Source organism: Equus przewalskii, chromosome 11 (genome assembly GCF_037783145.1).
Source record: "Equus przewalskii isolate Varuska chromosome 11, EquPr2, whole genome shotgun sequence".
In the NCBI taxonomy this organism is placed as follows: domain Eukaryota; kingdom Metazoa; phylum Chordata; class Mammalia; order Perissodactyla; family Equidae; genus Equus; species Equus przewalskii.
The window spans coordinates 14,483,804-14,544,751 of NC_091841.1; the positions used below are offsets into that span (position 1 = coordinate 14,483,804).

A 60,948-nucleotide genomic window follows, 5' to 3' on the forward strand; every position below is an offset into this window, starting at 1 on the left:
TACTTCTCACCCTCCGCTGTTCCCACTTCTATGTAAATCACAGTTGTGCTAGAGTATGTCCATTTAACTTTCCATCTAACACTCCTGGATTCACGTGTACTTCACTTAGTCTCCCTGTACTTCAGCCTCTCCATCAATAATGATAGTGGTAATAATAACGTAATCTAGTGAGAATTTCCTCAAAAAGAGACATCATTCATCCCTCTGTTCATTCACACATTATTTCAGCAAACAATATTGGGTCCTTTATGTTCCAAGCAATGTTCTATGTTTTGGAGATTTGACAGAAGAAAAACAAACTCCCTAGACTCATGGAGGTTACGGTTTCATATAGCCATCAGGACATAATGGCGATGGAGAAAAACAATGAACAAATAAAACTTGATGTGCACATCAGACAGTAACAAGTCCCATAAAGTAAAATAAAATAGATTAAAGAAGATAGTGAATTATGGTGGTTATTACTTTATACAGGAGAGTAAGGGGAGGCCATGTCTTGTCAAGTCTCTTTCTGATGTCTTGAGAAAAAAGAAGGGGAAGTGAGAAACACAAGGAAACCAGTTTGGAGATCATATGATCCAGTCAAGAGATGATTGTGACTTGGGACATGATGGTAGCAGTGAAGGTTTTAGGAAGTGGTCATATTCTGGAAATATTTTGAAGGTAGAATTAACAATATTTTTGCATGTTTTGATTGAGAAGAGAGAAAAAAATGAGAGGGATAAAAGATACCTCCAAGGTTTCAGACTTGAGCAATCAAAGTGAAATGTTAAACAGAAAAAGGTAAATGCTATGTCATCTCACTTATATGTGGAATCTAAAATAAAACAAAACCAAGTCCACAGATGTGGAGAACGGATTGGTAGTTGCCTTAGGTTGGGAGTTGGGTGTGGGTGAAGAGGGTCAAAAGGTACAGACTTACAGTTGTAAAATGTGTCATAGGAATGTAATGTAGAGCACAGTGACTATTAATACATTACATTAATACAATACAGAGTACATTAATAACACTCTGTTGCATATTTGAAAGTAGCTAGGAGAGTGGATCCAAAGTTTTCATCACAAGAAAAAAAGATTTGTAACTATGTATGGTAATGGATGTTAACAGGACTTACTGTGATCATTTTGCAATATATAAAAATATAAAATCATTACATTTCACACCTGAAACAAAACTAATATAATGTTATGTCAATTATATGTAACTGTAAATTATATATATAGAATAGACTTATGCAATCAGACCAGAGCTGCCATTTACTGAGGTGGGAAGAACTGTGGGGGAAACACAATAACAGGGAGTAATAAGAATTCTGTTTTGAACATTTTAAGTGAAGTCACCTTTCAAAATGCCCAATAAATTCCATCAGTGTGGTGACATCGGATATTCATGACTTCAATCCCCCTCACAAGAAGACCCACTAGGAACAATCCATAGACAAGACATCATTGTGTGAATCTGAGAAAAGAAAAGTGAGGTTGAAGCACCCCTCTCTGGACAGCAGAGCCCAAAAGGTCTATTTTGAAAGGGTGAGATGAGCAGTTTAACTTTCACTGTATCTCTCCTCACTCAAATCAACCCAGCACTGCATTGAGAGGGGCTACTTGAGCCTACAGACTCTCCAGTAAGAAAAAGAGAATCCAGGGAAGACATCCAGTTTCCCCAGTATCAAGGGATACTTCCCAGGAGGTCCATTCTGGTCTCACATGATGGGGATCACTATATGAACTTGCAGAACTCAACAACTGGGGATCAGATAGAGACGGAGAAGAGGGTTAGGGCTTACAGCAACCAGTGTTCATATCTTGGAGGACCAGGTTCTTCCTTGCAGTGGCTCCAAAGCAGAGACACAAACCAATGGCTCTGCCTACCTGCAGAGCCAACCCAGGGACCCTGTCTGGCCAGGGAGCTCAGTTGTCATTTCTGCCTAATTTAGATCTCCAGCCAATGGGCCAGTCCAACTGTGGAGCCCATTTTATGACCATGACTGGGCAGGTGAGCAAATTCCAGTCCTACACAACTGCACAGCATAATTTCCAGTCACCCCTCTGGGAAGCAAGGCCATAGACACCAAGCAGTCTTGGAGTACTTCCTTTGGCACACTAGGGCAGAGGAGCAAATTTGCAGTCCTGCCCAACTACTGAGCATAGACTCCAGGCCTGCATCTCTGGGAAGCATGGCTATAGACACCTGGCAGCCATCTAGCTGCACTCTATAGCCTGTCCAGGCAGGGAGCCAAGCCAGCAGCCCTGCCCAGCTGTTGAGTACAACCTCTGTCCTTACATAACCAGTGTGAACGTTAATGCTGAGAAGCCTCAGATCCAAGCCTATATAGTAACACCTAACCTTGGAGCCCACCCTACAACACTACCCACCATCAGAGCCTACCATAGAGGCCTACCCAATTGCTAAACTTATACTTCAGCCTTGACCAGGTAAGGAATGGGCCAATGACCCTCTCCAATCACAGATTATAGCCTGCAGTTCCACCCAACCAGACAGCAACCTCACATAACCATGAACTGCTGTCTCCAGCCCCACCTAACTTCAGGGAATAGCCTGAAGCCCCACCTAAACATAAAGCATGGCCAGTGGCTCCCTCCAATTTTGGAAACAGCCTGAGGCCACACCTGACCAGGAACTATTGGATGGTATGTTCCAAAATAGTGAAGGTAAAAAACCTTTAATCAAGTACAGTATACCCAACAAAGCTGTCCTTCAGAATAAAGGAGAGATAAAGACTTTCCCAAATGAACAAACATGGAAGGAGTTCATAACTACTAGAGATGCCTTACAAGAAATGCTAAAGGGCATTCTACAAGCTGAAATGAAATTCACATTTCACTAATTAACATAGTAAAAACATATGAGTATGTAAAACTCATTGATAAATTTAAATATAATTAAAGTCATATTCTCTCATATTATAATTGTGGTAAATAAATCACTTACAGTCTAGTAGAAGTTAAAAAATAATTATTTAAAAATAACTATAATTGCAATAGTGTTAGAAGAACTGGTTAGTGAGAGACGAGATTTCAAAGTAGTCAGTCATAGAGCTATCAGGATACTGGTGCACAGGAGCAATCTTGCCCCTGATCCAGAGAAATAGCTGCAAGTTTGCAGCAGAAGTAAACACTAAAGTGTTGTAGACCTCTGCTATCCAATGTGGTAGCCATCAGCTGTGGGTAGCTATTTAAATTTGCTAGTTAAAATTAAAAATTTAATTATTCAGTCATGCTAGGAATATTTCAAATACTAATTAGCCACATGGTTAATGACTACCATGTATTAGCATAGATATAGGACATTTCCATCAACACAGAAACTTCTTTTGGCAATGCTGATCTAGCCCACAGCAGCTTCAGAAGACAGAATGTTTATCTAGAATGTAAGCCCCATATAGGCAGGGACATTCTCTGTCCCATGTACCACTATGTAGTGTGTCCCTAGCACTTAGAACAATGCCTGGCACTTACTACATGCTCATTAAGTCTTGTTGAATGAATTATTAAATAGATCTAAAAGTCCTGAGATAGGTGAATGGTTAAGTAAATTATGCTACAATTTGACTCTGTGCTATTACCAAACCATTATAAATAACTTTTAAAGATGTTATTTATGTTTTTTAAAGATTTCATTTTTTTCCTTTTCTCCCCAAAGCCCCCTGGTACATAGTTGTATATTCTTAGTTGTGGGTCCTTCTAGTTGTGGCATGTGGGACGCTGCCTCAGTGTGGTTTGATGAGCAGTGTCATGTCTGCGCCCAGGATTCAAACTGATGAAACACTGGGCCGCCTGCAGCAGAGCACGTGAACTTAACCACTCGGCCACAGGGCCAGCCCCTATAAATAACTTTTATGAAAATTTGTAATTGCTCTGTAATAGAGTGCCTGAGAAGGTATGCCAATCCTTTTATCCATTCTCTCCTTCTTTTTTAGAATAACAGAAACTGGATTTTAGCTAAACACAATTCTACACAGGATATTAGATTATAGTTTCCAGTCTCTCTTGCATTAAGGGTGACAAGATCATTAATTTCAGTCAAATAAGATGAAAGCAAAATTGTCATGTGGCACTTTTGGAAAATCTCCTAAAAGGGAAAATAACCAGTTTATCCTCCTTCCTTCCTTTTCACTGCCTCTTGAATTATAGATGAAATGCTAGAGTGGTATTGCATAATATGCATCCAATTGCTGCATGTAGTATTTAAATTTCAACTTAATCAAATTAAAATAATATTTAAAATTCAGTTCCTTGGTCTCACTAGCCACATTTTAACTGCTCAGTAGCCACTACCCTATTGGATAACACAGGCATAGAACATCTCCAGAATGGCATAAAGTTCTATCAGACAGCACCGGCATGGAGCACTGCCAGACCTTTGAGGATGAAGATACAGACTGAAGACAGTAGAGTCTGGATTTCTGGTACTATTATTGGATAACCACAATCATGCTGGACTTCCCACCTCTGTATTTTTGTAGTTCTATCTCATAAGTGCTTTTTCTTCTGTTACTTGCAGTCAAATCTATACCTAAAGGAATACATACAATAAATGGGAAAAAATGCAAACGGTTTATGCAGAGTAGTTTGCAGAATGTTACTGGTTTTTCTTTAATGAGATTATATTATAGTTATCGTCTAAAAAATGCATTTTTTAATGCTGTGACAATCAATAATTGAGAACTAAATACATGGTCCTCATGCTAAGATGTATTATTAGACTGTTACTACTTCTGTGAATTGAGTAGGCATTTTTATAATGTTAGAATATTCTCTGTCTCTTAAAACAATGGGGAAAATGCTTTCCTTTGACAATTGTGTTTATTCGGTGAGACCAGAAACCCAAGTAATTAGCTCTCAATAGACCCACAAAGTCTCAACCCTCAGTAGGTGAGGTAATCCCTGAGAATGTTGACAGTTTAGTAGGAGTAGATATTACCTGCCCCTGACTCAGAGTTCATTGGTGATGTTCTTTCTGTAGCTCTCAGTGAGCAAAGCAAATGTGCATATGAGTGAGGGAGTCCTATCCCAGCCTGCATCCTGTAGTCCTAGCCTGCTACAATACAAGCAGAGCATCCAGAGAAAGGGAGCGAAGCGTCACTGAGTTTAGTTCAACCAAATGCCTTAAAATACACATTAACAACATATAAGTGTAATCAGCATACAAGATAATGAGGAGGCTGTGTTACAGTCAACATCAATTTAACAAATACTTATTGAACACCTACAATGTGCCAGGTACTGTGTGAGGCACTCAAAAGCAACAAATCAGCAAAGAATGTTTAGTTTAAAGAAGCCTCAAAACAAAAGGATTGAACTGCCTTTATTTGCTTGAAAGTCTTTTGCAGTATAATCAAGGCCTATTTTGAGTAGCTCAAAAGGACATAAAGAAGATATACAAGTGGACAGACATGCAGTCATCATACAAAATAAAAGTAATGACTAGCAGTAATAATAATCATGATGACAGTTATATTTATTGAGTTCATGGCACAACTCTATACCATGTTCTTTTCTAAAACTTCTACATGTATATAATATTATTTATTATTCAGAATAATCTTATGAAGCTCATTCTATCGTTAATCTTATTGTATTTGTGCAACACGTGCTCAGAGAAGTTATTTAGCTTGGATCTTGGGTTGTCGCTGAGAGGTGATTGGAACAACCTGATGAATTTCAGAAGCTGAGCTCTGCATATTTTAACAGGAAATGATGTGCTCCTCCCCATAAAAGTGCTCAGAAAGAATTAGTAAGAATTGACCTAGAAAGGATTACCCATGGGCCTGAAGGGTTGTTTATTCAATGATCACTTATAAACACCAGCTACGTGCATGATGTTTAGATCTGCAAAGAAGAAGGTTAGTGGATAGTACTGCCTTTGAGAGCTTACAGTCTAGTGAGACTGGTGCACATATAAAATAACACAATCAAAGTGATAAGGGCAATGAATAAAGTATGTAAAAATAACCATGGATAGGAGACAAAATTCAACCTAAGGAGAAGAGAGGTTAGAGAAGGCCTCACAAGAAAGATGACTTTAACCTAGGTCATAAAGGATACATTAAAACTCTTCCAGGAAGAAGTGGAATTTTCCTATGGATCAATGATGGCCACCCATGGCCATGACTAGTGGGGACATTGGGGAAGTGGGAAGATTTCCTGGTGCCTTAAAAGCCACTATTCACCTACATGCTCAACCAGCACCTAACTAGAAAGGGAAAAGACCCAAAGACTTATAGCACACCTGTGACGCTCCATCCCTCTGTAAGGAAGCTGCCTGCATTATTTCATCTGATCTTCAAGGAGAGGTGGAAGGTCAGAGTACAGAGTAATTCTCTGTAATTCCAAAGCCAATAAGCACCAATTTTTCAATATTCTCTAAACTTTTTACATTGATATGGGCAGTGAGTTGAGGTGGAGATTCTGAGAGGTGAAACAACATTGTAGACACAGACTGTCTCATCTCATTTCAACAAGAAACACTAATAGGCATGAAAAGATATGGACTTGGTAAGGTCACTTAGAATAAAGGACAGAAGTCTGGAGTAGAAAGATGCATGGACAGTATTTTCCTCTCCTTCATTCTTCAAAATGAAGCCCAATAAGCATTTTCTACATTATTTATTTTTTACATTTGATTTAGTTGAAAGTTATTTCCCTTTTTTAAATGCTTGCTTGATCTACCCCTATTGATAGCTAGAATCTACGCCATTTTGACATTTGCTGTTGTTCATGGAAGTTGAACATTGCGAGAAGACTCATGGAGATTTAAGGACTATCTTTTGTGCCAACATGTCACAAGAACTGAAATTGCTCTAGAGATTTTTACTGTGCTTGTGATAAAATAGTCTATGGTACAAGATGCCAAGAACCAACCAGAAGAATAGAAAAATTCATCGACAAACTTTTCAAAGAAACACTCGTCCAAACTGGAAGAGATCAGATTGGTACCCTCCTCCCCTAATGTTCCCTAATAAATCCCATGTGTGGTTTTCTTTCTTAATGAAAACTAGGTTGTTACCATGAGGGAGGTTGAACAAATGGAGGAAAAAGGGGCCTGGCCCATGGCCGAATGGTTAAGTACATGCATGCCACTTCTGCGGGCCAGGGTTCATCAGTTTGGATCCTCGGTATGGACCTACACACAACTCATCAAGCCATAGTTTGGTGGCACCCCACGTAAAAGAACTAGCATGACCTACAACTAGGATATACAACTACGTACTGGGGCTTTGGGGAGAAAAAAAAAAAAAACAGACGAACATTGCCAACGGACGTTAGCTCAGAGCCAATCTCATCAAAAAAAGAAAATGAAAAACCAGTCCAAAGAAAAAAATAATGGGAGGAACGAGAATGAGAAAGGAACGAAAGAAGGAAGGAGGAAAGGATGGATGGTGGTCATAGGAAGAAATGAATAACCCACAAAACATTTGTCAAGATGTTCTCCTTTGCATTTGTGCTTAGTTTGAGTCTTCAAACTCAAACTAATACAATGATATTGTTGGATATCATGGAGCCAATCTGCCCTCTGTCCTTGGAACATTACATAAACATAACACCAAATTATCTGGGAGCCTTTGTTACTAAGGAGAACCAGAGCAGTAACATTAAGTCCTTATATTTTTTTCTGCCATGCATGAATATCCCACTAAAATCAAAATCCATTTCAAAAATAGAGAATAATCGGACATATTTTAATCACTTTCCCATTTTCACTTTATTCCTAAATTCTCCTTTTTTCCCCACAACCTCCTCATGACAATTCTCATCTAAGTATTTTTGAGTGTGTAGATTATAGGGTTCAACATGGGGGTGATGACTGTACAGAACACAGCCATAATTTGTCCCCATTGGAGGTAGAGGAGGGTCACATGTAGAGAAAGATGGTAGGTCCAAAGAACAAGATGAACAGCATTATGTGAGAGACACAGGTGGAGAGGGATTTGTGCTTTCCCTCTGCAGAAGGGTTCTCAGGTTGACCAGTATGATAACATGGGAGGTCACCAAGACAAGAAAGAAGCAGACAGCAATTAAACCACTGTTGGTCAACACAATGACCCCCTCCACAAAGCTGTCAGTGCAGGCAAGCTTGAATAATGGCTGGAGATCACAGAAATAGTGGTCAATCACATTGGGACCACAGGAAGACAAGTTGATGGTAATGAGAACCTGAATTTTGGAGAGAATGGGCCACAAGCAGATAATACAGTTGGCAGGTCACAATGTTCATATAATGAAGAGGTGTGCAGATGGCCACATAATGGTCATAGGCCATCCCCACAAGCAAGGGGATCTTAGTGATGCCAAAGATGTGGAAGAAGAATATCTGAGCCAGACATCCATCCAGGGAGACTGGATCTCAGCAAGTAAGTCTGTGATTAATTTAAGGAAAACAGTAGAGGTTTAACTGATCTCAGCCAGGGACAGGTGCCTCAGGAAGAAGTACATGGGGGAATGCAGACTGTTACTGATGCTGACCATCAGAATGATGAGGCCATTGCCCACCACTGTGGCCAAGTACACAAGAATGAACACCTCGAAGCACACTCTCTACACCTCTGGATCCTGGAAAATGCCAGTGAAAATTAACTCAGTCATGTTTATTTATACTGGACATGGATCACATTTGAAGAAGATGGATCTCAGAGAAGATCCCTGTGACAAAACAGACCAATCATAACACAAATCTTTCATGTTTATTTAGCATTTGCCTGTTGATGGAACCCTTTCACACGCAACATCTGACTGGTTTATCTACTCATTTGTTTGTTTCTTAATATAGCAAATGTTTATCCATTCACTGCTCAATAGCCCACTCTATATGGCACTATTCAATCTACCTCAAAAAAATCTGTGTTGCTCATATCCCACGTGAGAAAACTGAGGTTTAGAAAGAATGTGAACTATCCAAGCCCCCCAATCAGAAGTGAATCCAGAACAAGAACCAGATCATTTTGTGCCAACAAGTATGTTGTTTCAAGTATACAATGCAGAAAAAGATAATCAACATTTTCAGCATTAATAACCATCAACATTAATTACTAACAATTCTCCCATTCTCAATGTGTTCTCAAGATGACTTTGGGTTAGAAATTCTCATGTGAACTTCTGCTCATGAATCTCTTGTTTCCTACATTTATTCCTCAAAAATGCCAATCTCATTCATATTTCTCCCTTTCTAAAGAGTGTTCTCAATATTTTCCTTTCTTGAACTAGATAAGTTTCCAAATTATTTCAGGCCTTAAGGATTCACCCAATTCCACAGCGTCATGAATTTTTACAAATATTTTGAGAACATTTTGACAACTGGAACCAAAGTGGATATCTGGAAGTTGTTGAAATATATCTCACTATCAAACAATAATTCGAACAGAATATATGGGGAGTCACCAGTCTGCTTATTTCTCTCCTCCAGTTCCCCAACCATTGGAAAACATTTTTGCTAGCAGCAGGTGAGGATTTATTTTAGTTCAACTCTTTGACCAAATGTTTTATTAAGAATCTATTATATGCAGCGTGTTCAGGATATATGAAGGAAGAAAGAAAGATGACTTTCTCTCCCAGGAAGCTTGCAATTCAGGCAATTAAACTTCACATTTATAAAATGAGGCAGGGAAAATTCTCAAGATTTTCTCTGCCTTTACACTTACTTTGAAGTATCTCTTATTCTTCTTATTTTTCCTTCTTCCACTTGTGCTTCATACCAAAATAGATGAAATACCTCACTCCGAAAGTTTTTCTCATCATGAGAATTTTAAGACATACACCAGCTGAAAACATGCTGAGAGAATCCTCAGTAAGACAGTTGGCTAAAACTGGAGAGGAAATGGCGGACCACATGGCATAAAAGGGAACCCAGGAAGAACAACTAAACAAGAGAGAGGAAGCAAGATGGGGCTCCCTTACTAGTACAAATGAATGGAAACAAGGGAGGCATTAAAAACAACCCAAAGAGGGGCTGGCCCCGTGGCCGAGTGGTTAAGTTCCTGCGCTCCGCTGCAGGCGGCCCAGTGTTTCATTGGTTTGAATCCTGGGCGTGGACATGGCACTGCTCATCAAACTATGCTGAGGCAGCGTCCCACATGCCACAACCAGAAGGACCCACAATGAACAATATACAACTATGTACCAGGGGGCTTTGGGGAGAAAAAGGAAAAAAATAAAATCTTAAAGAAAAAAAAAAAAAACCCAAAGAGACTGTACAATAATGTGGCAGCCTGAAGGAAACTAAAGCGTGTGGTTACCTTATGTTCACCATTTTCATTGTCATCCCAACAAATATAACAGCAGATACTGCTGCGGTTTGTTCAGTATCTACTGTGTGGCAGACTGTGGTAAGCATTTTACAGTCATCCCACATTTAATTCTTCCTGTACCACTTTGAGGTAGCTAATTGATAGATAAGAAAATGTGACTCAGAGAGGTTAAGTAACTTGCCCAAATAAATACAGCTTGTGAGTGATTAAGCCAAGGCTGAAACTCTAGGCCTATCTAGAAAGAGAAGGAGAGCCACCATGTCTCAGCCAGAGAAGAAAAGGGTGAGTCACTCCCATGCCTGATAGAAATGATATCAAGGCCCGTGGATGATACAAAACTTATCCAAATCCATTGATTATGCCTTCCCTGTGAATAGCAGGAATACTCTAGGAAACACCAAGTTATTGGGAATGATTTGATGCCACCATCTCTGGAACATGAGAGACCAGGAAGCTATGAGGGATACTGAGCAGAGTGTGAGACCTGGGGATCTGGGTTTCCTCTCTACAGCACGGCAGGGATTTGGACAGGGATGAACGCTCCAGCTGGTGAGACAGTTATAGAATCCATCATTAACTCCTGGCAGGGGTGACTGGCAGAACTCCTCTTCACACCTGGGTCTTATGGCAGCACCACCATTCTCCCCAGCCCTCAGGCTTGAAACCTTGGAATTACCTCCAACTCATGCTTCTTCCGCATTTCCTACATTTACACAATCCTCACATCCCATTTATTTTACCGGTTCCTTCCTCTTTCTTCCTGTAGGCTCCATCTTCAGGCAGATGTAAGCTCATGTGAAGATCACTGTAGTTTTATGGGCTCCATCTGTCTTCAGATGTCTCCAGTTTTCACCCCCCACACTTTATTCTGCATACAGAAGTTAGAAATTCCTCATGAGTCTCCTTCCACTTGGATCACTAAGAAACCACTATCTTCCTATTGCCTGGAAATCAGGCCTAAATTCCTCCACCTGACTTTTAGAACCTTCTAAAGTACTTCCCTATATTCCTTCAAGCCAATGTTACTGACCACTAAACAACACATGTCATTGTTCTATTCAGCCAGTCTCCTCACCTTCTCATGAACACAAGTTGATATCCACCATAAGTTAAAATATAATAAAGGGTGTGAAAGTAAATCAGATAATGAACCAAAGGAAATGAAATGGATTTAAAAGAAGTAAAAAGGGTCAGAGACAAAAGAATAAAAATGGAAGTTAGACAAAGGATGCCCAACATATATATATATAATTGATGTCTCTGAGAAAATAAAATCAAAACAATGGAATAGAAACAAATTAAAACTATTAGCTAAAAAATATTCCATAAAATTTTAAATTACCTATATCTGCACATTGTAAAGATCCACCGGATACCAGGGAAAATTGACCTGGAACAATCAACACCAAGACATATTCCAGTAAAACTATAAGACAAAAAGATAAAGAAAGATAGTCTCAGGAACTGTGGGCAAAGTGATCAAATAACATACAAAAGCAAGAAAATTCCAATGGCATTCAAGTTCCCCAACGATCATAAAATGCAAGGCATCTGTGTACCAGCATTTTCAAGAAAATTAAGAAAGTATAAAGAAGAGTCATATACCCAGCAAAGCAGTTCTTTGATAAACAAGACTATAAAACAAAAATAGTTTTGACCATGCAATAGCTCAGTAAACACTGTCCATGGGCACCATTTCTGAGGAATCTACTACAGGATGAGCTTGATCCAACCAAAAGATGACGGGAAAACTTCAATAAAAGGACTGTAAGTTCTATCAGTTTTTTTCATGTATTTTCAAGACTTTGTTGTTATGTGCATATACTTTTAGGATTATTATGTCTTCTTGGTGAATTGATCCATCTATTATTGTGCAATGTAACTTTTTATATCTAGTAATATTACTTGTACTAAAGTTTACTTTGTCTGATATCAATACAGTTTCTCTAGTTTACATTGATTACCATTTTTATTTTATATTTTTTTCATAATTTTATCCTTAACTTATGTACGTCTTCATATTGTAAGCATTTCTTATAGGCAAGATAAATTTTGGTTTGCTATTTTATAAAATTTTATTTTTTTAAATTGGTGTGTTTAGACCAGTTAAATTTAGTGTAATCATTGGTTGGTTTTATTTAATTCAAACATCTTATGAATTGTTTTCTATTTTCCATTTGGTTTTTGTTCTTTTTTTCTCATTTTCTGCATAATTTTGGATGAGTTCTGCCTTTTTTATGATTTCATTTTACCTTACTCTTTGTTTATTATGTACACTTCTTTTTAAATTATTTTTTGGTTGTTCTCTGATATACAATATACATCTTTAATCATAGTTTACCTTTGAATATTTTTATACAAATTTACATATAATCAAGGAACCATACTTTCAATTCCTCCCTCCTAGTTTTTGTGTTGTTTTCATGTAACTTACTTTTACATTTTCTATAAACCCACAATACATGCTGCTAATTTGCTTTAGAAAATCACTTATCTTTAAGAGTAATTAAAATAAGAAAACAAGAGTCCTTCATATTAACTCTTTTTCAACCATTCTGGAGTTCTTTCTTTTTTTGTATACATCCAAGTTTCTATCAGGTATCATATTCATACTGCCTGAAAAATGTTAATATTTCTTGTGATGAACACCTGTTGCTATGAATTCCCTCAGTTTTTGAATGTCAAATATATCTTTACTTTTGAAAAGTATATTCCCTGGTATCTGTAGTTTGAATATATTTCATTATTTTCTTAGCCATTTTCCCTTCAAATATTTCTTTTTTCTCCATTCTCTCTCTTTTCTAATTTGGGATTCCAATTATACCAATATTGGGCTTTTGATATTGCCTCAGAGCTCCTGGATACTCTGTTCTGCAGTTTTTTCTGCTCTTTTATCTATTTATGTTTCAATTTGGTAATTTATATTAATGTGTCTTTAAAGTTATCCTTTGCTGTGTCAAGTCTACTGTCAAGCCTACCTAAAGCATTTGTCATCTGTTATCATCTTTGTTATGACAGGCAAATTTTGACTTACATTTCTAATGAGTCTTACATGGCAGATTTTACCACCCCTCCTACAGGCACAGAAGACCTTATATTGTATTGGCACAGGATTCTGGGTCCAGGCATTTCTCTCACTCTTCCTCAAGGATATATTTTCTCTTTTACTCTTCATCTTGCCTCAGTGGATCTTCACGTGTACACGGGGGCAATAGGCTTCTTCCTTAGAGGCCTTAGGCCTTTGTGCTATAAGAGAGAAGGGCCTGAGTCAGTCTATGTGCTTTTCCCATAATGTCAGCTGCTCTCCTCATCCAGACTTGTATCACCAATATAGATTTTTAAAATGTTATGAATTTGTAATTTATCTAGATTCTTTCCAGTTTTCTATATCCTAGGCAAAAATAGAAAATCTAGAAATAAATCTTCAATTATTGTACACACCAACAATGCAAGTTGGAAAATATTTAGAAAGCATTTAGAGAAATTAAGGGAGACCTAAATAAAATAAGGGACATACCATTTAAGTAAGATTCTACCATTTAAGATAATTAAAATGCTGAGTATTCCCAACTTGATCAATAGATTAACTACATTCTCAAATAAAATTCCAGAAGGTATTTTTGTGGAAATTTACAAGTATATTCTGTTATGTACCTGAAAATGCAAAAGGCCTAAAATAGCTAAACTAAATTTGAAAAAGATCAAACTTAGAGGACTTATATTATTGATAATCAGCATTATTACAAGATTATGGTTGTTAAGATAGATATTGATGTAAAGATAGACAAACAGTCCAATAGAGTAGTTTAAAAAGTCCAGAGGAAGACAATACTTATATAGACACTCAGTTTATTACAATGGTACACATAAGGGCTATGGACATATTGTGCTCTCAGGTCCCTCACTAGCTATGCTCCAGAGATTGCAGTCTTCTGTTCTTCAAAAGGGCACACTCATTCCTGCCTCAGGGTGTTGGCACACTCTGCCCCTTCTCCCACTTCCTCTGGGGCTGCCTTTTCATTCTAGCTGCAATGTGTTAGCAGATATATGTTTGATTCCTTTTGAATTTCTTGTCTCTCCAATAGGCCCTTAAATTCCACAAGGGCAATGATCATGCCTGTTTTGTTCATAAATGTACATACCCAGAGCCCACTGCCAGCCTATCACAGGTGATCAATGAAAATTTAAGTTGACAAATGAATAGCAACCACTTTCTGTGTGTTTCATAGTTCCCAAGCAACATACTGCCTGTCTCAGCATGTTACAGCATCAAAATTATAACCAAACTCATATGTGCACAAAATTTACCTGTCATCTTTTTTCTTACTGAACTTACCCTCAAGCCCACTTTGCTGCTGAGTGGTAGGGTCCAGGACATAAGGGTGGACCCCTGGACACTTACCAATTGAAGATGTGATGGCCAGATGACACTGGGGCTCAAAACACCCATGGGAAGACGTCCTATTGGGGACCTACGCCTCTAAACTTCCTCAGCTTTGTGGAAATTAATTTTAAAACTTAATTAAATTGGAGTTGAGAAGGCCTGTAGGGGGAGTTCTCACATCGTAGCACATGTGATCAATCAACACCAAACAAGAAGAGATGGAACCTTGCATTTATACAGGAGGTAAAACTAATTTACTACTGAAGGAAGACTTCTCTAGCCACCCGGACACAGCCCAGCTAATGAGAAGTTATTGCCACCTTGAACTGTGACTTTCTGCCAATGGACTTTCATTTAGAACAGCTCTGCCTCCTACTTTTTCCTTTATAAAAGCAGTTCCCCTCCTTTGTTTTCCAGATTTGCCTATGGTTTACCATAGCGCACACATCCCAAATTGAAATCCTTTTGGCTGTTCTTGAATAATCTCATTTTGAGGATCAAATAACAGGTGAATTTGCTTTTTAAGTTAATAGCTTTAACAAGAAGACGTCAACCCAGGCCCACATCTGCTCAGGCACACAGGGCTGTGTATTCAACAAGTCACAGATACTGCACTCTCAACACTCTGGACAACCTTCAGCTCATTGCCACGTAAGGCTTATCAAAAGTAGAAAGGTTCTGTAATTTCCACTCAGTCACTCTGGGTAGGGGGAGAACTAAAGCTCAGGCCTCCAAACTTTTGAACCCACATCATTCTCTGTACCACAGTATATCCAGAAGCATCTTTTTAAAAGCAAAATACTTTCTATCCTCAGTCAGGGGAGTATTTATATCTGGAATAATTAAACTATGATATGCTCCAGATCTGTGCTTTTTGCCTGAACAGAAGAGTATATACAACAATGGACCTCGGGCAGACCTGGACGTACTTAGGGATGCCATGCCTGGAAAACTGACCTTATTTCACCCAGTAATTCCTAGTAAACAACTCAGGAATGTGCTGAAATTGTAATTATTTTGTGCTTGGCAAGCATGCCAGCATTTAGCTGTAGTCTCCAGATGCTGGGAGAGGTGAGAAGGATGGAAGAAAGAGAGAGAGCAAACAAGAGTAGGGGGGAAGGCGGAGAGAGAGAGGGAGAGAAGGTCAAGGCCAGCTCCCAGAAAGCCCTGATAGGACCCTGCCTGCTCTGTCCACTGTCAATGACCACTGAGAAGCCGGCGTGACCTAAAGGCAGGGAAACATGTGTCCCACTGAAAGTGCTGCAGTGTGCCCTGTTCTATGCGGTCACATATCCTTTACTCTCACTCTTCAGTCAAGTGTCAGATGGTGTCCTTCCCTCCATCCGATCATGGTCACCCTTATGACCACCATGCAGTTTCCAGCCAAAGAAAATTTTTGTTGTTAGTGCTTTTGAGTCAATTCTGACTCCTAGTGACCCTGTGTACAGCAGAACAGAGTCCTGCCTGATCTTTCTGCACCATCCTCTAACTTCCCAACGCTGTATCACACAATGCTCCACTGATATTCATAGGGTTTTCCTAGCCAATTCTTGGGTGGCCAAGTCCTTCTTCCTAGTATGTCTCAGTCTGGAAGCTCTGCTGAAATCTGTCCACCATAGGTGACCCTGCTGGTATTTGAAATATCGGTAGCATAGCTTTCAGCATCACAGCAACACACAGCTGCAAGAGTATGACAACGGACAGATAGGACATGTGTTTCCATGACCAGGAAATGAACCCAGGCCACAGTGGTGAGAGCACTGAATCTTAACCACTAGACCAGCAGAGCTGGCTTCCAAAGAAAACAGTGAAGGTAAAATTGTATGTGTGTATATATGTATCTGTGTTTATATACGTATATATGTGTATGTCTACACACATAACACATGCACACAGGCCTAGTATAGTGTTTTCAAAGAGAGACAGTTTCAGTCAACCACACATATAATCCTAGAGCTCTTGCCCTTCAGGGTCATCACCCTCACTCACCTCACCCTCCCCACCCGCTCATATTCCCATCACCCTGAAGCACTCACCATTCTCCAGGCAAAGCGGACACATTCACACCCTAAACCTTATCCCCTTTTATCCTCCTGCTAAAATTCTGCTTAAGACTCAGCTCAGATACCACCCCTCTTCATTCTTCTTGGATCCCTGTTATCTGTTCCTTTAAACCTCCTCTGGTATTTTGAGGGGTTCATTTTACATTTGCATCACATGTGCCCCTGACCCCTCCCTCTGGACTGTCCACTTCTTACGGGTAGGACTTCCACTGCATCCATCTTAGTCTCCCTGATGGGTCTGAGAAGTGTGCACTGCTGATGTACAAACAGTCTGTTTCATTTTCCCCCAAAGCAGGGGTTGTATGGAGAGTGTGTTACAGAGATCTTCTTCCTTGACACAGTGTAACCACACTGTCCGTCAAGTGAAAATGACAAGTTTGGGCATCAGGGTGTGAAATGCTATATTTCTCCATATTTTCACCATCTAACATACTAACAATTTGTTTTTTAAAGATTTTATTTTTTTCCTTTTTCTCCCCAAAGCCCCTCAGTACATAGTTGTATATTCTTCACTGTGGGTCCTTCTAGTTGTGGCATGTGGGACGCTGCCTCAGCGTGGTTTGATGAGCAGTGCCATGTCCACGCCCAGGATTCGAACCAACGAAACACTGGGCCGCCTGCAGCGGAGCACGCGAACTTAACCACTCAGCCACGGGGCCAGCCCCTAACATACTAAAAATTTTATATACATATGTTGTTTGTCTGGCTGCCCTTATCAGAAGATGAGCTCTATGCAGGCAGAGATTTTTGTCTTTTTTGTTCACCTTTGAATCTTCAGCCACTGAGGTATAGTGCCTGGTGCACAGCAGGCACTGAGGTGTAGTGGCTGGTGCGTAGTAGGCCCTGTGGTACAGTGGCTACTGCTTAGTAGACCCTGAAGTACAATGGCTGGTGCATAGTAGACACTCAATATATCACTGTTGAATGGACTAATTAATTTGCCTCGGGCAAGAGAAACAAGAGAGATCTCAAAACAAAATCATCTTAGTCTGCTTAGGGTTTGCATCAAGATGTAATGGGATTCCACAAATCCATTAACAAAAAGCTTGTAAAAATCCTAGGGACTTGCCTAAGGCATGCGTGTCACCACCAAGTGGGTGTCTATGCATCTGCAGACCCATGTATCCGACCCTCTGAGAGCACACACAGCCCCATCTTAAATGCACAGCACTTATTCCAAGTCTCCTTTTCACTGTATCACCCTGGATGCATGTTTGGGGCTGACTTATGTCCCCCCAAAATTCATGTTAAAGTCCTAACCGCTAGTACCTCAGAATGTGACTATAGTTGGAGACAGGGTCTTTCAAGAGATAAATAAGATAAAATGAGGTCATTAGGGTGGGCTGTAATCCCATGACTGGTGTCCTTATAAGAAGAGGAGATTAGGACACTGACACTCTGAGGGAAGACCATGTGATGACAGAGGGAAGACGGCCGTCTACAAGCCAAGGAGAGGCCTCAGAGGAAACCAATCCTGCTAACACCTTGATCTTGGGCTTCCAGCCTCCAGAACTGTGAGAAAATAAGTGTCTATTGGTTAAGCCCCCCAGTCTGTTATGTTTTGTTATGGCAGCCCTAGTAAACTAATCCAATATGGAAAATACCCCCAAAAAATGTGTTTTTGTTAAGGAGGCCACAGTTGAATGCAGGCCTCAACTTCTTGGTCGATGAAATGGTGTGGCCATAAAGTACGAAGGGAAAAAAAAGAAACAAACAAAGGTATGATGCATTGATATTTTTTATATTTGGGATTTCTAAGTCTTTTTAAAAAATTCTTTCAGGCCATTTTTTCCTTAAAAAGCGAACAAAAAAAGCAACCGACAGCAATATTCTGTAAAAGTATAACAAACATTAGAAAGATGTGTTATTCCAAAAGAGCTACAAGAAAATTGCAGTATTAGAGTCCACATCAACACGTCCCATCCGTATGTGCTCCCAGGGGGAACAGCTACAGTATGTGCAACACTCGGCTGCTACACAGTCTGACTACTTGGAACTTGCACTTTTGAGGCAAATCAACATCAGTCACCAAAACATCTTAGCTCAATAAGCGCAATCAAGCATTTCAAAAGAAAACCATCCCAGATGAAAAGCGAACGTGAGTCAGCTGCATGGCTGGCCCCCATGCTCCAGGAGAGTCTGACTTGATGGAGCTCAAATCCATTGGAGTCAATGATGCCACAGTCTAGCTGGAGGTCACTACATGGCCACAGTGAAAAGACCCCAAATGTCATTTCCTACTGGTGCCAATCGTCACTAGATTTGACTTTGGAGGCAAAAGGTCCTTGCTCTTAGGAGAGGATATCAATGGTCCAAATCTCTCAAACTAACTAACCACCAATCTTTAGTCCTTTCAACTAATTCCCCGACTACTTTCCTGTATGCAACTGTCAAATATTAAGCAAAGGTGATCACACCATCCCCTCAATTCCACTGGACTCCTCACATTCTACTTCATTGTTCCTGGAGGGTTAGGAATAGGAACTCAAAAACACTTCTCTTTTCTATGACCAACCCCCAGCCCATGTGTCCTTTATATTTACACATCAATCTTCCCTTTTCAATCACTGTGCTATAGATACCCTCACCACCCCCACTGGCCCCAGCCCCAGCCATCTTCAGGATGCACATCAGTATCATGACCTTCCTGCGACCTGCCTATTTGGAACCCAGACCTCTCCACCATAAGCTTTCCTCCCAGGAGTGGGAATGACGTCTGAGAGTGGCTTTTGGGGCTACTGCCCATTTGCCAAGCCTATACCAGATGGAAGAAAGGGGGGTTTCTGTTTTTTTGAGTTTTTATCCAATATGTTTATAATTATTGTACTTTAATCTTTTAGAGTCAAGTCCTTCCCACCGACTTCTCCATGGCAGCCATGTGGCAGGGCAGGGTGGAACATCTATGGGGATTTGACACCTAGGCACCCACCACAATGGTTTCCTGACAAATTGGAGTGGGGAGGGTTGTGGCCCACAGAACTGCTGCCTGAACAGGGTCTCCAAATGAAGTTAGGGAACTCTTCAACATCTGCATGCATTGAGGGGCAGACCAGTGTGAAGGTTTGGAAGCAATCTGCCCAAACCCAGCTTTGCTCAACACCCCAGGACGGCATGGCCTCCCTGATTCAGACTCACAGAGCCAAAGGCCCTTGTGAAGTTGAGTCAACAGGACCTGACATGGCCTGGCAAACCCACTCCTTTAAGGGCCTGATACTACCAAAGAGAGCAAAGCCTTCAGCAAAAAGTGCAATTTCCATTTGGGAAGTAAGGTTATCCCAAAACAAGACATCACTTTCACCACCTCTCCTTTTAATCCTTTAAGTACCTCAAATGGAAAGGGAGACAAGACATATAGCACGAACCTTCTGAACCAACTCAAGGGCTTTGAGTACGTTGTGGTTTTCACCCTTCATAACCCTAAAACACCCACTATCATGTCCACTCAGTTATCAAAGTGCAGGCAAGCTGAGGAGCGTGGCAGGAGAGGGGCTCCCACAGGTCAACGGTGACCAGGGCCCTCAGAGAAGACCCACTCACATTTTCAATAGGACACAGTGTCCTAAGTTTACAGCAGGATTTATTACTGTGGAAAACAGCCACAGGACTCCAGGAACTTCATAATTCCTTCATAAGACGTTGTATACTTCATTGCCTATTGGAGGGAAACTCAAAACTGCTTCAAAATATAACCTAAGCCACAAGATAAAATAAAAAGAAACAAAATCTTTCATGTTAATGCCTTGAGAAGTTGATACATTATGAACCAATAACATGAATCCACATAAATTCTGAAATTCTTCGTGAATACACATCTGAAGCCAAAAAACCCCAAAATAATCTACATTAAAAAAAATCAAAGTACTTACAGCAACAGTAGAGTGAAAAGAGGTTTTAAAAATAATCATTACATCTTTGATACAAATTCAAACTTTGTACACTTCAATTCAAAGAAATGAGTGTTTTAAGAATTTAGTATATATTTATACTGTAGATAGCGGTATGTGTCACTGCAGATACTGACTAAAGCCAGAGGACTTTGAGGAAGAAGGGATTGATTTGACACTTTTTTCACACTGAAGTATTCAGATTGTCATGTGTTTAAACACACACACACATAAAATGACAACCTGAGTAAAACGTTACTAAAAACCTAGAGTCTCATGAATCACTAAGTCACATATTGCAGCTTTAAATAATCTTTCTTAAGAAATACAGAATTGAGAAAATAATAAAACAGGGACAAGAAATGGAGACTACATCACTGAATAGGGTTCCTTTGCTTCCCCTCTAGAAATTCTCAGGGTGATATTTAGTTTCCACTCTCACTCAACCAATGGGCTGAAAATGTAGCCAACAGAGGTGTCTTTTGGGAAAATTGGGAGAGAAAGGAAAGAGAATAAAGCACAAAATGGGGCTGTGGGAAGTGTGTCAAGGGCCTCCTCTGATCAACTGAGAACAGGAATGTTACTGAGAAGGCTGAATCTCTGATACTAAGCTACTGTTTAAATATTTGTATATTCCAATTACAAGATTCAATACAAAAATATAGATATCTACTAAGTTTTTCCTATGGAAGCATAATTCAGAAAAGGCACATGCTCAAATAGAAAACCCAGGCAGAAGAGGCACTATGTACCCCTCCCTACATGATCACCATCCACAATTATATATTTTCCATCAGCTAAATCCCAAGATACAGTAGGTAAAAATAGACCTCCGATAAGTAAAATATAGTCAACACAACATAATCCTGGCTTTAGCATGTGAATCATATAAAATAGTCTTTTTTAGAAAAGAATCCGTTCTGAAAAGGAAAAAGAAAATCATAGCCCACTTTTCCTGGTGTTCTGTAATTCTCACGAAAAAACAAAAAGTGAACTCTGCCCACTGGTAATCGGGAATATAGCTGATGTGATAACCACCCAGCCACAGCCCCTGACAGCCTCAACATCTCATTTGTGGTGTGTTATGCATGAAGTTTCATCCTCAAGTTAGTTCTAACAAAACAGAACAAAGAATTAAAATATTAAACATATAAAAACATGTCAACATCTGGGCATTTTTCTTTGCTGTGGATGTGATGTTCTGGTTAAGTCCAGAAAGGTTTTCCTTTGGAATTAGGTGATGTAACCATTTGTCTTCCCAAACGTGCTCACTGGGGCAATGTTTTCATAGATTGTCATTGCATTGTGTTCTGGTAGATGAGATCTAGTTTTGAGTCCCTCTGGGATATGATAATATGCAAAAAACACTGATTAAGGAAAATATACTGGTCTTATTAGAAAAGAAGAGAGAGCAAATGAGCACAGGCTCCAGAGATTAGCGCCAAAGGTTATTTTCAAACAGATAGCCAACCCCCCAACCCCACCCACCAGTGAACATTTCAAGTTAACATGTGGCAAGAGGTATGGCATTCTGGTGAAATCTGAAACCACAGAGGACAAGAATCACATCATCAATGATTCTCAACCACAAGGGCAGACTACTCACATCTCTCCTCTCCAGGGAGAAATACCAGAATCTTGGAGAAGAAGAAAGAAAGAATGTGGAGGAAATAATCCACAGGTACATTCAAACAACAGAAAGTCCAACAAGGTTTTCTTGGCTATTGAGGATGTGCAGAATAAAGAATAAATTGTGGTTCTCAACAGAGAGGATGAGTTAAGGGAGATGATCGGGGTAGAGTTAGGTGGAGACCACTGTTCAGGCAAACATATCAGAATCTGCAGGTAGCCATTAGAAAGAGGAAGAAGAGGTATATGCTGACACAGAAAGATATCCATGATGTCATAGGAGAAAAACAAAATCACAGGGCAGCATTATATATAAAATAGGATCCAATTTTTAAAAAATACTATGTGTATGTACATGTGTTTTTCTACAGAGGTACGTAAAGAAGCCTATAAAGATATACACAAACTGTAAACATTGACTACCTCTAGGAAGTGGGATTGGGGAAGAAAAAGTAAAAGAGAAAAATATACTCTATATAATCCTGTACTGTTCAGTTTTTTAATATGAACAGGTTTATATTACTTTCAGAATTTAAAAAAGAAGACAAGCAAAGACTTTGTAGCAGGTATAAAATTTCTATGTTTCTCAAGAGATACAAGATTGAGAACTACTACTCTATATAATCATAGCAGAAAAAAGCAAATCTCTACTCTGACCAACACAGGAGGTGAACTCCTCTTTCCACCACAGCCACACCGCTCACCCCACAGCACACAATGTACCCAGGCCTCCAGAACATTCCCTGCTAGACTCAAAAACACAGCGCATATTCATAGAGTTCTAAATTGGTACAAGGCGACAATCTGATGCAAAATTAATATTCTGCTTTCATCCTGGCCCAGATACATTGAGCCCTACAGCACTGAGGAAGGCTGTTTCCCAATGTATTTGTTGAGAACATGCCTCAAAAACAATGTTTATCAGGACCATTTTGGGGAAAGCCAAATCTAGCAGTCTTACACAAATGGCAGCATGGATATTAAGCTTCATTTTCTCAATCGTCCAGCCATCTTCTCTTAGCTATGCTAATTGATATTTTTAACATTTACAAGGCTGGGTGAGGACACATTGCTGCATTAATACTTAAAGCAGCATTATGCTATTTTATATCATTAATATTTGATAAGTCCATTTCATTAGTGTATGTTAAAGATGGTCAGACTTTCTTAGAAACAGAGTGAAAATACCAGTTCTAAGGGTTTAAAACCTGGAAGCCAAAGTTCAGAGATTTGTTAAGATTATTTGGTGAGTCATGGCTGAGAGGTAGGGATCCTGATATCACTTGGTTTGTAGCTCCATTGCTCATATCAGAACCACTAAGGCACTATATCAGTTAATTCGACCCACATTAGTTTAGCACCTTAAAGAAATCCAGGGTTACCTCACAGCCAAGAGCCAAAAGATCTAGAAGGGTGAAATATCTTAACACAACTGTGTGACACGATGCAAACTTTCAAAAACAGATGGGAAGGTTGGACTGTCCAACACAAATCTTGGCCTCACCTCTGTTTGCACCGTTAAAGGCATGTGCATTCGACGGTCATACACAATCCCGTACACATCCACAGTGTTCTCATTCTCTATTTGATAGATAAGATGATCAACGGCAATGAAAGTGCCGGTCCTTCTAATCCCAGCACTGAAAGACGGGAAAATGAGCACATCACCATGGGTTGCCTCTACTGTAAACTCTCAGATTTCCCCAGTTGTACATATATCTTGCTCTCCTCCACTATCGGGCTTTGAGGGCAATGCCCAGGATCATTAAATATTTGCTCAGTTGAAACCTCAGCAAGTCATACTATGCTAGCTTGGGGCTGGGGCCCAAGTTCTAAAGCATTTTTGAGTCAAATGCCACGAATAAAACACCTTGCTGGAGCTTCTTGTTTCTCAGTCTAATCTAAGTTGCTGCATAATCTAGGATGTTGAGTTTCATCAGTTTATTCACCATAGGACAACAAAGCCCCTCCTTTCTTCTGTCCTAAATTAATCCCTTTAACTTTAAAGTTAATTTCTTTCTGTTCTAGAGGAGGAGGAGCAAAATATTTTCTGTAAAGAGCCAGATAGTAAATATCTTCAACTTTGCAGACCAAATAGTCACTTTCTGCCATTGTAGAAGGGAAGTAACTATAGACACTATGTAAACAAATGACCAAGGCTGTGTTCCAATAAAACTTTATTTACAAAAATTGGCAGCTAGAGAGATCGTGTTGATGGTTTCATGGGTGGATACTTATCTCCAAATTCATCAAATTGAATACATTAATTATGTACAGCTTTTTGTATGTCAAAAAAATACTTTTAAATACATAAATAAAATGAACTGGAGAAATGTGTCTCAACATTGTTAAACACCAAACCAAACACTGAATGAAGAAAGCAAGTTGCAGAATGATGTATCGATCACAAAGTCTGGCAAAAATTTAAAGCTACATAAATCCATAGAGATACGCATATATGTAATAAAATATAAAAGCACACAAGAGAATGATAAGATCAACTTTAGGACCACGTTTACCTATGTAGAAAGGAGAATGGGATAGGAGACGAGTAAGCAGAGAATTCAATTACATCTGTAATGTAATATTAACAAAAGGAAACATATGTGGCTTCATGATATGCTTTATTAAATTAGTATTCTCCTCTATATTTTTGCAAAGTTGAAATATTTTACAAGAAAATATTATAAATAAGAAATAAATTAAAATACATTATGGTTTAAAAAAATACAAGCAGTCAACCAGACCTTTCCCATGGGCTATAGCTTGCCAACCCCTGTTCTAAAGTCTCAGGACCTAAGGACTAAGTCCCTTATCCAGACCTGTCCTGAATTTGTAAATTCCTTTTGCATTTCCTCCTGTTTGCTTTTCAAAAGTGTCCATATCTATAATTATGTTTGAAATTTGTCATATACAGAGTGCCATCTGCATACCCGCAATGCACCAGAACCAGCAATTCAGGAGGACTCTGCTTCATGTAGTCACGAACAAGGTACCAAATGTTGATGATCAGGTCAGTGGTGTCAGGAATGCCATGGTCTGGCCATGAGGTGAAATGGAACTGTTGTAGAGGGTGACTCTCACTTATCTGGATCTAAAAGCCAAAAAACGAAATTAGATCCAGAGAGAAAGGCTCCCTAACAACATCAGAAAGGCAAGTGAAATCAAGTGGTCCTTGAATGCTGAACTGCACGGGGCAGCTGAAAGGCAGCTACATGGGAGTGCTTACTACTAAAAATGAGAATTTTACATTAATATAACAGCTGAGAAAGTGTTTACACACACCTTAACGTGCTCATCAAATCCTCATCATATGCCCAAGGGGGAGGGTTTATTAGGCCCTTTAAAGACGAGGCAGCAAAGGTTCCAACAAGTGAAGTGACTTCCCCAACACTCAGTTCAGACGTAGCTGAAGTCCCTCATCCTCTGATTCTGAGTTCAGATCTCTTCCCCACCGGCCAAGCTGCCTGTCAATAACGTACTCACATTCTTACACCTTCACCTCCTTAGAGCTTCATAAACCCCATCCCTGAGCCCACCTGGGAATGTCACCAACCAGAACACCAAACATGAATTACACACATACAATTATGATAATTGGTCTTCATAGTTCCCATCTTCCAGAGAATCTAATAAGTGAGAGGGAACTAGCAAGCACCAAGTAAATATTTAGAACTGAGAAAGGACCCCTGAAAGTAACCATCCATTTCAACATCAGCCAGACAATATAAAGTGGACCTTGTTATAATAGAGTTAATTATTACACAGATTGGTAACATGTACCTCTAATTACAAGAACTCTGCCCAGGCTGGACCATTGCTGTCCCTGATTCAACTGTACTCATCAAGCCCACACTGGGGCACTGACCTTTCCTGTGTGCCTCCCACCCAACTGCAGGATTTCCATCTCCTTTATGACAGCTACCTGTTGACCCTTATTTATTCTTTTAAAAATGTATCTACATTATAAAAGCAGTGCATCCACATTATTCAAAATGTGGAAAATAGTAGGAAAAACAGCAAAAGTGAGGGGAGTGGGCATTACAAAGTCTCATCATCACAACCATTAACATTCACACATTTAACCAAAAGTAGTCATCCAAAGAAAGCAACCAGCCATGAGAGATAAGAGGAGAGAAAGATAGAGAGGGGCATTGAGGGGGAGTCAGGTTTTTCAGCATTTTCTCTGCAGAAGGGCCAAGGGGCCCAGATTAGGGGCGACAGACAAAGGAAAAGTTTTAGCTCTATTATGTTTCCACTTCTAAAAAGGAAAATATATTCGTGCATTTTACGCAACTAAAAAGTAAAATGTTACTAAATGCTATGTGGTATCCTGGATTGGCTCCTGGAACAGGAAAGGGCTTTAGTGGAAAAACATGAACTCCAAAGTCTGGAGTTCAGTTAATAAATAATAATAGTAACAGTAATTTCTTTTAAATGATGTGGACAACTCCACTCACAATTTCCCTCCACAATGGCAAATGCCAAGCAGTGAAAGTAACCCCTCCATTAAAAATGGGTGAAATCTACAAAAATAAATATGACATTTTAAGGGATTCTCAACTATTATGAATTGCGTTAATGTGGCCAATTCAGTGCATAACAGCTTTGACAGCATCTCCAGGAGAGGAACTGAAATATGAATTGAGGTCAGAGCCTTGGAGACACAGCACTTAATAAAAATTTAATACTTAATATACCACGTTACATTCTTTTTTTTTTTTAAAGATTGGCACCTAGGCTACCAACTGTTGCCAATCTTCCTTTTTTTTTTTTTTTTTTTTAAGGATTGGCACCTGGGCTAACTGTTGCCAATCCTTTTTTTTTTTTTTGTGCTTTATTTCCCAACCCCCCCACCCCCACCCCATAGTTGTATATCTTAGTTGCAGGTCCCTCTAGTTGTGGGACGTGGGACGCCGCCTCAACGTGGCCTGACGAGCCGTGCCTTGTCCACGCCCAGGATCCGAACCCTGCGCCTCCGCAGCTGAGCGCGCAAACTCAACCGCTCGGCCATGTAGCCGGCCCCCACGCTATATTCTTGATTTATGAAATCAAGCATAACTCTCAAAAATTAGAACCTAACCCACTAACCCCCCATGAGATTCAGCTCCACTGAATATACATCCGGGCTTTTCTTTTATGCACTATTCAAAATATGCATAAAATTTTCTCTCCTTGTGGGGCTGGCTCCGTGGCCGAGTGGTTAAGTTTACGCGCTCCGCTGTGGCGGCCCAGGGTTGGGATCCTGGGCGCGGACATGGCTCCGCTCGTCAGGCCACGTTGAGGCGGCGTCCCACACCCCACAACTAGAAGGACCTGCAACTAAGATATACAACTATGTACAGGGGGTTTGGGGAGATAAAGCAGAAAAAAAAAAAGAAGATTGGCAACAGTTGTTAGCTCAGGTGTCAATCTTAAAAAAAAAAAAATTTCTCTCCTCGTATGTTTCATTTAATTGTATACTAACTTCTCCTTATGGTAATTATGTGGTCTACATAGCCATCATTTCTAATAGCTGAATTATGATATACTGACTAGATAACCCACAGTATAGTTATCCATTCTCCAAAAGCTAGATATTTGCATAGTTTCCAAATTTTCCCTCCATTATAAATAATGCTAAGATTCATCTGATAGGCCTTCTCATATATTTCAGATCATTTCTTTAGGACAGATTCTCAAACTTGGATCCGTCAGGTCAAAGGGGAATGGACATTTTTATGCCCTTGATATAAACTGCAAAGGGTTATATCAATTTACATGCTCATCAAAAGATATTAAGTTGCTTCATGACACTGCTGCTATTTTTAACAGTCTTATAAGAAGAAAAAGGACACATAAACTGACTTCCTAGAATGCCTACACAATTTAACTGCATTTGTTTTCATAACTTTTGGGGGAAGGGAGGCCATGTGTTTGAGCCCTGGAATCTTCCTGATGTAACTGTTATCATAAATTGCTCCAACAGCAATTTTCCACTCCTGATGCCATATTTATAACCAAATAATCCAAAAAAGCCTTTGTTTGTAACAAAAATCCTATAAGTAAGTCACCTAGAAGGGGAAGGAAAGGAGTCACTGATGCTGAGCCTTGCTAAGATTCCTTTTATTCAAGAATAACACAAAATTCTCCTTTATATAAAGCTAAAGTGTTGCCTTAGAGTGGATGTAGATATGAATTGTTCCATTCTGTATAGAAGAGAGCAAAAATATTTTTCTGATGCATTAAAAAAATTGGTTAATATCAACGCAAAATGTAATATCCCAAAGTTAATTTATAGTAATTTTATGAGAGACCTATCCATCCTGACTTCTTACATACACGTTTCATTGTGAAGTCTCTGATGGTTCATTCTGAAAGAACAGTTTCTGACGTCATTGCTACAGTTATGTCCCAGTAGTCCTGAGTCTGCTTGGAGGGGCTGTACTCCTCACATGTGGTCAAGAATAAAATTGGATTCTTACACAAAGACTCACATCATGCCATCTGCCATCACTACAGCCTCACAAGGGAGACCAGATATTGAAAACTGAATAGTCCCTTAGGTGGGTCCTGTTTTAACTCTTCAAATTATTTTAATTGATAATGTATATGTTTATCATTTATAACTGTTGACAAGTCTTTTAAAATTGGGAATTTTCTGATAAAAATCCAAATTTCTGTATTCTCTTGAAAAATCAAAATTTGTAGCCAAAACTGAGCTGACATTTCTACATGAAAATTGATTTAGAGCAGCTGTTCCTTCACAGGTGACACAGTGCCCACCCAGTCCCCTTCAGCCCCAACAACAGCCAATCTACAACTGTTCACCAAACTAAACTTCTCTGATTGACCCATAACCCCAAGCATCTAGAAGAAATGAGAAGTTTCCCCAGTTCTTTTAGATACACATGAGTTGGAATATAAATACAGACACCAACAAAGAGGATCAAATGAAACCATTTCTGGGTCTTTGATTTTTATAAGGTCAGTGAGCAGATGTGAACAGAGATAAAAATCAGGAAACAACTGCTCTCTGAGAACATCTGAACCCCCATTTGGCAAATGACTTAAAACACAGACAAATACACACCTTCCTGAGGTGTGCCCCACTGCAGGTGATTTCCAAACCAGATAAATTACCTGACTCACCAATGAGGTTTGTCTACTTTAAAAACAGATGCCTTGGTCCCACCTGCAAAGATAGTGACTCTGGCAGGGGATCTGTATTTGTTTAAAGATCCTGGTTTCTGGACCCCTGCTCCATCATGGGAGTAGGACACACATTAACCTTGAGTTGATGCCCAGCTTGGTCTCTAACTAGCTGGAATTTTGTTGGTACTTTTTGGACAAGTTCTTAAACTCTCTGAGCCTTAGTTTTCCCAGTTATAAAGTCATAACATTTCCCAGGGTTGTTTTAGGAAAGAAACAACATATTCGGAGTATCTAGTGCACTGGCTCCCTTCCTCTTTCACCAAGAGTCAGTAACATCCACTTCTCTCCTGACTTAAGATGAACAAGAGCCCATCTAAATTTCCCTCGTCATTCTCCATAATTTAAGTACATCATTTTCGTTTGTCTAACTGATGTTTATGAGAATGTTCCATATGCAAGGCTGAGGCTCAACAGCAACATAAAGTTTATCTGCATTCATAAACAGTGCTCTTTTGTTTGCATAAGAGCCTGTTCTCCTGATGTGAAGAAGTGGCCGCAGAACCCAACTTTCTGTATCACAAGTAACATGAAGGTGGGACCACCTCTTACTGATCTTTGTTACCTTTCCCTCCTCCAGCCCCAGCCCCTGGCTCCACCATATACATACTTGGGGCTGGATAAATATCTGCTAAATTAAAGTGGAATAGAGAACATTAAAAGAAATGACGCCCAACGGGTTCCCACTATCCCCCAGAACAGGGCTACTCAAAGCGAACACCCTAGAGCAGCTGAGGCAGCAGCACGTGGGAATTGTGAGAAATGCAATTCCAGGCCCCACCACAGCCCTTCTGAATTAGAAACCCTGGATGCCGAACCACCTTCCAGGTGATTCTGATGCAGACTAAAGTTTGAGAACCATTTGCTTAGGGACTTGACTCCTATCCTAATTCCTTGTGTAACGAAACTACGTGAAAAAATTCACAGAGCAACATTGCATCCCATTCCTCCTATGCATATTTTCTTAATTTAGCGCATTATCAATTCTCTTTGATCCATTTATGGAAACATGGAACTTTATTACTAGAAGAAATCTTATCTTTGATGGAAGTGACCATAGGATTCCAGGCCATCACAGTGGGGAGGAAACTACTGAAACTTATCTGGGGAGAAGTCTGAGATTTTGTGTAAAGAAAGGGTTCCAGTGCTAAAAAGTAACTTTGAAAATCACCGATTTGGTCCAATCCCTCATCTCACAGATGAAGAACCTGGTTGCATAAAGACATGATGGGCGTGCACCATCCACAGAGCTGATGAAGCACGGAGCTGTACCACGAACAGCATCTTCCCGCTCCAGACCTGGGAGCTTTTCCACTGCACTAACCCAACTCCTGCTATTTACTAACCCCAGCTGCAGTGACTTACTGAATAATGGACATACATATTTGTCCACTAAGGAAGCTAAAGATAAAATCATTTTTTAAAAAACTTTTCTCTCAGAGAAGAAAAAGACATTCTAAAGACAAGTTTCTAAGAATAGAGGTACTAATGTTTGGAGGGGTGTGATTTTTTAAAAGACAAATGGTTTTGAAGATCATTATGCTTCCACCACAGTAAAAGTGAATGAATTTTTTTTTTAAAAAGGTACTTACCCTTCCCTGTTCAACACATTTGGTCAACGTAACAACGGCGTGTATCCTTTTTTCTCCCAAACCATACGCCAAAAATCTTTTAAGGTGTTGGATAAAGGTCCTTGCATGGCAATAAAATCTTTCTTGTAATGGTAGCCCTAAAAATGGAAAGCATGTTCAATCTCAAAGACACAGAAAGAAGAACGTTGAAGATTTCATCCTAATGAGCCAGTGCTGTGGGAACATCTCCCTACTCAGGAGTGTGTTTTTGGCATTGATGTAATCATCAGTTGTATGGATCTGCACTGAAAGCTTGACATGGGAAATATCATCTACAACATTAAGAGAAAAAGCATCCTCATTAGAAATAAATGTTTGAGGAGAGTTATATACAAGAGAGAAAAAGGAAGTACAAAATGGTACAATGGGGCTTCTGTCACACCTTGAGAGCTTGACATTTTACAAATCTGACCTCATTTAATCCTCACAGTTACCAAATGTGACTGTGGCACACAAGTTACATGATTACCTGGGCAGAGCTAGTAAGTGGCAGAGCCAAGGTTCCATCCCAGCAGCCTGACACCTGGGCCCAAACTCAACCACACTAGACCACCTTCTCAGATGAAACAAACCTTCCACCATTAGCATCCTGGGGTGTGTGCCATGAGCCAGGGAATGCCCTAAGCAATTTTATTTATTCCTCAAAACCAGCCTACTATCTTGTATGCCCATTTTACAGATGAAGAAACTGAGGGTCAGGGAGATTAAGTGATTTCTGCAAGCAACATCCGCTAAATGTCAGAATTCAAATCTAGTGCCTCTCCCACTAGGAATAAAAAAGATTGTCCTAGTGGGTAGACACTCAGGTAAACCTTTCCACACTTTTGACACTTTCTCTATTCTCATAAAAAAAGTTGTTATAAAAAGCACCAAATTCAGGAATAAACTGAATATATAAGACTACTATCAGTGGAAGTATCCAAAACATAAAATTCTGATGTTTTCTAAATGTTATCATCTCAAACACACACACACACACACACACACACACACACACAAACTTGTCCAATTCAAGGAATAAAGCAATATCCTTAAAATTTCACGTGACAGGCTGAGGTATAAGCAGCACCACCTATGTTTTCCTTTCTTTGACAGGACACTCTCTCACTCTCCCGTGGACAAAATAACAGAATAATTCTAAACCCAGTTACCAATGTGAGTTTCAGCCTAAAATATTCACAGTAATAAAAACAATACTGGAACTCTGGATCTGAAAGTCCCCACAGATATTCACAAAAACAGGCCCACAATCCCGAGTTACCCCTAGAAGGGCAGCGTTGGGGCACGTCTCTCCAGCTTAGTTTCACAAACACTTCTCTCAGAACATGGGTCAATGTCTGCTGTCAGTACAACAGGGGAAAATGAGGAGAAAGAATACAGTAGCTAAAAAATTCTGAATCTAAGCAGGAATTAATGTTTTAGGCCAGCAAGGAAAAACAGAGTTTCAAATAAAAAAGACAATGTCTCCAGTTGTCCTAGAGTAAAAGTTATCAGTAAGGCCTACAAATTTGAGCTAAATAAGAACAAAGCTTTGATCTACTGACACATCTTTCTGTGCCCTAACTCCTGCTCAAAAGAGAAGCCACAAAGAACTTTCTATGGAGAACGATTTACGTTTCATCTTGATGGATGACATGGTAAATAGTTCTCACTTTAAACTCAACTTGTTGTTATCCCTGCAGGTTGGGCTGCAGACATTATTAATTCTCAATAACAGGAAGAAATCCAAATATACTTTGTATTTAGCTGTGGAATGCACTCAGCCAACCAGAGATGTGTCCGGAAAAGCAGAAAATAGTACTCCCTGCCTGTCCGCCTCCCACTCCATTTCACTCTAGAAATATATTGACTGAAATAACAGAGTTGCAATATAGAGGGGTTAAGAGCACAAACTCTGATCATTTCCCTGAATGACAATGGGTCCAAAGCCTGGTCCTGCCATAACTATCTGTATGACTTTAGACAAGTCACCTGCCCACTCTGTGCCTCATTTTCCTCATCTGTAAAATGAACCCTCTACTACTTATTTCATAAGGTTGTCATGAGGACTGAATACAATGGAATATGCCTAAATCAATGCTTAGCACATGGTAGGTGACTAATGAATGGTTGTGGAAGTGGCTAGTTAGTACCATTGATGCACTTCCCCTCTACTGTTAGAGCTGTGATAGCCAGTGTCAGAAAAAAGGGGAGATAATGTGGATAAACCAATTTACATGGCAGAATATTATTATAGCGATTCTTTCCTCTATTCTCATCTGGTTCAGCTGCATATTCAGGTAGACTAATTCCAACAAGCTTCAGATCCTGAAAACCAAACAAATGAGTTGTTCATTTATTTAGTGTTCAGATATTAGTCCTATTGAGCATAGACTATGACAGAATAAACTGGGAATACAGGGATATTATGGGTTAAGTTGTGTCCTACAAAAAGATATGTTCTAAACCCTGGTACCTGTGAATGAGACCTTATTTGGAAATACAGTCTGTGCAGATGTAGTCAAGACAAGATGAGGTCATACAGGAGTAGGGTGGGCCATTAATCCAATATGACTGATAACCTTATTAGAGGAGAAGAGACACTGAGATACAGACACTTGAAGGGAGACAGCCATGCAGAGATGGAGGCAGGCATTAGAGTCATGCTGCCACAAGTCAAGAAAGCCTGGAGCTTCCAGACGCTGGATGAAGCAAGGAGGGATTCTCCACTAGAGTCTTTGGAAGGAGCAAGGCCCTGCTAAACACCTTGATTTTGGATTTCTGGCCTTCAGCACATGAGAAAATAATTTTCTCTTCTTTTAAGCCACCAGTTTGTGATATTGTGTTATGGCAGCTCTTGGAAACTAATACAAGTTGTGAGCAGGATTTCAATAATGGCAGAGATGCTGCTGCAGGGGCAGCACAGGGAGGGTGAGTGTGTGTCACCATTGTGAGGGGCATTTCCTGGGCCAGTTTTAGGGGGAGAGCATATGAAGACTGAAAAGCAGGAACTCTTTCTGTAGGATTTCGCATAATACTCAGGAGCCAACCTCAACCACATAGTTGTCAAGTCCCAACCCCCTAAATACCCTATCTGGTTTCTTTCCAGCTCATACAACCTCCTAATTATTCTAGATAATAGCCCTCTAACTTGAAGTCCCAGTTTCTATGTCTCTCTGGATAATCTTCAGGTATCAACGAGATTAGACATATAATCCACTAGAAAGAAGATACCCTTTAGTGCTCACAGCCAACCTGGTGACAGTGTGACTCTCGGGAACATGCAGGAGCTTCTCTCTCCCTCCAAGAGGGCCGCCCTTTACCCAAAGCTTCACCATAAGACAAAAATGGGCAGTTTTCCAACTTTCAGGAAAACGAACTATAAAGCAATTAAAAACACAGTATTTACAACCACATACCTCATATTCTTCTGCAACCCGACAGTTGAAGTTGGCTTGCTGTTTCTTAAAGTAGGCCTTGAAATTCTCCACTTTGATTAATTTGGATCTAAGAAAATAAAATGATATATTAGGATTTTTTTTACATTCAATAAAATTCATACTCCAAATAGAAAAATACAAGTTGTAAAAAAATTAAAGAGGTTACTCGCTTTTTAGGTCTCCATCATAGAAAGGGAAAGAAAAATACACAATTAGAAAAACTGGCACAACCATGACTCTGAGAACTACATCTCTTCGCAAAAGAACAAAAACTATAGTATGATTGGGGATCATTGGGGGAGGGGTCAGTATAATGTTATTTACAAAACACTGAAATCTAAATCAGGACGTTTGACTTCTAGACCCTATCTGTCACTGATTGGCTTTGTGACTTTGAGCAAGTTCTTCTCTTCTCCTAGATCTCAATAAAGCATTTTCTTCAATCACAAAATACATATTTATTGGTAGAATTATTGGTGGAACCATAATTTCCATAGTAGAACGTGGCAGGAAGTTAGCTTCAGGAGACTAATGAACACAGATTCCTTGCAGAATAACAAAGCCAGCAAGAACTTTTGGAGGATGATGGCCAAATGTGTCAATCAGGAAAAATGACAGCAGGTTCCATCAAAAGTCCCCTAGACGGTCACCGAACAGCTTGGGGATTAAATGTCTTAAAACAAAGTTCATCACTCAAGAGCCTTACTTAATTTGAGAAAAGGACACTTCACTGTTCTTTGCATCTTTCTTCTGATGAAAGAAAAAAAAGAACCATTAGACAAAAACGTTTAATTCTGTGATTTGCTCCTTTCATGTGTCTACAAAATGGCTTTTCCCTGGGCATGAGTTCATACATGACACTAATCCCTAATGGTCTAAGCAGCAAATTCTGAGAACAAATCTGTGAAGTTACTCTCTTTTACACCATCTAAAAGTATGGGAGAATCTTACTCAAGCAACTTCTAGGAAGTCCCCTGGGTAAATATATATCAGCAGCATTACCTTAATGTAAACTGAGACTCATTATTTCATTCTCTGCTTCTCCGAAAGACTTTCTGATAAGTTAATGGAATAAACCAGAAAATAAATCCAGTGTTGGTAAGGCGGTGGGGCACCTGGTGCCCTCCTGCACTGCTGACTAAACTCGATATTGGTATTTTTTAAAAAAACTTTCTGGAAGGCAATTTGGCAGTACAAAATTGAAAGCATGCATACCCACTGACACAGCAACTGCCAATCATTGATTGAGCCTAAGGAAATAATCATTAATGTGCCCAAAGATTTAGCTACAAGGATAAGTATGAGGGGGAAAAAAAACAACTGAAAACATCAGGAAATTGGTTAAATAACAGCCATATAGTTCAATACTCTATAGCCACAAAAAGTAAAGAAGAAACGAGGCCTCCACAATGTCTTAATTGAATACAGTAGGCTGGAACTATAGTATAATTCCATTTGTGTGTGTGTGTGTGTATTTCTGTGGGAGTTCTGTAATCGTATCAATGTTAAGAGTACTTTTATGGGGGTCCTGCGATTATAGATTATCATTTTTATCTTTTTTTTTTTTTTTTTTTGGTGAAGAAGATTCACCCTGAGCTAACATCTGTGGCAATCTTCCTCTTTTTTTTTTAAATGTGGGTTGCCACCACAGCATGACTGACAAGTGTGTAGGTTTGTGCCTGGGATTTGAACCACGAACCTGGTGTGCCAAATCGGAGAACTCTGAACTTAACCACCAGGCCATGGGGCCAGTCCCTGGATTATCTGTTTTCTTGGCTCTTCTTTTCTGCATTTTTTTGGCCATAAGCAAGTATTACTTCTATTTTAAAAGTAAACAGTAAATCAGTTTTTTGACTTCTCCCTCACCAAAACAAAATGAATAAAAAAAATCAGAATCTAATGCAAGACCTGGAACCTGAGCACCGTCTGTCAACTCAGTAGGGGAGGTGACAGCAGAAGAACCAGGTGTAGCCATGTTAGAAACCCTGGGCCAGGATGAAAATTCCCTGGCAGGTAGGACCTGATGACTGAGAATGAATCCCAGCTGATACACAGAGTTCACCTGCCATACGGTTGGGCAAAAGGGTATGCAATGAAGAGCAAAGATCAGGTTCAAGGACATTTCCACACTTCCTACACTCAGCGTCTGCATCCTTGCAATGAGCTCACAAGACCTGCCTCACAGAAACTCATGAGTGAGAGAATTCATGGGCAGCACAAATCGAGGTACACAGTTCACGCTCAAAACAGAATTATTTTTACTATTTAAGGACCCAAAAGGGTAGCTGTAGATGTAAAATAATAATAGCATATAATGTACAAGACACTGTCAAAGCACCTTATTTATTTAATGCTCTGCAGCATCACAAGTAGGCACTGTTATTATCCCTGTATCATAGAATGCCATAGGCTAAGCTCCCTAACAACCAGTCAGAGACTGAGCATGTGTTCAAACTTGGCTAACTCTAAAACAAAACCTCTTCCCAATAAGAAACTGATTTGTGAACTAGAATACACTGTTTGACAGTAGTACCCTACATTGCAGAGTCTACCCATGACCTGATGTCAGGGTTGGGATCCACTTTAAAACCTCTAGCTTGGGGGTTGGGATGAAATATGACTGGCTGGAGAGTCAAGATCATAGATGATGGAAACATTGGACCTCATTACACTATTCCTTTCAGCTGCGAGAATGTCTGAACTTTCCCATAATTATAAAGCTCCCTTGAAAAGTAGGGTCTTCTTATTAACATAAGCAATAGTCACCTGTTCTCTCCAGGAGACGAAGCCTCCCAAAGCCACAATAACCAGGGCACCAAAGATACATGCAAAAACTGCTCCACAGCTGACACCTGGGAAAAGTCCAAATGGGAGGCACTTCAAGAGGTGTTCACAACCTAACAACCTGAGAGAGTGTGTGTGCGTATGTGTGTGTGTGTGACAGAGGACAGTTAAATCACTTTGAACCTAAAACCAGTCCAGGCATTTGGGAGTGGGTTCCTTGTTCCCAGTCTACCACTAACTGGATGGTCTGAGGAAGTCACTCCTCTTCTCCATGTCTGTTTCCTGAACTGCAAATTTAGGGAACTGGGCTAGATCAGTGATTTTTCAGGTTGTTCTTACCCGCTGATTTCTTTCTTCAAATGAAATTGCGTGTAGCAGCCCAATGAATAAAATAGAAAACCAGGCAGAAAACCAGGCAGAAACACTTAGTTGAGGTAGGGGTGGGACCAGGGAGCATCTCAGGACTCAGCCATGTTTGATGGAATAACTACTGTTTGAAAACAACTAGAATTGATGTTCTATGTGGTCCCTGCCACCTCTGACTCTTTGAGACTAACACCCATGTACAAGCAGCAGGACCTACAGCACCGTGCTCAGGGAACATAAAATCCACTTGTTTATTGGGAAAGGGTATGGGGACTCCCTGAACTTTGCTTCTAGGACAGGAATTCTTTCCTGTAGCCAATAGCTACTGAGTATGAAAACCAGACAAAGTAACAAACCAGGTGGCCAATTGTCTGTGGCCTGAAAATAAGGCGTGTATCCCTTTGTGTCCTTGAAATTCATAAATCACTTCCCTTTGTGCAACAAAAGACAGGAGTACTTGACAAGGAGTCTGAGACCAGAATAATAGGCCTGCCTCTAAGCCACTTTGTAACCCTGGGCAAGTCACTGGGCCTCTCTGGGCCTTAACAGCCCCATTTCTAAAAGGAGGGTTGGACAAGACTATTTCTATGGCTTCTGCTGATCTCAATATTCAAAGGTTCTATGCCTTACAAGTCACAGTGCATGTCTGGCACATGGGCACACAAATGACTACACTGAGACGAAAAGGACTAAATAGTCTTTGCAGATTGGAAGTACAACTGGCACTCAGAGAAGGGAGAGTGGGGGGGGGGCAGGGGTGTTGGGACCTCAGAGGCAAAAGCTGAGCTGGGCCCTGATGGCCAAGTGATATCTCAGCCTCTGAGAGGAGAGATGAGGCTCTCAAACCTTCCCAGGGGCCAGAGTGCAGACACCCGGCCTTCTGTGGACACTGGAAGCAAAACCTACGGAACTGCTAACAGCACTGTGGTTCTTCCTCTACCTGGATCCTGGGCCAAGAAAACAGCATCTGAACAGCGACTGAAGGACATGTAGATCTTGGCCCTATCTATGAGGCTGTCATTGGGAGGCTTAAAGGTAACATTGGTGAAGCTGGCCACACAAGCCCTGTGGGATGACAAGAGGAAAAAGAGGTGGGTGAGATGTGTCCAATGCCTCAGGCATGTAAAGCTCTGCATGCAGAAGGCTCAACCACAAAAGACCAAGAACCAGGAGCCATTACCGATAGGAGCCCAGGGGTTCCAGCTTCCCGTTGTAATAGCCGTGTGTGGTTGACTCATTTCCAAAGTGAACTTCATATTTCAAGACTTCAGACAAGCCCTGAGAATATCACTTACCTTCTATTGTTATCAGGTATGTCACATTGGTGTCTGAGGCACCCTTTTTGAAATCTTCATATGTATATCTCAAAACATCTGCAGACAGATAGGTAAACAGCTAAGAAAGGCACACAGGAGGAAAGTCATCAGAAAGTGATATCAAAGACGTAAGTCTCCCATGCACCTAAATAATGATGTTGACACTGGATGACGATGATAGGTACCACCTCTCAAGGATGCTCTCCATGCCAAGATTTAGTGATATTGGGTTCTAAGTGCTTTATTGACATCAACTCATTTAAACCCAACAATAATCTCAACACATAGGTTTACTATCCCCATTTTACAGATGACAAAATGAAGGCACAGAAAGCTAAAAGGTCTCCAGGCCACACTGCCTATGTGGCAGAGCCACAATTTTAGCCCAGCTCATCAGACTGGGAGTGTGTGCTCTCAGTGACCACAGGCTGGTATTGGTCAGTTTGGGCAGTAAGCAATAATGCCTCCCTCATCTAGCAAAGGTCTGAGCTTGGGATTTTCTGAAAACCTTCACAGCAAAATGACTGGGTTTGAAACAGTACAAAACAAAAAGACAGAGAGAGAGATCTAAACATCACTTGTGAAATTTTGCCACAGGTATTCTGAAATCAGGAAGCCGAGGAGTTGGGCATAGGAAGCTTCAGTTTCTTGATATTCTCTGGACATTAGTTTCTCTGTAAAGGAACTTCAAGGTCCTGGGATTAGCTTCAACTTTAGTGGGAGCCCAGTTTGAGGCCATCTGGACTTTAGAAATTTGTAACTTCTATTTAGTTGTAAAGCTCAAGGGGTCAGAGGTTAAAGAAACAAATATTTACACATGAGTGTTACTAAAGACCCAGGGAACTAGGTTTGCAGGTTTTTAGTCTTAGTCCCATACGTGCCAGGTTCACTGTAGGGGAACCAATACCAGGGCTGATATTAACTAAGAGCTGGTAACATTAGGGGATCCATTAGGAGAAAAGGGCCTGAAACAGAACAAAACAAAATATGATCACCCAACATTTAAAACCAAAAGGACAAAATTACTAAGGAAAGAATTTGCTGCAGTGCCTTCCTCAGGATCTGACCTTGATCAGGAAGCTGTATGCTGGGCTCATGCAAAGTAAGTCCAGAAGCAAGGGGCAGGAAAAGGAAGTGGTGGAGTGCAGAGAGGGTAGATCTCTAGGGGAGGCTGCCTAGCTCACAAAGACCCCTTCAGTGTGGCAGACACGTTCCTGAGGACAGGTTCCCTGCAACCTTAGTGGTTGAAGATAACCTGCCTTTTCTATCTTGCTCCAGCCCCACCTGACACAGGTGAAACCAGAGGGCCGGGATCCTTATCCTGAGAACTGGAGAAGAAATAAGGTGAGAGAGAAACTTTGTGGGTGGAACTCTAAAGTGGGGACTTGGGAGCTGTACACAGACATCTGCCAAGCACCTGGCTTGGCACCAGATTGGTCCGTCAGCTGAGAACAATGATGGGGCAGAGACAACATAGACAGAACACACTTCCTCCTGAGACCTGGCTGCATTCCTGCTCCACGTCCTTCACACCAAAGTCCTTACTTTTGCTGCAGTTGGTTTAAAACAGCACCTGGAGAAACCCAACCAACCCTCTTCCTAGAAACCAGGAAAGCCCACACAGGAGCATTCCATGGGTGACCTTCATGATGAGGTACCTCACCTTTCCAAGCTAGGCTTGTGAATCCGCTCTCTGAATTAACACAAAAGGAAGAAAACACTGAATTAAAGATGATCCCTCTCCACACACTCTCTCTCTACCTAAACTTGTATCCCACGTGCAGTTGGGGTGATTTCTTATTATACTCAAGATCAGGGAGACTGAGAAAACTGAACTCCAAAAGAACCACAGCACAATTCTCCAAACTTGCGCTGTCCAATACGGCAACCACCAGCCGCACGCAGCTGTGGAGCACTTGAAACGTGACTAGTACAAATTCAGATGTGCTATACGTGTGAGATAGAGACTGGATGTCAAAGACAGTGTGAAAAAAGAATGTAGAATATTTCATTAATAACTTCCTTTATACAGATTACAGGAAATAACATTTTTAATATACTAAGTTAACTAAAATGTGATTGAAACTAATTTCAGCTGTGATTTTCATGCTTACTTAATGTGGCTTCTAGAAAATTTTAAATTATACATGAGACGTATTATTTTCTATTGGGCGGCACAGCTCTAAACCTGCTTTGGCAACCTCTCATGTAACTGACAGCAGTGGCCACTTGGGGGCGCTGTCCCCATGTCTGTCAATGGCCTCCACGGAGACTTCCTAACACAGTTCCCAGCAGCCCCTATGCTCCAGGGGCCTCTCTGCCAAGTACATGGTGTCCCTTACCACCGTCCCCCACCACCCAGCACACAGTAAGCAGCCAACAGATGTTGACTAAAAGACCATCATTCCAACTCTCTCAGATTTACCTACCCGCCAATGCTTCCTACCTCTCTCAGAGAAAATTCAGCTCTAGTTTTATGTTAAATTAAAAACATGTTAAATTTGTACATTAAACAAGCATGTTAAAATAGTACATAAAAATCCACCTGAGAAAAGGCAGCTACAGATCACGGAGTGAGAGAATCACTGGACTAGATGAGAAGTGGGCATTATCCACGCCTCCCACCCATGGTTCAGCTTCAGGAATGATGAATTCTGAGGAGCTGGTCCTCTTCACCAGGCCCTGCGCGCAGCCCTGAGACACCAAATCAGACACGGTTTCTGTTCCTCAGTGGCTTACACCCACTGAGGAGATGACAGCAAGAAGCAGAGAACTACAAAAAAGTACCCATAAGGGTCACTGTTTCTATCATGTTCTAGAGTGCTGCAGAAACCAAAGGAGAGTGACTCAGGGCCATCCTGTGCAACTGTGTCCTACACACTCCACGGAGCTTCAAGCACATCGTAGTCCGTATGATGGTGTCGCCTGGAATTGTGCAGTGCATCACCTGAGCGGCCACATATGGCAGCTCTGCAGTGGCCTTCCACACACATTACCTCATCTAATGTTTACAACATTCCTAGAAGGGAGGTATTATTTCCTCTTTTACAACTAAGGAAAACAAGGCCTAGAGAGATTGAGCAACATTTCTGAGATCGCACAGATGGTAAAAGGCAGATCTTAGAATCAAACTCTAGTCAGCCTAAATCTGAGGCTCTGTCCACAGAACCCCTCCACCACTTTCCACGTCAGTGTCTCCGAAGTGAGAGGCCTTTTTTTCTTACTATTACAACCACTAATTCTTTAGGAATTGTCTGGAAACATTCTGATACTCTAAAGGAAACATACCTAGGAGTCAAAAAGCACAAAGCAAAACCAACTCAACCAGGTTGATCTAAGACATAACTTTGGCAGGACATGGGGAGCAAAAGACAGACAAAACTGAAGCAAAGATGTAAGAAGCAATTTTTTCAAAGTACCAAAAAAAAATATATACGTGCATGAAGATTAACTATGGGGAACCCCTGTGCAATAAGTGATCCCCTGTTTCCCAAAACCACTGGGGGACTTGTAAATACAGATTCTGTCTTAGGGAGTTGTAAATAGGGAAATGGGAATCTTGACTGAATATCTGATAATAGTGAAAAAATGATTGTTATGTTTTTAAGTGTGATGATAATAGTAACGGGGTAATGTCTGAAAGAAAGAGAAAAGGAGTCCCTATCTTGCAGCAACACGTGCAGAAATATTTACACATAAAATTACAGAATGACTAGGACTGGCCTTAAAGCAATCCAGTAAGGGAGCAGGAGACATAAACGTAACAAAATTCGTCAAGTGCTGACAAATGTTCAAGTGGGTGGTGATGAGCATGTGGGTTTCTTTATACTGTCCTCTACTTTTGTGTATATTTGAATATTTCTATAAAAATGCTTCTTTCTAATGCAGTAAGGGAACTCACTACTTACAAGAAAATGTGGCAATGAATTATTCTGTTAAGCAAAGCAAACTTGTGTAATATAAAAAATCATTCCCTCTTATTCTGCTTTTGTAGACTAGATTTCTAAAGAACCAGGTTAACAGTTTATGCTGACAAAAATATTTTAGCTGAAATTTAAAAAAAAGAACACAACAGATTTCTAGGACACACTTGCAGACCCACTGGGTCAGCCTCTCTAGGGGTGATGAAAATGCCACCTGGCCACCCTGTTGTCACGAAGGCCACCTGTGATGCCAGTGAGGCAGGTACTTTGGGTGGCAAGTGCTGTCTTATTACAGGACAAGGCAGTGATGTTGACATATAAGGTAGAAAAATTCAAATATGTGACTTCCGTCCTGTACTCAGTGCTGTTCTCCGAGCAGCTCTCCAAGTATGTCAGATTTTGCCAGGCCTCACGGCTGATCTGAAGCCTGAGTTGGTGCAGGAAGGTCAGGCCCACTTGAGAACCAAGGTCGGCTCTTTGGAGACGACCTCACAGTGGAAGGAGGCTACTGGTGCAGGATCTGCAAAGCAAGCACAGCACATCATGAGACTCTGGGACATCTGTCTTTGCAAACACCGACACGTGTGGGGCAGTAGAATTCTGGCCCATTTGTGAGGGGGAGTCCTGTGGTATGGGAGAAGAGGCAGAGGCTGACCCTGAATCAGGTATTACTGAACTGGGTGAACTCGGATCAGTCACCCAACTGTTCTGAGCCTCAGCTCAGGCCTGTTTGAGGATTAAATGAAACAGTGGTTGTCAGTCACTGAGCTGGAAGAGAACAGGGCTCCAGGAGAGGTAGGTATATCATACCATGGGTGGTAGCAACTTCTTCACCTGTGTCATCTCATTTTGCGGCCCTCTTGAAAATCCTTCTGGAACAGGTAGGGTTACTACTGTCCCATTTTGCAGATGAATCAACTGAGGCCTAGAGATGTAAAGTAATTTGCTAAAGATGTGACATGGCTGGTAAGTGACAAAGCAAAAATTGGATCCCAGGTTTTCTAAATCCCAGTCCAGGGAATTTTCTATACACACAACATGCTGAATGATCAATGGTAAATGGCATCAGTTTCCTCATCTTTAAAATGGGGTGTTATTTGTTTCTGCTTGAAGATCAATAGAGTTTTATTGAGGGCCAACATCAAACGGACATAAATGGAAAAATCTGTTTTAATATCCTGGGGGAGAATAATGTCATTACTTTAATGTTGCCAAATTTTAGAGCAGAAAAAGCACTAATAAGTCACGTAGTGCCTCTCCACACTCTCTACCGGAGGCCTGGAAAGGTAGCCTCCCCAGTTCATACCTTCTCCCACAGCTGCTGTTTCCTCCTCCACTAGTCATAAATGCTCACATATGTTTTTCTCCTGTTACAGGCTGCCATAATTATGGCTAAGAAAAGTATCAGCAATGGAAGCCACCCAAATACCAAAGATCAGAGTCTAGACCAGGTGGCTGGAGCCTGAGGCAGCAGAGGTGACTCAAAGCTTCAGGGATTTCTTTAGCCACTCCACGTGAAAGGTCAGAGGGTCATCAAGGTTCCTACATGACCAGGGAGGCTGATCCAATGAGACTACACCCCCCTCTAAATCAGTCTGAACACACTCGAATAGCTTGGTCTAAGGAAGGGAAGATGTAGCTGAAAAGAGGATAGAGAATAAGGTGATACAGGGGCATCACAGTGACAAAGGCGCCACAGTCAGAACTGCAAGCAGAAGTCACAACTCTGCAGACATTCCCTGGGTTCCTTTCTGAAAGTCCTCAGTTAAACCCAGGGCTCTTCTCTTTATCACACTTTTCGCTTTGAGAAATAAGGATCAAGAAAGGTGAAAAGGCTGAGCATCCATTTTAACAATATCCTTCCCACCTTCTTCAGTGTAAAAGCCAAACTATGAACTACAAGCCTGGAAGTCATCCATGCCCTAACTCATTACCTCCTGGTTCTCACCACCTACCCCTCGCCCTCTTGTTCCCATAGATCCACTCCTGCCATCCTGGCCTCCTGCTCTGCCCTCAACACAGCAGGCACTCTCCAGCCTCAGGGCCTTTGCACCGGCTGCACCTCTGCCTGTAATGCTCTTCACCCTGACATCCACATGGCTGGCTTTTTTACTTCCTTCAAGTCTTGGCTCAAAAGTCACCTTTTCTTTGAGGCCTTCCCTGGACACCCTAGGTAAACATCTCATTCTCCCTTCCTTGTCTTTCTTGGCCTCTCTCTAGCAATAATCATCACCTGATAATTTATTCACCTTGTTTATTCTGTCTTCCCCACCAGAATAAAAGTCCCCGGAAGGCAGGGACTTGTCTGTGTCATTTGCCAGTGCCTGGTATTCAAGAGGTGCTCAATAAATATTTGTTGAATGAATAAATAATGAGGGCAACAAGATAGCACTAATAAGCTAACAGGAGGTCTCAGAGTGCTCAGTGTCCATTTTTGCACACCACACAAAACCTGATATACTAAGGATTGTGGAGGACCAGCCTGCAAGGTAAGCACCACACAGGAAGGAGTCCAAGAAGCACCTGGGGCTACTTACCTATACAAAATGACTGCCAGCCAGGTACCAGTGACTCGGTGACATTCCCCACTTGTGTGAAGATCTCTACTGTGTATGATGAGCCAGGTATTAATCCAGTGACAGTTACATAAGTGACGCCAATGACTGTGACTGTTGCGTGGCTGGAATTTCCATCCTTCCCAATAATAAGGCGGTAGGTGTACCTGGGAGAGGCTTCCTCAAAGTTCTGTCAATTTAATGTTACTGCTATGGTGTTGGTACTTATTTCAATGTTAGACACAGTGCTGGGCCCTTGATTTAAAATAAAACAAAATAAAATAAAGCATGGATTAGCTCGAATCCCAGAACTATTTTATTTATTGCATCTAAAAAGAGCCTGAGACTTTTGGGAAATGAATGAATAAAGCTAATATTTGTTGGCTCAAAAGATGGAAGTCTTCCCAAGAAGACATTCAGAAAATAACTATACAGGTTAAATCTCAAAAGAATTAAAGTTTTTCAGGCTTATTTTCACATTTTGAGTTTACCTGAAATATATTTTCAAGATATAGTTTCCTGTTTGCTTTTCAAATCTGATTAATGAAAGGGAAAAATATACTAAAAAGAAACTATAAACTACCATCCCTACCACATATTTAGATCACATATGAGCAAAACACCCCCTCCCCTGTTGCATGCAGAGCTCCTCATTTGAGCAGTATCTTCCAATGCCAACATGACAAGGTGACCTCCTCTGGTCTAGATTCCCAAGGAATGAATGCAAGGTTAGGTTCTCCATGACTTATGGGATCACTTCCTGCTTCTCAAGACAATTCCAAGTTCACGTGGCTCAGCACCAGTGCCCCATGAAAACGGCAGGACGTTTGCTGAGGCTGATGTTTTCAGCTTAAGCAGTTTCACATTCTACCTGGAGCCCAGAAACACCATGGGCTCTGACCGCATCATCTAACCAATGCTTAGTTCTCACCCTCCAAGTGAAAGTCAGGGAGACTACTCCCTTAGGTGGGCATCCTAAGACACTTACGTGTGTAGTGTTTGGTGAAGCTGTAGATCCCACGAACATGGTTCACTTCTGGAGAGATAGTGATGTTTTATAAGGTGCCTGGGATCAGGCCCCAGAGAGTGACTGCTCTGTGCAAACTGTTTGTCTTATTAGAGCCATGCTCAGATGGTATGAATAGATGGTAGGTGTACTCAGAAGTACTGTCCGTATTCTGCCACTCCAACACCATTTCAGTCATGGTGACGCAGATCACGCAGATATCAAATACTGCACTGGGGGCTGGTCAGAAGAAATGAGGAGAAAAGGAAGTCTGTTCATGACCGTCATAACATCCAGCTTTATTTCAATCTGTCTGTCAAAAGAACTTGCTCTTTCACCATCAAACTCTCAAAGGAGTTCACAAAGGGCAAACCCCAAAACATAGGTGAGAAACAGACACGCTTAGTTCTTTCAAGACTTTTGGCTCTTCTGTAACACAGATGAACTTTCCAGTTCATTGTATCAGTTCTCTGGTCTTTTGCTTTTGTCATAAAAACACCCCCTTCTGGGGTCTTCTGGAGTGGGAATCATGTTCAGTTCTTGTTCTGAGTGTTGGTGACCAGACAAGTAGAGTTTGTCAAAATTCATCAAACTATGCACTTAGGATGTATGTGCTTTACAGTAAGTATATTATATCTCAATAAAATGTTTGTTTTTAATCAATGTTCCTTTCTCAAAAGAAAACATCTTCCTATAACATGGTCAGGCATACTGGAGAGAAGAACTGAAATGGGGAGTTGACATTTACTAATTGGGAGCATTAGAGGGGGGAAGGGATAAAAGACACACACCCTTCGATCCCAGAATTGGGAGTCAGAAGAGAAATCACCCACATGAGTGCCCTGGGGACTGTTATCTGACCGTCTCACCTGACACACTGAAGCAGTTGCAATACAAATGCACAATCGAGGCTGAGAAATAACAACATATGCAGGGTCTCTCTACTGCCCTTTCTTTCAAAACTTTCGTCTCTTGACCCAGTAACCAAGGTCACTTCCAGTGAGAAGAAGTGGGTCATTGGGGGACAAAAGAAGGAAACATTTTCACTGCAAAACCTTTTGTATTTGTTTTTAATTTTATACTACATGCATGTACTATCTATTCCAGAATCAATTTTTTCCTTTAAAATGAAATCTCCTAAAAGGGAAGTAGCTTCTAGAGTCTTCTTTCCCTACACCCAGATTCCTGATGTCAAAAGGATTCCACAGACAAAAAGCCACGAAAGGCAGCCAGTTTCTGTAAACATAAATAAACTACAAATAACTTAAATACTACATAAGAAGAGAAGGGCTGCGTAAACTGATCTGGCTCCATGATGAAATATTCTTCAGCCACTAAAAACAAGAAGACCATACTAACTACGGGGGAGGCTATAGTATGCACTGAGAAAAAAAGTTCAAATACAAAATAAAATTATTTTCATAATAGTTACAATGGTGTAAACAAAACATATGACTGTGGACACAGAAAAGGAAGTTATTTGGGTTAGAAGAGTGAAGTTATTTTGTTTCCCTTGCCTCTTATGTGGCAAAATATACATAATAATATTTATCATTTTAACCATTTGTAAGTGTACAACTCCATGGCATTAAGTACATTCACAATGTCATGTAACCATCACCATTATCTCTACCCAAACTATTTCATCACTTCCAACATAAACTCTGTTCCCATTAAACAACAACTCCCCATTCCTCCCTCCCCTAACCCCTGGAAACCTCTGTTCTACCTCCTGTCTCTATGAATTTGCTTATCTTAGGTTCCTCATATAAGTGGAAGCATACAATGTTTGTCCTCCTGTGTCTGTCTTATTTCACTCAGAATGGTGTTTTCAAGGCCCATCCATGTTGTACCACATATCAGAATTCCATTCCTTTTTATGGTTGAATTGGTTCCATTGTATGTAATATAGTACATTTTCTCTCTCCATCCATCTATTGCTGGACAATTGGTTGCTTCCACCTGTTTACTATTGTGAATAATGCTGCTATCAACAGTGATGTACAGATAACTGTGTGAGTCCCTCCTTTCAATTCTTTTGGAAATATTTATGCGCAGGAGTGGAATTTCTTGGTAATATGGTATTTGTTTCCCTTTTTCAAATTTGCCTTTAATGTTGTTACAGTGACTTCACCAATAATAATGAATGTTGTTCAGTAATTTAATGGTATTCCCTAGGAGTCTAGTGCCTTATTACAACTCTTCTTGACTTCCATTCAAAGGGACCAAACTGTAGGCTGTAATACAAAAGATATTTTCTCATCAAGAATAGTCCTAAATTACCTTGCAGCTGTGCCATAGCAAAGTGTCAGTCCACATTGTGGTTAGGACCTCGGTCTTCAAAGTCAGACAGAGGCCATTTCACTACCTGGGCCAGTTACTTAAGCTTGCAGAACTCCCATCTCCAACTCTGGAAACTGGAGATGCTAACAAGAGCTACCTCATGAAGTTGTGTTAAAAATTTTAAAATATAAGATGAGAGACCAGCACATTATAGATCTCCAATAGATTATATTATTATTACATTTAGTTGGAGGCAATGCAATGGCAATACACACAATATCAAGAGTACCCCCACAGAGGGGATCCTCTTACCATTATCAATAGTCTCCAAAAGAAAGAAGTAATATATTTTAACATTAAGACCCTGCTTTAACAGTCTAATCTAAAATTCAGACTTGAAAAGGAATTACTACATTTCATCTGACAGATGCATTTTAGCGATTCCCTTCTTCTGCAAGCAGATCTTTTCAAGTAACTATCAATTCTTAACTCAACCAGCAGGGTTGAAGAAACCTACACAACGAGGATCTCAAAAAACCAACTGACTTCATTGCAGCTTAAGGAATCAGTCTCATTTTTTTATTCTTCCTCTCCTTATAAAGGATTTCAATCTTCCAATTAAAGATCAAGTAATACTGTATGTTTTCCAAGTTTTGTCAAAAAATGTATTTCAAATTTTATAAACATAATGAGCACCAAATTATTTTCATGAAATACTTTTATCAATATCAATTAGCCTTATAGAAGTAACAAAACTAATGCATCACAATGTTGTTTTTGAAATATTGTAAATAACCTACCTGTCCAACAATTGGGGAACAGTTAAATAATTTACAATACATCCAGTCCAGAGATTCTTAAACTTTTGGGTCCCAGGACCCCTTTACCTCCTTAAAAATACTTAAGGTTCTCATCGATTTTTTAATGTAGCTTATATTTATGGAAGGAGAAATACGAAATGAGGAAATTGTTAAAACATGAGAATACACAAGGAATATAATGGAATAATACTCAGCCGTAAAAAAGAGAAAATCGTCCCATTCACAACAACATGGATGGACCTTGAGGGTATTATGTTAAGCAAAATAAACCAGGCAGAGAAAAACAAACACTGTATGTTTTCACTCATATGTGGAAGATAAACTAACACATAGACTAAGAGAACAAATTAGTGGTTACCAGAGGGGAAGGGGGTTGACAAGTGGGCATAACGGGTAAAGGGGCACATTTATATGGCGACTGACAAATAATAATGTACAACTGAAATTTCACAATGTTATAAACTATTATGACCTCAGTAAAATAAAAAATAAAATACTGAAATATATTAGCAACAATAAAATGTTTGAACCTGAAAGAAAGAATAAAGAATACACAAGCATATGTACCATTAGCCGTCAGACTGATAATATCATCCCTTGTTCTTCAGCATCTGGAAAACTCTACTGTACACCCATGATGAGAGAAAGAGAGTGAAAAAGCCAAATAACATTTTAGTGTTATTATCATAATAATACCACACAGGCTCCTTGAAAGAACCTTGGGGACTCACAGAGCTCCCTGGATCACCCTTTGAAACCACAGATCTAAGCCAGGGGTCAGCAAACTTTTTCTATAGGGCCACAGAATAAATATTTTAGACTGTGTAGGCTATATATTTTTTGTTCCAACTATTCATTTCTAGCACAAAAGAAGCAATAGACAGTATATAAACAAGTAAACCTGGTTGTGTTCTAATAAAACTTTATTTATAAAAACAGGCAGTGGGCCAGATTTGGCCCAGGGGTCAATATTATCTGTTGACCTCTGATTTAGACAATGGAATGCCAGGCAAGCACTAAAATTATCCTGCAGAAATATTTATATTGACAGTGAAGAATATTCATAATAAACTGGTAAATGGAAAAAAGCAGATTATAAAACCGCATGTATAGGATGACTTCAATGTTTGTAAAAGAAAATCAATCAATCAACATATATGTATATATATATATACACACACACACACACACACACCTGTAAATATTATAAAATTGTAAAACATTAGACACCAAAACTTATCAGTGGTTACCTCTGGTTGATTGTTTACATGTGATTTTTTCTTTTTGTTTGTTTTATTTTATACAATAAATATGCATTACTGTTTTAATTTCTTTTAAATATTTTTCTTAGATAATATGTTAAACAGAAATACTTGGAAATCCTGACATCTATAAATTACACTGATTTTCTTTAAGAAATATCCTATTTGCTTACCAGTTATCCTATAAAATGTCTAGGAATCCCCTTCAGTTCCATTTGGTCCTTGTGGCAATAGTTCAAAATAATACTTGATTCCAGGGTATAAGCCACCAATGACAATACTCTGGTTGGTCGTTCTTTCCAGCTAAGGTGCTCCAGCTCCACCCCGTGTGGTAAGTATCTTAAAGGAATCTGAGTTGTTGCTGCTCCAAGCTAAGCCACTCTCCCTCATGCTGACATCACCAAAAGTTGGGAACTAGAACAGGGGCTGAGGGAATAAAGTAGACAAATAGATTAAGAATCTATTTCTCCAGAAGACAAAGGTGACTGAACCTCAGAAAACATTTACCCTGAGATTAAATGCACACTTGGGACACCTGAGCTCTCCTTCTGTCTTCTTCGTATTATCACCTACAACACCAGCCCCTCAGAAACTGGTATTTTTGGCCACTGAGAGGACACCTGGCTACAAGAGTGCAGAAACTGTGTGCTTAGCTTGTACAAAGTCATTCTCAGGAAATGAGAGGAGGCATGAGGCCCCATAGGCAAGGGCTCAGTCTGAAGTAGGACTGGCTGCTGCTGGCTACTTTATCTTATATACATTACTAAACCTTCCAGAGCCTCCTTTTAGGGACGAGTAGTAGAGGCTGCTGTTGGCCCCCAAAATCCATTCCCCTCCTCTTTTTATTAGTCATACCCTCCCAGATTTTTAGCTGTGTACATGGCTGTTGGGTATAAAGACTATATTTCCCAGCCTCCTTTGCAGCTATTTTAGCCATGTGACTAAGTTCTAGCCAATGGCATATGAGCAGATGTACTGCATGACATCTAGGAAGCATCCTTAAAGCATGGAGCACTACCTTCTGCCCTTCCTCCTTCCTGTAGCTGGAATGTGGATGTGATGACTGGAGCTCAGGCTGCCTAGCTCTAGAACCAACATTGTGGCTGTGGTGGTGGCTGCAAATTCCTGACCCCAGGACTGCAGCTCACAACATACATTCCTGGAGCCAGCAAATACAGCCAGGGCTGCTGACGGTGACAAAGCAGGTGACTCCACAGGTGGGGAGTTCTGCACCCTTAGTTATGGAGTCACTTCTGGGTCCCAGCCTTAAAGCCTGCTCTCTAGCTGTTGTGAGTTGTATTGTGTCCCCTCAAAATTCATGTGTTGAAGTCCTAACCCCTGTACCTCAGAATGTGACTGTATTTGGAGATAGGTCTTTAAAGAGGCAATAAAGGTAAAATAAGGTTATTAAGGTGGGCCCTAATCCAACATGACGAGTGTCCTTGTAAGAATAGGATATTAGAACACAGACATGCACAGACCAAAGTACAACCAAGCAAGGACAAAAGGAGTAGACAGCCATCTACAAGCCAAGGAGAGAGGCCTCAGAAGAAACCAACCCTGTGTCACCTTGATCTTGGTCTTCTTACTTGCAGAAGTGTGAGAGAATAAATTTCTGCCTTTTAAGCCTCCCAGCCTGTGGTACTTGTTATGGCAGCCCGAGCAAAGTAATACACTAGCCTTCAAATGGGTCTATAAACCCTCGATTCCCAGGACTAAATCCCACTCAGCTTAAAGCAGCTCACAGTTTCTGTTTCCTGCAACTGAGCCCTGGCTGACACTCGACCACCCCATCCTGCCTAGTGCTGGGCTTCTTTTACAACAAGAGAGAAATAAACTCCTGTCTTGTTTAAGCCGTGAATACTTGGTGAGATTTTTGTTACAGCTGAAACTAATCCTAACTAATAGAGAGATTAAACAGTAAAAAAAGTTAAAAAATGAAGAAGTTAGTAGATTCTGTTTACCCCAATTAGCCAGTACAGAACACATCTGTAAGAATGCCTAAGGTGTGTTTCCTGGGAAGCAATGGACACTTGAGGAAAGCATTTTTGTGGGATGAGCCCTGGGTCCAGAGTCAGGAACCCCTGGGTTCAAGTTCCTGCTCTGCCCCTTGGTCTTCGGGAAACTGTTCAGTCTGCTGGGCTGTAGTTTTCTCATCTGCACAGGTATCTTAATACCCACCAGGAAGGCAATTGCAATCCACGTAAAGCTCCTGGCACAGTGTGATACCAATACTATTATCTAGCATACTACTGGTGCACCATTATTGTTTTATTTTAAATTATTTGATCTTCTCTGGAAGAGAAAGCTTATTATTTTCTGCCTATCTTCTTATCTTTAAGGGACAGTTAAGCAAAGAAAGGAGGAGATATAGCCATGTTCTGCTTCATTATAATGTCAGCATTAAAAGGAGAAAGGGACGTGAATATCAAGGTTCTTTTTGTCTCCATGTATTAATTTGCTCTAGGTCTCTACCACACTGGAATAGTCACTATAAGCATGGGCTGGAGTCAAGACAGCTTATCTGTCTAATTCCACCTCTGCCACTTACCAGGTGTGACACCTGCCTACAGCACCTCTCTCAGCCTTGGCTTCCTCCTCCATAAAATAAGGCTAATGCCAAACATGTCACAGATTTGTGACTATTAAAAGAGACAGTGCAAGGAAATCAAATTGCAAAAAAAATAAGCTCAGAGATTTTTCTTGTATATGGGCCTGGTACATGGAAGGTGACTAAGAAAGGTTAGAAAAGCAATGAGTGAACTCATGGGCATACACTTGGATAAAGCCTGGCATGCCTTTGGAACCATCACCAATGAAAGGATGCACTGTGATGGAGTGATGACAGCACAAGTCTCATTGATGGTGAGAATGAGGGAACTGATCTCCATAGCAACTTGTATCTCCTAGGTATAGACAGAGGATGACTCATTATCATTGATTTTCCAGGTCAGGGTCATGCTTGTGGCACTAATGTTAACAGCTTCAACAGCAAAAACCTGACTGGAGTCTGTGAAGGCATGTGAGGTATTCATAATAACCAGAATGACCAAGCCACGGAAGGAGAGAGAGAAGCTATCATCTGGGTATGTCATAAAATCTAAGAAATACTCTTGGAAATTATCCCTTCCTATTCTACACCATTTAACCACAACCACAACAAACACAAAAGTATTGGGGTCCCAGCAAAAGTCAGGCATCATCTTAGGGGAAGAAACAACCTGGACGATTACATCCACATAGCTACTCTTTGTTCTTCTTGTGAATTGACTCTTAGTGGTACAATGGACTACTCAAAGAAAACATGGACTTTTCACATGCCATGCCTTGTAGTTAATTAAAAATCACAGACTTTAGCATGAGGAAGGCCTGGGTTCCAAGGTTAGCTCTGCTTTAATAGCCAGGTGGGTCTTAGGAAAATCACCTGAGCTCAGTTCCCTCACCTATAAATTGGGATAACAATCCTAACCTCAAGAAAAAATAACACGAGTGCTAATTATTTGCCACTTGCTCACCTCACCCTCTCAATCCATCCTCTGTTCTTCTTCCCGACTGCTCTGTGCCCCAGGAGGCTGACCCCTTAATGTTGCTTCTTTGGTACAGGGTAGGACCCTGCCCGATGGTCTGGGATCAGGTATTGCCAATGTGCAATATGGGCAGGTTACTGGGGGGCTGGAGCAGAAAGCAGTGAAGTCTTTCTCCCACTTCCACCTCTCTCTGGGCTGCCCCAGCCCTCACTGGGCTCCAGAAACACCACTTCCTCCCTCTTGCTCTTCAGCCTCAGAGGCAGTCTTCTACCATGACTAGTCTCAGGTGTCTCAACATCCTCTGATGGTTCCCTTAACCCCATCCCACCTAACTAGTCGCTTGAAAAATGCCTGATATGATACATGTATGTGCATGCATGTGTATGCACATGTATGTATTATGTGGGGTGTATACCCTACACATATGCAAACCAAATAGAGAAGGTTAACACTACTGTAATTATTATTTATTAAGTACGAAGACAGTTAAACACAAACCAGTCTGTGAATGTACCCAAACGACCAAGAACCTAAGATGCAATCACTACTACTTTAATTCTGCTCAAGCTGCTTTAAAATATAGGGAACCCAAGGCCCTCAATAATCCACATGATCCATTTTAGCAAATCAGTCAAAGGGCCCTCCTCTGGAAGGACCCAGCCCAGGGGTGCATGGCTTGGTGAGGAGCCCACCGGCTAGATTTCAGGCACATTCACCCTCCTGCACAAGCATCTGTGTAGGACAGCCCCACCACTGTCAATGGCACATCTGGAGGAGCCCCTTCCTCTTCCTCCTCCTCCTCACACCATACCCATATACTAGACACCAAGCTGTCCTCACCTGGGAACCTCCCACCTACCAAACTGCTGGGGAACAGGGCCCCCTGAGGCCAAGTGGCCTTTCCTACAGTTGCATCCTCCCCTCCCCCACCCACACATTAACATCACCAGTGGAAGAGGAAAGAAGGAAAGAGGACACAAGTGGATCTTTCTTAAATGTGGATAACACAAAAGCAACAATTCCTTACAGACATGACTTGTCACAGGCTTCTTGTCCAAATTTTCTAGCCCCATGAAAGTAATACAGCCTGGCCAGTAATTGCTACCAAGTAGTCTACAGCATGCCCCTCCACTCTCTGAACACAAGAGAAATAACTCACAAAACATACAAACGATGTCTCTCTAAGAAATAGTAAACCTTTCCCGAATTATCAGGGCCAAGATGTCACCAAGTCCCAATGCCTCCTTACCTCAGACATCGGTGTTCATCCTCTGGACCTTTACTCATGATGTTTCCTCAACTGAAACGTCTTCTTCCTTCTCTCCATTTATCCAGATCCTGCCCTCCCTTCCAGGCAAGTTCAAATCCTTCCTATAGAAGAGGCCCTCCCTGGGGATTTGATGTTAAGATCCTGCTCTAGCCTTCCAATGTCCACAGCACTTAGTGGGCAGCTATAGCGGATGGTGGCCATGTGTTACCTGTGAAGCCCACAACCCTCTCTTCCAAACAGCACCTCGGTCACCCTTAGTGGGAGGAAGTGCTTGCCACTCACGTGGAAGCTGGTGGGACAGCGGCTCCTTTCAGTTGTCCAGAAAGCAGGGGTGTGACCTCCTCTCCATCCTGAGGGAGTATCACCAGGTCCAGGGTGGACCAGCCTGCAGAGCTTCCTGGAGGCTAATCTGGTCTCTGACGTTGGTCCTCCAGGCCCCACATCCACTCCCCTCATTCTGTGCATCTATGACATCATTTCACAATAGAGATAGTTTGGTTAAAATAACCAGAATCAGTTCATGCTGCTTTAACCCAAGCCCCTGAGGGCTATGACGCTGCAGCATTTGTTCCTGAAACCTCAGACCTGACCATGTACTTGTCCATGTATGTCTTCCTCGATCCACCACCTATACTGAAATTCCCTGACAGTTAAGAACTGTGCACTGCTTTACCCCCTCATCAGCACCAATCCAAAAAGCCTCCAAATATTGGTCAATTTACAGAGTGGGAGGGCTAACAAATTACAGGTAGAAACCTACAATGTTCATATCAACAAGTTTCAATAGAAAGATTAGTATGCATTCCTAGGTCAGGCCAAAAAAACCCTCCTTTTCTGATCTCAAGAGGAAAATACTTAAGCAACTTGACAAAATGAATTTCTGTTTATAAGAGAAAAAATATTATGCATTGGCTGGTAATTGTGTTGCCCCATTGACTAGAATGCAGAGATATGAAATAAAGACAGGAGGCAGCAGCTAATGTTTGCACAGAGCAGCTGCTCAGTATGTCTTATTGAGCTGAATGAAAGAAGTGTCTTGGCTAAAGAATTAAGAAGAAACTCACTGGATCTGCTCTGTCCAAAATCTCTTGCAGAAAATTCCCTCTTACAACAAAAGTACCTGTGAAGCAAAAGACAACCCAGAACCAGAATCACAGAAGACAAAACTTTGTGCTAGAAAACTCTGACTGAAGCCATTTTACAAAATTCAACATACTTGTCCTGGACTTAATGGCCTGGGGCTGTACTTTGGTGCCATCTGCTGCTTTAGAATAAACAGTGGCCTTGTACCTTGTGTTAGATTTTAACCCAAATAGCAGGACTTCCCTGTCTTGGGTCAGAGGATGGCTCTCCAGATTCTAGGTGATATTTGATCACAGGAGCAGTGGGTCTTCTGGGTCATTGGGGAAAGTTGTCTGTCTTGTTGATATCTGTTTCAAACACAATAGGCAAAGACATTAACTGTAACAGAAGTACATCCCTGTCTTGTTTCAGCTCTTCTGCTCTCCCTCCCATAAGATGACACATCCACAGTTGGACTCCACAAATATCTGTTCCATTCCTCCCCTAAACAGAGGTACATCCTCCTGAGTCATTTCACGTTGTACTTTTATTCCAGGTAGCACCACAGATATTTGTGCTTGTCTTTAAAACTGAGCTATTCGACTTTCTCCTCCATATTTTGGGAAATCGTCTCCTCCCACCCAACTCAAAATGGGGTCTTCCAGGGACAGCCACATGATTCAGACTTGGCTAATCAGAAACCACTCAAGGAATTTTTCCCTGGACCATATCCCGGTTGATAGAGCGTGAAACAGGGGAAATTCTGGTGGCCATTTCTCCTTGAGTTGTATGGAGGGAGCCACTCTAAGAACAAAGCTGACAGAAAGAAAGAAGCAGGAAAGAGATGAGAGTCACCTCATCTCTTTCTTCAAGGCTTTGCTGCCCACAACAGGGAAATATACATGAGCCAATAAGTTGCTCTTTTAGTTGAAGCTATCCAAAGTCTGGTTTCCCTCATTTGTGATCAAGAATCCTAAAACCCATTTTGTAGCCATGTTTCCTTATGTGTAAGATGTGAATTAAGTACTTGTTCTTCTCAGTTCGCAGGGTTACCTCTGAAAATGCTATGAAATCTGTAAATGACTACTCTACTGTTAGTGCAGAAGACATCTGCTAAATTGGCCTGCTAAGCATCCCTTTTCTCCATGGATCTGGTAAGTTCCTCCAATGGCCCTACTTGGGTAAATCATCTGTTATTTGTTCAACTGAAATTTTAAAAAAGTTAAGGGGGCCTGATTCTTTCCTGGATTCCAGGCTCCAAAAAGTTTCAACTCCCACTATCAGTCTGAGACCAAATGTGCTGACCTGTAAAATAAGAACATTTTCCCTCCTCCCTCAATAAGGCGTGGGGTCAAACTATAAACCCTCTAGAAATTCTAAAACTCTATACATATATAAACACAATATTTTAAAAAACTGTTAAGTTACTGAAATTCAAAACCACAAGGCAGAGGAGAGGCACACTTTTGTAACTCACCTAACCTACTTTCTGTAACCAAGAGGTCTCTCTGTGCTCATTTGATTTTGAAAAATACAAGGTGACCTTGTATTGAATCTCTGGCTCCATCCCTGGAATATTGACTGCTAAATCTTGAGGTATCTCATTCCGGCTTCCAATGAGTTCAAGGAGCATCTGGCAGGTGACAGTGTCATTATCATTCCTCCCTGTAAGAGGCCTTGCATCACATCCAGGAAGGCAAAGTGAAGACCAGAAACTAGACTAGGCTCCATTTTTAAAACACACAATATGCATTGATAGGACAAGATATTTGTAGGCATCTTTCATTAAGAATGACTGCAGTCATTGATGTTTTAATGTGACCCACTAAAAATCCTTCCTTTAGATCAAGAGTCCAGTGCAATCCCATCATTTTATAACAGGAAAAAAGCACATGATTATGCAGGAAGGAGGAGAAAAGAATAAACCTTAAAGCCAAAATGTTTTAGGATCTGTACTATTCTCTAAGACTGTTAACTCCAACAGAGATTTGACAGTCTTCTAAATTGTCACTTTTAAACAGCAGCATTTAATTATATTTGTTTTAGACATGGGGAACAAAGCATCAAATAAAGTGGTTGTTTGCTACATCTAAAGATCTTCATTCAAAATAATACAAACACTATCATTTCATAGTACCAACACATTTCAACTAAGGAACTTGTCCTTGTGTTCCAACCCAAGGGGATTTTTCAGAAGACATCCAACCTATACTATCCTCCACTGTTCTTTCCATCACCTTATTTGGCTGTCAGTGACTTAAGTCAAACTATGTCAGCCAAAATGACATCCACTCCCTTCATTCTTGACATGAGAACATGAAGATACAGAGAGGTCGAGTGACTTGCTCAAGAACGCATACTACCGGTGTCATTGGGGGAACTAGAACCCAGGGCTCCAGGTTTAAGTAAACAAAGCCCAGGTGGTGTTGCAGATAGAGCAACAACCCTGCCTGACGTCTGCAGGTGCCTGAACTCCTAGACACAAACCTAGGTGACTGTAAGGAATCGTCCAGCTCTGAAGCAATTTGATCAACTCTGTGATTCCATTCTTCCTTCATATCAAACGTGTTTAATGCAAAGATTTTAAATTGGGTCACTCATGTGTCATATTTTTTTTTAAAGAAATGTAACACCAATAAACTAGCCAGGTCAATGACTCTGGGTCACCGTTACAAATATCATTGTACCATGGTAGTTGGCAATCAGGCTTCCCGGGTTTCCATCACTTGATGCTCACTACTTCTGGGACCTCAGAAGAAGCTTATCTTCTCAGCATTACAGTTTCTTCCCCTGTAGCCCTCAGGGTTGCTGTGAGAACAAAATAATGGTTTGAGACTGCTAAGCACAGAATGCACGCTCCATAAATATTAGCTGATGAATCCAGCCCTGTGCTCAGAGGATTTAAGCTGGAGGAAGGATACTCAGCTCCTAGGATGCTGCTTCCTGCCTCCACTCCACCTTCTCTTTCTTATAGTCACCAATTTTATATCACCTTATCTTCTTCACCATTTCTAAATTCTGTCTTCTTTTTTTCTCTTTAATTCCCTTCTATCTTGTCTGTGTCCTCTCCTTCTTTTCCTCTCTCTTTCACAATATAATACAGCAAATCTTTATTGTGTGTGTGTGTTTTTTTCCCCTCTAAAATCGTGCTCTGAGGAGCAGGGAAGTTTTTTGAATGTACCTGTGACACTCCATCCCTGTAGCTCCTCTCTCTCCAGTTCTTTTTAATTATTCAGCCAGGCAAGATTTTATTTAAAGAAATAGTTTCCAGGCTAAAAGGAAATGTTGAAAACCACTGGTCTAGTGTTTTCCTGCTCCGTGTGCAGAAGGTGCTGCACTAAGTGGTCCCTTCAACCCCTGGGCTCCAAGAGGTCAGGCTTCTATGGCCTTCACCAGCCAATGAGATCACAGCTCCAGATCAAAAATCTAACAGAGGACTTCTTTTTTAAATTTTTCATTCCTCTTAGCTGAAAAAGAGCTTCTCATCTCTTTTTTTATATTTTTGGTTCTTTTCAGCTTAAAAAAAGAGGTAAATTTGCAGCTATAACAGGTGGCTCAGGGTATTGAGATCTAAGCTAAATAAAAATTGAAATAAATCAAATGTCACTGGACTCCTATTTCATTTGAAACACACATTCCTCTACAAAGTATGACAAAATTTAATTCCCAACAGAAACTCCTGGGAACATAAACACAGCATCAGCTTCCCTGGGGAACTTAAAAGAAGCCTAGTAATTACTGACACCATTGAGACACAATCCTAATGGGGTCTCTGCTACAAAGTCTTAGCTGAAAAATAAGTATTAACCAATAATAACAAAATATTTTTAAAACTGGGCAGTTGGAAATAGGTAAAATACCTCAAAACACATAAGACCTTAATACTGAATGATCCAGCCACCTGAACTCCTGGGCTTGAAACAATACAGAATCTTTTTTCCTCTTCCACAGTTAATGAAAACCAATCTCTTTCCAATAGGCTTGAAAGGACCAGGCTCTAGGATACAGGACAAGAAGGAATGGTTCGTGATAATTCCTAGGAGCTGGTCATTTTACCTGTTGTAACACTTATGCCTGTGTAATCTCCATACCTGTAACTGTTGGTACAGATAACACCACCTTAGTGCTGTTGACTATTCCGGAGTGATGGAGGGTGGATGTAAAGTTGCTGAACTTAAGCCTGTGTTGTTATCCTTTGTTTGATTTGCAATAAGAATTGTTTACCCATTTTCCATCTCATTCTTCACTTTATACTTGTCATTAGAAGCAGCTGAGTCATTGTTTTTGCATGTTAGCGTCACATTGGT

General features: G+C 40.7%; 2 long non-coding RNA genes and 2 pseudogenes across 2 annotated transcripts; 1 reads left to right on the plus strand and 3 right to left on the minus strand.

The window, feature by feature from the left end:
• Positions 1-7,721: 7,721 nt before the first annotated feature.
• On the minus strand, positions 7,722-8,607 carry LOC103541264 (olfactory receptor 4B1-like; annotated as a pseudogene).
• A 2,366-nt stretch (positions 8,608-10,973) lies between these two features.
• LOC139074341 (uncharacterized) lies at positions 10,974-11,691 on the minus strand. The gene is made up of 2 exons (XR_011523856.1): positions 11,608-11,691; positions 10,974-11,133 (listed from the first exon to the last, which is right to left on the minus strand). It is a non-coding gene; the product is annotated as an uncharacterized lncRNA (long non-coding RNA).
• Positions 11,692-21,704: 10,013 nt separating this feature from the next.
• On the minus strand, positions 21,705-51,205 carry LOC103544365 (receptor-type tyrosine-protein phosphatase eta-like; annotated as a pseudogene).
• Positions 51,206-53,713: 2,508 nt separating this feature from the next.
• LOC139074342 (uncharacterized) lies at positions 53,714-60,242 on the plus strand. Its single transcript, XR_011523857.1, has 2 exons — positions 53,714-53,868; positions 57,682-60,242. It is a non-coding gene; the product is annotated as an uncharacterized lncRNA (long non-coding RNA).
• Positions 60,243-60,948: the final 706 nt, after the last annotated feature.